This window comes from Ictalurus furcatus, chromosome 3 (genome assembly GCF_023375685.1).
Source record: "Ictalurus furcatus strain D&B chromosome 3, Billie_1.0, whole genome shotgun sequence".
Lineage (NCBI taxonomy): Eukaryota > Metazoa > Chordata > Actinopteri > Siluriformes > Ictaluridae > Ictalurus > Ictalurus furcatus.
Genome location: NC_071257.1, coordinates 6,466,699 through 6,520,393, shown reverse-complemented (window position 1 = coordinate 6,520,393; position 53,695 = coordinate 6,466,699). Strand labels below are relative to the sequence as shown.

The 53,695-nt window shown below is 37.9% G+C and overlaps 2 protein-coding genes across 4 annotated transcripts; one reads left to right on the top strand and one right to left on the bottom strand.

Moving 5' to 3' along the window:
- Positions 1–3,189: 3,189 nt before the first annotated feature.
- ifngr1l (interferon gamma receptor 1-like) lies at positions 3,190–26,242 on the bottom strand. 3 transcript variants are annotated; one of them, XM_053620534.1, is made up of 8 exons: positions 25,905–26,242; positions 25,671–25,745; positions 9,539–9,671; positions 8,469–8,644; positions 7,992–8,125; positions 6,442–6,616; positions 6,007–6,137; positions 3,190–5,108 (listed from the first exon to the last, which is right to left on the bottom strand). In XM_053620534.1, the coding sequence occupies exons 2-8, from the start codon at positions 25,738–25,740 to the stop codon at positions 4,767–4,769; spliced, it is 1,161 nt and encodes a 386-aa protein (XP_053476509.1). In that variant the 5' UTR covers positions 25,741–25,745; positions 25,905–26,242; the 3' UTR covers positions 3,190–4,766. The 3 variants fall into 3 exon arrangements, with proteins under 3 accessions (XP_053476509.1, XP_053476510.1, XP_053476508.1); XM_053620535.1 differs by having other exon boundaries at positions 25,966–26,242; XM_053620533.1 differs by having other exon boundaries at positions 25,671–25,959.
- Positions 26,243–31,170: 4,928 nt separating this feature from the next.
- Positions 31,171–37,999, top strand: si:ch73-52p7.1 (uncharacterized protein LOC100321084 homolog). Its single transcript, XM_053620532.1, has 2 exons — positions 31,171–32,910; positions 34,822–37,999. Exon 2 carries the CDS (start codon positions 35,056–35,058, stop codon positions 35,707–35,709), a length of 654 nt encoding a protein of 217 aa, XP_053476507.1. The 5' UTR covers positions 31,171–32,910; positions 34,822–35,055; the 3' UTR covers positions 35,710–37,999.
- Positions 38,000–53,695: the final 15,696 nt, after the last annotated feature.

The following is a 53,695-nucleotide window of genomic DNA, read 5'->3' as shown; positions in this document are numbered from 1 at the left end:
TCAGTTGATTGAATATCTTTCAGTAGAATGGTGTTCATTTCTCCAGTACAGTTCCAGAGACTTGTAAAATCTGTGCCAAGTGCGTTGAAGCTGCAAGCTTTTCTTTTCTTCACCGGACTGTATTCGAAGCCTTAGACAAACTAAGTCAGCAGTACTTACTCTATTACTAGACTATAAACTAATCTTCACACATGCTGTCATGTGTACTGCCAAATAGAAAAAAAACATAAACTAAAAAATTGGGGTCAAGTTAAAGACTAAACATTATGATATACTGTAGTCCTGCCTTCATGTCATGTTAAAGTATCCCACTTAAATAAAAACACATAGTATCAAAACCTTCATCTGTGAAAAGTCATTCTTTTCCCTCGTTTCCATCCAAATGTTGCTCATTGTATCAGAATATTTGGAGAAAATCTTTTTGTTACTCTATATTCAGTTAAACTCAATGACTTTTCACTCTCTCCAAGATGGCGACGCCATTGACGCATCTATTGTTTCCGGTCTCAGCAGCAAGCTGCTCAGACGTCCAATCGGTGAGCTGTTTGCATACGAACCAGTAACCAATCCTAACAAAAGGAGGCGGGATTTGTCGGAAAACGGGCATGCAGTGTAACACCTACCTCGAGAGTCCCTCATCTCGGTTTGCAACGCGCATGCGCGACATTTTCACGCACGCGTACTCGACGCCATCTGAGGCCACGTCTCACAGTGTGGAAAGATTTCTCTGCAGCTTTCCTTCTCTAGGCGAAAGTATTTTTTTTTTTTTTAAAACAATGCCTGTCAAGTAAAAAATTACGATCAAGATTTAAAGTGTATAAATATTAATATGTTAAAAAAAATCACTGGTTTGTTTTAGTTGTAATTCGCAGGTAGTCCTGCATAAAGCTGGAGAAAATAAAACACCTCCAATTTGATAGGTGATGAAAGTAACCTGATTTGAAAATTATTTTATTGACTCGTTTTTTTTGTGACATCTGACACTAAACCTGGGTCAAATACAAGAGAAGCCATTGTATGTGCGCCTTTTAAAAATAATTAAATAATAATATCAGTGAACGGAGGCAGGAGCAATCAGACGGGGTTTACAGCAGTGCTCCTCAAACTGGAGGCCGCCAGATGGCGCCAGAGACGCCGCATAGAAATTCTAGCTCATCATCATCATCATCATTATTATTATTATTATTATTATTATTATTATTATTATTATTATTATTATTATTATATATTTTAAGTTATTTTTACCTGTATGTCGGGATTGTCAACTTTTGAACCATGATGTACATAAAAATGAGTACCAATAAATTAAATCAATTATACACAGCACTCTAAGACACACACCAAACAGAGACATCCATTGATATACTAGTGTACTGTTAGCTACACGCTGATAAAACCTAAGACGGTTTAAAATAAGTTTTAGATAGATGACATAGTCTCTTAGCTGAGAAAGTTAATACAGAAGAGCATAGTGCGAAAAATTTTTACGACTCCAGGGGACAAAGGGACAAAGGGACGCACCCTAGACAAGGGGGGCCACTGAATTACAGGAAAACATGGAAATACTCAGGTCTTATTGGATGACAGCTCAATTCTGCCAAACGTTAGCTCATATGTCTATGGCTCACACAGTTAGTGTGAGGAAAAATAGATATCCGTCGATTCTTTTTTTTTTTAAACCAGTAAAGAGATTGAAACTGAAACAGTAACATGCTCTGATGCTGAGCAGGAAAACATGGTGTGTAAATATCTATATGAGTTCCAGTTTACATGAACGTGATATGAACAGAACATAAGGACAGGTAAGGTACTCTGCATGGCACTGTAGCAGCTAAACCCAAACGAGAGCTTAGCTGTGCATCCCCTTGGTTAGTGACACCAAACTAGCCTGATCTCATCATCGCCGTCGGACTGAAACCTTGTACGTCCAAAACTGTTACTTTTCAGGAAACCCCTGTATTTTTAAAGTCATTTCCAATGGCATTATGAGATTTAACACAAGCTCTCGTAATGCTTTTCATTGGTTAAATATTTGTACAACCCACTGACAGATGTAAAGGGTGACCGATAGCACTGATTTATGAAAAAAAAATTAAAATGATGAAATATGTAGATACGACGTTTCCGCCCAACAGCGACGTCATTGTAGATAGCCAAAAAGTTTAGATTTTATCGGTCTGATAATCCTGTAAACCATGACAATAGTTTTTATGATGAATCCAACTTTTAGTCCAATGTTCACATTTTTTAAAAGCAATTAGCTCTCACATGTAATAAAAAAAAATTCATAGAAACAGTCTGTTCATGAAGTATGTCTTTAAAAGTTTTTTGATGGAGAAGACTCTGGCCTCTGGATGATTGACAGCCCAGCTAACTCCCCCGGTTAATCCGTTAGTTAACATTAGTTGAAGATGGACATTTTGTTTCCTCACTGAGGTTTGATTTCCTATTTGTAAAACACACCATGACGCTGTTAAAAATAAACACTTTATGTTCGGTGAGATGTGTTTTGACTACTTTTAAATGTACTTTGTATAATTATATATCTGTAGGAGCCTATGAAGTATTTTGTTAAAATATTTATATTGCACAGGGGGAAGGGACACAGTTTCGAGGCAGAGTTCAGCAGTTGTAGGGTAGCTCCTTTCTTTATTCGCTTTTTCAACGCTCTTACGATTATTTTCAGTGAAGTCTTCGAAATACACGTCTATTGCGATTCCTCCACAGAAGTAAAGGGTCACAGCGATAACTCTGAGTAACATGAAGACATAAACCTGTCAGAATAACTAGGTTATAATATAATCTAGGTTCGCCTCTGACATCATGTCACAAGCCCCTAAAATCTGAATTCGCTACCAATAACAGTGTATTGCACCAGTTATATAGGGTACAGTGGTCTCACAAAAGCAAACAAACTATTCTATTCAATTGTTAACTGAGTTTTATTTCGTTTAAAGATAAGATCAATTATTTTATTTGATTCAGTACTTTATAAAGGGTGGGAGTTGTTTTTTGTTGTTGTTTTTTTTAAAAGTTAAGTAAATTTCTAAAAAGTCTAATTTTTTTTTTAAAAAATACCACAAGCTACCTACTGTATACCAAAAACAGAAATTAATGCAAAAAGGATTTTTATAAATAAATAATGAATTAAAAAAATTTACACAGAAAAAACAAATTCTATCCATCTAATCACATCCACAATTTATTATTTTTTTTTCAGGAACAGCTGAAAAATGTCAGACATCTGTGTGAGTATATATATTTATATACATAAAAAAATGAATGTGTGCGCCCTACTTGACCAGTCTCTACTGTAATACATGTATAACATGCAGTGAATATTAGGTGCTGCTTGCAGAAATGTATTGAGAAACCTGTAAACACACGAGGCAAACTCACAGTACACAAAGCAAAAGAGGCGGTATTGTTTTATAGCACAATAACAGGCAATTCAATCCACTCGACTGCTGTTGTACAATTAATGCTTATTAGATTGATTTTTTGATACTACAAAGCACATGGACTGGTGCTATTCATAGGTGGGTAAAACATCCAGTCAGTCATATCAAGCTAGAAATATCTTTAATCAAGTGCTCAAACAAATCACAGCTGTCAGCAGAACAAACGATAAGTGGGCTGGAAAAATCCTGTACAAGTATTTTCATGGCTCGAGCTCTGTTACAGATCTTCGGTCAATGCGGAATAATGTTGATCAAACTCAGTCCATCTAATTCAACCTATTTATAGTGCCCAAAAACTATGCCATCTTTGGAGAATTCAAGGCATCAGATAAAAAAAAATTGTTAGTCCTCAAACAGCCAGCATCGGTCTCAGTACTTTACTTGGCACGTGCTGAGACACCTCAGCTCTTTCTGTTTTTACACAACTCTCATTTAAAGCTGTTATTGAAACCATTTTCTCTTCAAAAAAATTATACCTTAAAAAAACCCCTCTAACCTCTTCCCTAAACTAAAATGCCAAATATTTAAAAAAAAAAAAAAAAAACAACATTATTGCGTTTTAATGTTCAAGCTAGTATGGCCAAGTTTCAGACCTCGAATAAGTCCTACTGTAGTAACAGTCTACCGCATTTGTTTCTTCTGAAAAGGAAAAGAAACCCCTCAATGGCGTCATTTGAAAGAGAATCAACTCAAAATCGCTCCATGCGTCGTTTTAGTCTTCTTCTGCACAAAGCAGTCAGAAGGTACTGTCCACACTGTGAAAAATGTCCACATTTACAATTCAATACAATTTCAAAACCTTTTCCAGCAGTGTGTGTAACACACAATGAAGAACCTGAATTAAGCGAACAGTGAAGCCAAGCTCACTAGCTGGAACTGAATGGTGGCAACGGTGGCAAGTTCCTAATTCCCCACTCGAATGAACGTCTACAATATACCTGAAATGTTCAAGCGAGGAAAATCAAATCAATGGCTGAAACAGTACTAATGTGAGATGGAAGGAAAGGGGGCGGAGCTTCCAGGTGATATAATTTTATATGAGAGTGCTCAAAACACACATATTGCTGTTTTATTGTGGGGAACAAAAAAAAAAGAAGATTCTGTTCAGTGCTGTACACCGATTTAAAAAGGCACAAAAAAGCATAAAGGCTTGCAGATCTGTAAATGTCCAATAAAGTATATGAATACATTGCAGATTATCATGCTCCTGTAAACTTTTCTAGTAAACGTTGCAATTCAACAACTACAAATACAGAATCTTTTGAAATAGGTTTGTTTGCCAAATACCCAGGGTGCACTTTAAAGCTAACGTGGCCCGTAGGCCTCTACAATATCTCCTTGTCCCATATCAATAGGGAACTTTTGGCTGTCATAGCCTGAGAAGCTGTTCCCACTGTTAAAGTCTTCAGAATCTGTGTCCTCCGTCACCTCTCCATGGTCTTGCTCTTCGAATTCCTTTAGATCAGTATTGAGGTGAGAAGGGAAGTGAGTGGGACCAAGAGTCTTTTTATCAGGCGGGTGGGTGGAGGTATCGAAAAGATCCTGATCGGTCGTCTCCAGCAGAGGGGTCTCACCTACAGACCTTACCTCGGACAGAGTAGGGTGCTCGGGCTCGTGAATGACACGATCGGGAACGTTCACAATTGCCTGTAGGAGACACAGTGAGGTATCAAATTACTTTCTCTTCATCATGTAATACTGCTGCAGCCCTATTTTTGGTTCTATATACACACTCACCGTCCACTTTTTTAGGAACACCTATATACTCATGCAGTTATCTAATCAGCCAATCATGTGGCAACAGTGCAATGCCTAATGTCATGTACTGTACAAACAGGGCAAGAGCTTCAGTTAATGTTCACACGTCAAACATCAAAATGGAGAGAAAATGTGATCTGTGACTTTAACTGGATGTTTGTACCAGATGGGCTGGTTTGAGTATTTCAGAAATTGCTGATCTCCTGTGATTTTCACACACAACAGTCTTGAGAGTTTACACAGAATGGCTACAATTCGAAGTCAGAGATCAGACTTTTTCTTCATTCTGATGTTTGATGTGAACGTTACCTGAAGCTCTTGACCTGTATCTACATGATATTAGGCATTGTGCTGCTGCCACATGAGGGTGAGGCATGTGAAGCCACCAACCATCACTGTTCAGAGGAAAGCGCTACCTGACTTCTTCTGCATACATGAGCTCACACACCTGTGATTGTCTAGTATTGCAGTGACTGACAGGTAAGAGAGCATATGCCACTCCTACCCAAAGAGTATGGATTTTTTTGCTCGACCATAGATAGCTGTGGCTTTGTCGGGATTCGAACTTATGACTTCTCGACAATAGAACGAATGCTTTTCTGATGCGAAAGATCAATGTGCCTGACGCATTCTTCAGACAGGTGTAGTTTCAGCATCATCTTTGTTAATAGCTGGTGTGTGGTGGGTGTACTGTCTACACACTCGTGGTGGTTGAGGAGATTTTCCCCCATGCAATGTAAAGCACTTTGAGTGTCTAGAAAAGAGCTATATAAACCTAAGGAATTACCTTTAGTATGGAGAAGATTGTGCTTTGAGAGTCAGGCTGAGTAAGTTTTTTGTAAAACACGATTCCCAATATTATTAGGATCAGAAGGCCAAACACACAGCATACCAAAATGGTTAAAATCAATGTCCAATCTGTAAACGAAACACAAGATAAAAAACAAACAAAACGTAAAGTCTAATGAAATACAAAGATATTTTAAAATTACAGTAAACAAACCAGTTTATATTAATGTTCAAGTTCCAATACTTTATCATTTCTATAGTAACAAAAAAAAAAAGGTTATAAGAGGAATTAAACACTTTGGGACATGCTGTTATTAGAAAATAAATCCACTTGTTGCTGATTATTTTCCTATAACAGCATGCTCAGTCATGTTTTATTCTTTGTGCATCAATTTGGGGTTTCGTTCTGTCAGAACAGATCGATGAATCTTACCTGTCGGGGTAACAGGAGCTCCAGCGCCGCACACATTTGTGGAAATTTCAGTTGGTATTCTATTAACATATCCTTTGATGTGTAAACTCATGCAGCGCCCATAAAGACTTTCAATTAGGTGGATGTCTGCTGTGCAAATGTCATCGTCCACAAAACAACTGTACTCGCTCTGAGTCTGTTGGGGGGAAAAAATGTGATTTAAAAAAAAGATCCTTTACAAATAATGATGCAACCAGTACAACTAAAAGCATGGGAAAGTCTTCAGGACAGAGGAGCTTTCCATTTTCTTGGTAAAATTACAAGCTGCATGCTTTGATTGAGAGAGAGAGTGAAAGAGTGATGGAGTGTGAGAGAGAGAGAATGTGAGAGAGAGAGTGAGAGTGTGAGAGAGTGAGAGTGTGAGAGAGAGTGATGGAGAGTGAGAGACAGAGTGAGAGAGGGAGAGTGAGAATGTGAGAGTGATGGAGAGTGAGAGAGAGAGAGAAGAAAGAAAGAAAGAAAGAAAGAAAGAAAGATATACTGGTGAACACTTGTCTTGCAGATTTTCCCCAATATTTAAACTAACTACAAACTGTTTATTAAAAAAAGAAAAAAAAAAAAAAAAGGAAGTGGTCATTAATGGTCATTAATAAACATTGCAATCGTTGGCAAAAGTACTGTGGTATAAGCGGAATAACATTTCAGAATGTAATAATCCACGTTGAGTCGCATCACACTATCCAAGAATTTAGGATAACATAGAATAACATGGCCCGTCATGTTTTCTTCTCTGCATAACATTTGCTATACCAAATAAAGTATTTTTAAACTAGGGGTTAGGGGTTGACTACATGATTAATTCGTTCACTAGTCAGCTGTGGGGCTGCCAGCTAGTCTGGGCACTTGGGCGGAAAACCCTCCAAAAAAAAAAAAAAAATCAGTGAGGCAGACGCTAAAGAAATGCACACAGATGGTAAAAATGGATTGATTGTAATATTTCTGACTATTTGGAAAATTACTTATTTAAAAAAAAAAAAAAAGTCAACTGGTCGACATGTAAAAATGAATACAACCCCATTTATAGGCTGTATGGACATTATATCTGGAAATTATATAACAGTAAAAAGATCTTTAAGAAGAACTCGTACAGAATTCTCTCACGTATGCTAAGTCTCACACTGGTCTGGTCTTCGAGCTCCATGGACTTCTCCTTTTTTAACATACGCATATGATACATTTGGGAATTTGAAGTCATTCGGTGAATGGCACTAAAGGCAGACAGTCGACACGTTTCTGAGTCATTTTAGGTCTGACTTCAACCACAGCAAATAGGTGTTGGTTTTAAGCCCCATTTATGTGGCGTGAACCCACCCTCTCTGTACAGTGGTGCGTGTGGGATGCTACAGTCGTTACGTTACAGGTCTGGTGTGAATTCTAGATAGTGATAAAGTTTGTACTTGCTACAGGACGTTCCACTATTGTTTTTCGCCTGCTGGCACGGGCTAAGTCAAATGGAGTTTGGCACCTGTGTCAGACAGTTTTAAGAAAGTCTTTAAAAACACTGATCTTACCTGGTTAAAAGAAATGTCGTACAAAAATTCATCATTGAGAGATTCATCTTTATGGACATAATAGGGATGTTTGAAGGAGAGTTCGAGTGTGTGTGGTAAGACGGAAACCTCTAACACCGGGAAGTCCACCACACCTAGATAAAAAAACACAACATCCAAAGAGTATACAATCAGGAAATTAGAGGGGGGGGGGGGGGGGTACACAATGTGGCTACAAAAAACAGTTAAACCTAACTTGAAAGTAATGGGATGCCATTAAGAGAAAGACGCACAACAAAAAAACAATGAGTGCAAAAACAAGCCTAACCTTATCTACAGCAGCACTAACTGATATTAAATGTAGGTCTTATTATTATTATTATTATTAGGATAACTCCTCATTTGTGCTTTAGTTGTTCCGTGGAATAATGTCTTTATAAGAGTCAGTATAAGAGTTATTCAATATGGTTTGTTTGGTTTTCGTTCGATGAAACCTACATCTGAAGTCAGAATTGAAGTCTTCGTTGTAGCTGAAGCTAAGGCCGACAGATGAAACGTTAAGGTCTGATCCTTTTGGCTGAGCTTCCACTGTTATGTAGTAACTATTCCCAGCATCCCGAGTGTATTCGCTGACATCCAGGGAGGTCTGATTGGTACGTGCTGACTTGGGTTCACTGTAGATGACCAGACAAGTATATGACAAACAGTATTACTCATAAGGTGAATTTTCACTAATAAATTATATCCTAATTAATTTAATGACAAAAGCTAATTTTTTATTTAGTAAATTTGCCTTGTTTATATTTATCAGGTCACAAGTTATTAGGTTATTATTATTAAAAACTCCTACTAATACTATCACAAAAAAAAAAAAAAAAAAAAAAATTATATATATATATATATATATATATATATATATATATATATATATATATAAAAATAAAAGCTAGTGTGTGCACTTTCAGATATTTCTAATATAATAGAAAACGGTGAGTCATTATTTATATGCATAATAATTGCATTATTTATTGCAAATAGGTCCCACAAAAGGGTATCACTTTTCTACATAACCACCATTTCGTTCAATACAATTTTTTAGGACTGATTTTATTATAGTTATACATTATTATATTTTCCATGTAAGTAAAAGAGCATAACCCAATTTTTTTTAATACTGTGGTTTTGTTTTAGTCAAGTTTGAAGTGAAATGCTTCAAAAATATATAAAAATACTAAATCTTAAATCTTAGTAATTTCAAAAGAAAATAATATTGGATGCATAGCAATATTGGTTGTTACTCAGTATCGAGATAGATACAAATAATGGCTAATAAATAATTTTATAAAATAAATTGTATGAAATATTAAATTTAATTTTTAAAAAATCACTTGGTGCGTTTAGATTTCTTTGCAGTTAAGGTTTCCACACTTAGCTGGATTTTTTATTATTGTTATACTCTGCTTTGTTGGCCACATATTAAACTTCTTAAGCTCTACATTAACTTTCAGTATTTATTTAATGTGATGTAATCTCATTCAGTCCAGTTCTAGGTTCATTATCTAACCTACCCTTCATATTCATGGATTTCTATGTTGAATGCAGTCTCTAGCTCAGGTTCACTGTAGTTCCAATATAATACATTTTTAAAATTGTGGCATGTCACACTGACATTGGTTAGGACAGGAACTGTGGAAGGAACAACTGTGGAAAGAAAAGAAAGAAAGAAAAAAATCATAAAAATTCAACATTACCGGCATATACTGTCAAACAATTGTACCACAATTAAATGTTTGGCTTTTTTTTTTATACAATGATCTCACTGTTAAAATAGGTTTAAAAAAAAACCAAACACCTTAATTAGCACATTAATTAGTGAATTAGCAAGACAAGTTGTAGAGATATCATTCAGAAATGTTTATCTGCCAGGATGACACATGCAGGAAATGGATCCGTGGGTAAGTTTTTAAGTTTCATTATGCGTCTCAATTGCAAACTGTTGACAAATGGGGTTCTTGTATCTACGACTTTAAGCTGGTAAGCTTTCACTTCTGCATAGAGGTTGCACATTATGTGTGCAGCAACAAACAACACAAAGCCATCTTCTAAGCTGCAATGTTAAACCAGTAAAGGGGCTGATGGGGGGGAGAAGACGGTGCCTGTAATGCAAATCATGTGTACTGCCACAATAAAAAAAACAAAACCCTATAATACACTAAAACACACGAGTGTTTGTTTTGTAAAATACTTTCATAGCCACCGTCTGTAAAACCTCTCCTTCTGTAAAATGGCATACAGAGAAGGATTTAGTTCAAAGATTAGATGGAGTTTGTCATGATACGATCTACAGAGGAAGCCTGACTCAAGAAACAGGAACTCCATGTTCACTGCAGAGAGCAACTAATTCAACACAAGTTAACAAACCGTTACACATTACTGTGGTATTTCTTTTTAGAATTTAATCTGCCGCCAAAGGAAATTTGTACATATTCACATTGCAATCGATCAAAAAAGTAAAATAAAAAACTAAACAAAGCAATAAGCAATGCATTTTCCCTCATATCCAGAGGTTTCTGGTGGTGACGTTATAAGTGATTACCTTTTAATCAAGGCGTAGAAATAATTCATAACTCTCACAATGCTTATGAGGTGTGTTACTCGACACTTAAGCTGTAAAAACTTCATTTAATTCTTAAAAGAGATCTAACTTTTAAAAGGCAAGCTGTATAGATCGTATATTCCCATCCACCCGCATTATGTTCATATTTTTAGATAAGATTCTTATCGTAAAGCAGTTCACCTTTAAAAACAAGACTAAGCAAGACTATTTTTGCTGTCCAATGTCAAGAACACTACGACCCCTGGCACAAATTATGGAAACACCACACTTGGAGGATACTCACCCATCTTTTTTACTTTGTAGGAAATAAACAAAATCACAGATATGAGACAAAACAATTTTTGTTTAATAGCTGAACATTCTAGCTTTGTGAAACATACCTCAAACAAATTACATGTAGTTATTTTAATTAAAGGCATATTTTATGCAAGATCAAGTAGAGGAAAAAATGATTTAATCATCAACAAAAACAACAACAACAACAACAAAAATCAATCACAATTAGTACTTTGTGGTGGTTCCGCTGTCTTCACTAATGGACATGGACTTCACTAATGAAAAATGATATTCTCCATCAAGCTGGTTCCAGGTTTCTTGAATAGCAATTCACAGATCAGCTTTGCAAGACGGTGCCTTGTCCTGGACCAATTTTTTAAATTTCCACCATAAATTTCCAGTCGAATTGAGATCCAGACTGTTTGCTGGCCATGTCGTTGATTTGATCTGCCTCTCCTGAAGAAAAGCTTTAACACTCTTTGCTCTGTGGCAAGATGCATTATCATCCTGAAAAATGACTCCATCATCACCAAACCTATTTTCTATCAACACAGAATGAGAAAAGTGTCCAAAATTTCAACATACATCTGTGCACTGACCATTGAGGTCTCTCCTGGTCCTTTACCTAATGTTTCATTAGAACGGCACCAGACAAAAGTTCCAGCATCAGCTACTTGGCCAATGCAGATTCAGTGATACAGAATCACGAACATCACTTTCAACCAAATCATCTACACTCCATGATTGCTTCTCTTTAGCCCACTGTAACCTTGTGTTCTTCTGTTTAGGTGTTAATGCTGGTTTTCATTTGGCTTTTCTGTATGCAAATCCCATTTCATTCGACTGGGAACAACCGACATCTTTTGCCACACTCCGTGTGGGATTTCTTTCTTGAAGGAGTTTTATAATCCTTCCCATTGTTTCGATTGCAAACTCTCATGCTGGGGCCATGTTTCCTTTCAGTCCAACAGCTCATTAAGCTGTGCAAGCACTCTCTTAACTGCAGAGTAATTTGCATTTTTAGACTTATGCTGGTATTTGTTTTAGAAATGCAAATTACAAGGTGATTCAATCATTGTTTTCCTCTACTTGATTTGGAAAAAAATATTAATTAATGCCATTAATTAAAATAATTAAATGTAATTTGTTTGAGGTATGTTTCACAAAGCCAGAATGTTCAGCTATTAAACAAAAATGGTTTTGTGTCATGTCTGTTTTTTTTATTTGCTACGAAGAAAAAACCCAGGTCAGGGCTCCAGATGGCAACTAAAATGGTCGCCAATGCGACTAACTTTTTAATTTTGCGACCATGTTTTTTCTGCCAGTCGCCAGTGGCCACCGTTACCCACAAAAAAAAATTTAAAGACAAATGAAATAGAAATGGCCATACGTCTTGTTGTGTTAGGCTACTGAACTCTCATCTCCTCTTTTGCCTGCGTCTACCTGCCCTATCGTGTGCACTCCTGTATGGTTTCCAATAAATAACTCTGCACTCTTGTCCTGCAGTGGTTGAAGCGTTGGCTGTATAGATGAACAGAAACAGGTTTAACGTCACATTTATAGGGTTATGAACTTGGAAGTGTTAACTTTATTAAAGGTGTTTAATTTAGTTTGATGTGGTTTAGTTCGTTGGAATATGAATTTATCCGTTATATGTAGGCTAGCTAACTGCATAGTTAACTAACGTTAGCCAACTGACAAGAAAATGAAATGCGCAAACGAAAAATATCAGACTTTTTCTCATTCCCTGCCCGTCCAAACCCTGCCTCCTCTACATCAGATGCCAACGATGTTGAGACCAACTCGACCAGTGAAAGTTCTCAAGTGACTATCAACACTGCATTGGCTCCCAGTGAAATCTCGCATTGATTATAAAATACTATTATTGACCTATAAAGCACTAAATGGTCTCGAGCCACAGTATCTAAGAGACCTTTTGGTTTTCTATGATCCGCCACGCCTACTCAGATCAAAAGATGCAGGCTATTTGACTGTACCCCGAATAGCGAAGGCTACAGCAGGGGGGGGAAGAGCTTTCTCTTATAGAGCCCCACAGTTATGGAACAGTCTTCCAATTAGTGTTCGGGACTCAGACACAGTCTCAGTGTTTAAGTCTAGGCTTAAAACATTTGTTTACTCAAGCCTGCCCTGAGTAGACTTTTTGTTATGATAAGCACAGTCCTAATAATCTTTTCTCTCCCTCTCTCCTTTTGTTGAGACACACACGATTTTATGGAGATACTAGAGATCCTGATCCTTTCTGCTCTCCGGACCTGCCTGATCTGTTTCGGATGTCCTACCTCTGGATGGAGCTCTCATCTATTCCAATTCCAGATTGCGGGGACTACGGCTGCTTCTGAGGCCAAACAGACTTCATATAAATCCATAATGAACATTTTCACACTATCTGTTGTTACCCAGATGAGGATGGGTTCCCCTCTGAGTCTGGTTCCTCTCAAGGTTTCTTCCTCTTAACATCTTAGGGAGTTTTTCCTTGCCACCGTCACCACTGGCTTGCTCAGTTGGGATAAATTCGCACTTTTAATATCTGTATACCGTGTTGATATTTCTGTAAAGCTGCTTTGAGACAATGTCCATTGTGAAAAGCGCTATACAAATAAAACTGATCTGATTTGACATTTGAGTCATCCCAGTCCGTTTCAATCGGTGTGCAATCTTTTACAGATGATGACAGCCAAGCGCAGCAAGTTCAGTCTTCTCACGTCCCTGCAGCTCTCATCCCGACAAGACGGTTTAAATCAGCTTGGCTACAAGAGTTCGCCTGGTTACGTTATGACAGTGGGAAAATGTACTGCACGTTTTGTGCTAAAGCAGGAAAAAATATTGCTGGTAAAACAGAGTTCATTACCGATTCGAGTCATTTTGAAAAAGATACCATGAAGAAGCATGGTTACAGTAAAAAACAAAAGAACGCCAGGGATTGTGTCATTCCTAGGTCTGCCCCTCGTGCCACCCCAATCGTGAAAGCAGTGCAACGAGCTAGTGATAAAGTCGCAGAAAAAGAGATGAGGGAATGGAAAATAAAATTCAATGCAGCCTACATGACTCTGAGCCTGAATAAGCAGGAAACAACTAATTGTACATAGTTGAATAAGAAAGTGAAAATAAGAAACAAATGACTGGACACTTAAGTATTTACGGTAATATGGTTCAATATGATATACTGAACATTGCACATATTGTGTATGTAAAGAATACATTGTGTAAACTATGGGAGGCAGAATAAACAAAGGCAGACAGTACAGAGGGGAAAGAAAAGGCTGTGTGAGGTAGCCATTTAACAATGATATCATCATATGATATCACATCACTATATTTTGGCTCCTGAAAATTTGATTTGGCGCCTAAATTAGGTTTAGGCTCCTAGATTATTATTATTTTTTTTTTGCCTGAAGCCCTGCGGGTGAACATCCTCCAAGTGTGGTGATTCCATAATTTTTTGCCAGGGGTTGCATGGATGGGTACGTGTGCATTCATCCAACCAGCCATCAGATTTTCCTACCTACCTATCTAACTAAAATGTGCAAGATTTATGATGGAAGTAATGTCAGATTGGACCAACTAGACTGCAGTTATGACAAATCCATAACAGGCCAGTAAAAGTCATAACAGGTTAAACTGCTCACTGAGTTATGAAGAAAAGAGTTGGATATGACATCAGTTTATTATTGCAGCTCCTAAAGCCTAATAATAAGGAATTAGCAGTTGAAACGGTACAGGGGAAGTTGAGTGACCTGAAATTAACAATGTCAAGAAGCTTCCCAGAGCTTTTAAGTGTGGCAGCTAATTTAATTCTTAATTACCCTCCGGCCAAGCAAAACAAGTAGCCGAGCAGGTCAAGGGAAGTTAGCCACTTCAGCTTTAGATCAAGATCTTGCACCTCTGCATTCCTGAGTGCATTTAAATATAATTTATTTATTTAATTTGTAACCTCATCCCTCCATAGTATTGGGACAGAGATAATCCACGTAAAGCAAGTACCCAAGACGCATTTAAAACAGCTCCCCCAAACCACTACAGGCGGTCTGGTCATCTTTTCATACTCAAGTTTTTATTGCAGCCATCTCAAGCCATATTCAACCGTCTTATGTCATTATGTGATGACGGACATAGCTTATGATTGTCCAGTCTTGGTGCCTTCAAGTATGGCAAAACCTCACGCAAAACCACCTGTTGCGTAACACGCTAAACTAAAGATGAGGAACAAAACAGGAAGTCAGTGGTCACATGTTAGGGGCTGCTGAAACACCAACTGAATTTCAAATCAAATGTCCCCTTTTCTATTTGTAAATGGATATGGACAAAATCCTGATATCATCTAGGTAGAAGATGTGTGTAAAGGCCAGGTGTAAATATTTGGTTAACTCAAAACCTTTGACATCTCTGAAAAAGATTCTTCTCAGCTAAATGTTTCAGTACTACAAGACTTCTTCAAAAGGAAGTGGAAAAAGTTGCTGAAAATTTCTTGTTGCCACACATTTCTTTACCTCGTACAAGAGGAAGTCTTAAGAATGCCGCAACACTCTTTAGATAAAAGGTCTTTTTCTGTTTTCAGCAGTTTTTGCTCTTCCCGGATGTACACAGAACCAGCACGTACACGTACGTACTCGCACCACATTACAGCAAATCTAGAGAAGATTGGCCTGCACCCTCCCTACTTTACCTGCGGAAGTAGGGCGTTATGTATCACAGTGTATGATTGCATTGAAAAATGCATTTTCGTATCTTACCATCCACTCGTTAATTGTATTACCTGATCAAATTGTGTACTCCCATGGTTCTCATCCCATATGGGTCTGGCTCTGACACCCCAAAACTGTAAATTGAATTTTTCCATCCCTCCTTCTGAACCCATAAATCATGCTACCGCAAATTCTATTTCTCCTGACAGGAGCCCTGACTGTGCTGAAAACCCTTTGCCTTTTAATCCGACACTGCTGTAAACATGTTGAATTAATATCTCTGCTGCCAATGCTAGCAAGTTCATAATTAATCATAAACAATGGCTATCAAACACACAGAACTGCATGTTATTGCTGACTAGAACCATTTCTTTTTTTTGGCTCAGCATGCTACCATTCCTCTCTTTCAAAACTTGAATGCTAAATGCAACGTAAGCGATTTATATGGAAAAGTCACACTTCAAAAAGAGAACCTGGCAATTCCCACCCACCAGCCAGCTCTTCCCTCTCATACAACAGCTAACAACTGGGGAGGGTGAAGGGTAGCACATGCGTAAAGAAAGCCAACCGCAACTTTTTGAACTTCTGCTCATGCTGTGTAACACACTAGGTATAATGTGCTATCTGCCCTCTTCTACATACCTGAGCTCGTAAACAATCATGATTCGCAACAATTTTCTTCAAGTTCTGTCTTTTATACTGGCTCTGATAGAGCTCTTCCTCCGATATATTGTACTCCATTACATGTCAGGATTCAGACATGTTCACTCCTCAATCAGTCTGCACACTATGATGATGCATATCGTAGGATGATTAAAAAATGCCTATTGATAGATATTTTCCAATCTCACCAATGTCACCAAAGCCACTTCTTGGAAGACGAATTATGTCACTAAGGTTGGAACTAGGAGCTACCAGCGGTGTGCTGTAACAAACAAAAACATGCATGGCATGAAACTCCCAAAGACAGAGTAAAATCCCCGCAACACTCCGACACAGAACAGGCATCAGCCCAACTAAAAGATGAGGAACTTGCATCTAAAACGGGAGGTTCTTCTGTCATTTGGGTAGAACAAATCCGAAACTGACTAGAAACCAGACCAGACATGAACGCATGCAGTTATTTAGTTTTTTTCCTCAATTTTAAATTTCGTTACACATCATTTCAAGATATGAAATTAGCCATATTTTGTCCATATTGCCCAGTCCTACTCCTTCATATCAGAGAGGACACCGATACACTGCGGCGATAGCTGCAATTACTGTTTCCACAGATAAAAGATATTTTTCATTTCTGTGGAGTTCTTTTTATAAATGCCGGTAGCATCGTTTTTTTTTTTTTTTATTTTAAACACAATTTCTTTCAGTTCAGCACTAAAAACAAGACTAAGCAAGACTATTTTTTGCTGCATAGCGATTGTCACACAAGGGTCAATGGCAATAGCATATAAGGCAGTAACTTATATAGGGTCTGAAAAGATATATTTTTCTTAGAAGTCATTGAGACATAATTTCATGTTTTGGGCAATGCCCTGTGTTCCAAAAAAGGTGCTGTGGCACCATTTGATAGCTAGATAGCTATCGCAGAACAAGTATTTGTGTAAATAAACAACATAACGGTTGACATAAATACAGCCAGTATGTAGATACAAACGCATTCATGCCACAGTACATCCTTAAACCCCTTCATTAACAATAAGCTATTCGCTACAATAATATTTCAAGCCTGAACACACACCCTTCTGAAACAACACAACTTTATCTAACCTACCTCTACTCTCAGCGACCAACGGTAAACGATGCGGACGTTGGCTACTTATGAACAATCTTGGAAGATACACATGAATCATTTGTTGCTTGGTAGCTAATGTTATCTACATTGAAATGAACAAGTACTCGATTAAGTAAATGACATAACGTTTACTTATTATTAACATAACTTATTAGCTTCATTAATATTTGAAGCAAGGACACACATCTACATGAAATGACAAATTTCCTTAATTAACTTACCCACCTCTCTCTCGCGCTCTCCCTCTTTCTCCAAATGATGCGGAGGTGCGCTAGTTTGCAAACAAACGCAGCAGATGCATATGTATCACAAAACATCGAGTCCCTAGATTCATTCACTGCTTGCTAGTTAAGGATAGCTAGATTGAAATTTGGCTAGCTAATCTCTTCATGCATGCACATTTCAACAATGGGACTCATTCAATGAGTATTCTGTTTTTGTTTTTTTGAATCGAATATTTAGTCCATTGATCGATGTTTTGATGTGTGTGATATAAAATATACTTCAAGACACCAATGTTATCTTAGACCATGAACAGGGTATCCCAAATGTCTCCATACATAGGACAAATTAACTATTTTTTTAGCAAAATGTCTAATAAAATTTTACATACCTAGCCTTTAAGAATGCCTGTGATTTAAAAAAAAACAAAAAAAAACCAAAAAGAACGTATGGAAATCATTCTGGGAAGCTGTCGCAAGGTTGCGATGGACTTGAACAGGAAACATGACAAGCACATCACACACAATGCTGTTGCCAAAACTTATTAACAAATTCAAAAAGACTGGACGTGTTGCGGACCAACCGAGAAGAGGACGTCCATGAACACCCATCCACTGATGAAGGCTCAACTGACGTGGAGCTGCCATATATAGTGCTCTATGTATGGAACAGCCTGGAACACCTTTTGGGACACTCTGTAGTTTTATAATATTGTACAGCAAGCTAATCTGAAATCATTGCCAAAATAAATGTTTACAATTATGGTCTAACTCTGCTATAAAAAAAGGCCAGTGGTTTGTGGTATGTAAATAAATGTGTGGGAGAGTATTTGTTGAACGACCCCACTCACTCTTTCATGATACAGCGTAAAGCTCCAGAGACCTCACAATCCTTCAGCGACTGGAAAAATCGACTGATAAGAATCACAATAACATTGCAGCTCTGCTACATTGGTGTGTGAGTGTGTGCGTGTGAATGGGTGAATAAGACACAGTGTAAAGCACTTTGGATAAAAGCGCTATATAAGTGCAGACCATTTACCATTTACTCTTCGTGCGAGTCACTTATTTTTTATCTGTCGATAGTTTTTTGACTGATACCCTTGCAACATACTCCATTATGTAATATAATATGTAAATACAGAGTACCTGTTGTTAGTAGACAGGAAGTGTTCTAGCAGTTTACTAACTAGCTTTTGCATTCTTGGGATGTTAATAGATAGTAGAAGAGCCATCACTGAAGCTTGCGAAGGCAAAATTTCCCCATGTGCAGTATATTACAAACGATTTATTATAGTGTTAAGTACAGCTTATCTGATTAAAAGTACAGTTGTGAGTGAGGTGTAGGACACCTTGTACATGGGACTGAAAGCATAAGCAAGACGAGCAATACGAGTTAAAACTAAATCTTTCACTGAAATGATGGAGTAAAAAGCAATGTTGGAATCACTGTCACAACAGTAAAGGCACAACCCTCTGTTACTAAACCAATCGTTTATTATCCGGGGGCTCACAATTAATTATGAAGAGTCTATAATGATTATCGATATGATGATATCAGCTGGATGGAACGCTATCTATTGACATCCCGAGAATATAAAGGCTAGTTAATAATCTGGTAGAACACTTCCTGCCTATTAACACCTGGTAAAGATACCCTGTATTTACATACATTATATTACATAATGGAGTATGTTGCAAGGGTATCATTTGAAAACGATCAACAAATAAAAAATAAATAAATAAAAAAGAAAGAAAGAAAGAAAAAAAATGACTCACATGAAGAGCGTCCGCTGAATGTTTGGAACAGATATTACAATAATATATTAAAACGTAGGCGTCTTTGGTGCTCCCTAAATACTATAGGTGTCTGTGCTAGACAATCAGCTTAGGAAAGAAAACACAATGTTTGCTCTTGTAGGGGACTGATGGCTATATTCACGGCGAGAGCCAGTTTAGTTATTCAAGGGTAAAGGTAAAACAGGGGTTTACGATTAATTTTTCATAAAAACATTAAAAACTAAGTTTGGATTTACTTGGTTAAAAAACTTTTCAAACGTATCAACAGAATAATACAGGTTCCTCAAGCGTGTAGAAGCATTACAGTCCAGTAACACATGTTTAACGGATAGTGGGTGTTGACAGGATGGGTACTTTGGTGAATTTTCTCCAGATAAATTGGTAAAAAATTTGTGTGCGAGCCTTACGTGTCCTATCTGGCATCGAGCGTAAGTGACTTGATCCCAGCGATTATCAAAAGGAAATACGTGTCTTGTCCCAACAAGAGGATTTATTTCCCGTAATTTGTTGTTTAAACACTGATCCCACTCCGACTGCCATTTGTTTGTAGTGTACATGTTTAATGTTGGTTTCAGGTCTGCGAACGGAATAGACCATTTTACTGGTTCTGAGGATAATGCTTCTTTGGCAGCTCTATCTGATTGTTCATTATCAGAGAATTTTGATTCCAGAGATAAGTTGTTTAAAATCTTCACGATTGTTGGGTGATTGGTTTTTATGGGTTCCGATGCTTCCAGACATGATTTGGAATCAGTTATGATTAAAATGGATTTCTGTGGAACAGTCTCAATGAACTTCAGTGCTAGTAATAAAGCATTTGCCTCTGCAGTAAAAACTGAACTATGGTCATGGATGCGTATGCTTTGACAGAGTTGAACTGTCTGCTTCCCGTTTGGTTTTTGGATAAAACTTTTAAAACATTCATAGCTTTAAAATATTTCTTTTTCATTTAATCATTTAATAAGCAGTTAGATACTGTTGTTAGCCTTTGCTCGAGAAGAAGATATGAAAAATTAGAAAATATGAAAAGATATAAATCTAGTGCACGTAAACGTAGAGAGAGGTTGGAGGAACAGCAGAGGAAACACTACGTCACGTCTAGTTCTCACTGACTAGCTATTTTTGCTGCGTCGGCAAGTTGTCTGAGGTGGCGGACTGTTCCGCCGACGGCGCGGTTAGCGCTTTTGCAGGATGGAGACGCTAGCCAGTTGGTGTCAAACAACACTGAGGTTTTCCAGTCCTTAGGAAACTTCTCTGCTCAGGAAAATATCAGTGTGAATGTTCAGGAGCAACTAAAGTGATGATGCACATCAACATCGTCAGTCAGAAGAAGAAGCTGTGAACTGTGGTTCACCTTCTACTAACGTTAATGAGCCAGACGATACATGCGTGTCCATTCATTTTTGAGGTTGCATTTACTGCCACTATTTATTTTATTATACGAGAAGATATTAATGATAAGGTGGCCCTGAACATTTCTCACCCCTCACCACCCAAATACAAAACCTTTGCTCTGCCCCTGCTTTCTCCAGATCAAAGAAGACCGCTACGACAAGTTCCTTTCTAATAAAATCAGCACAAATACAGCTTTCAAGACAAATAAGATGATCAAGTTGCTCAATTTACTTACTTGACCCCTAGCTAATGCCTACTGGGAGTCTGAGAAATATTTGATGTTCCGTTCATCCTACATAGAGCAGTCCCAGGGCAAGTCCTGACCAGCCGATTGATGGGATCGAGCCATTCCAACCTCCCGCCCAGGTAAAGTAGGAGCCAAAGAACTGTGTTGAAACAAAGGAATCTACAGCAAACCGCATTTCTCAGGGACCAGGATCTCTTCCTCCACCAACACGGGTCGCAACTCATGGCAAACAAGTAGTCTCTTTTCCTATTTCTTATAGTAGTAAAGAGGTTTAAAAAAGGGATCTATTAAACTCTGGGTTCTTACAGAGTGGTGGAAAAACCTTTATAGCTGTGACCCTAGCAAGGGGGGCTTGAGGGTTGTTCTCTCTTGCCCAACGAGAAGACCCTAGCACTACGAAGGGAACGAGCTAAACACTAATCCTTTGACAGGCTACCCTGGCTACCCATGTTACTATTCTTATCTGGAACGGGCCGGTGGGGGTGCAGGTTTGCATCCAAACCAAGCAGGAGCCAAACCTGACTCCACCCGTTTAATTAGTTGATCTTGGCTTTCATTAGACTCAGGTGTGGCTTCACCCCTGGGTTAAACAGTTATGGGAATGGGAATGTGTTCTCCACAGATACATGTGAGGCTCCTACAAATCCATCCAGTATAATGCAGCATAAATACAAGTTCTCTGAATACGTCATTCCACATGCCTTCTAATAGAGACCCCATATTAGGATCAAGAACGCTGCCTAAAAATGCTGTTTGTACAGGCAACCTCTTCTGCAAGCATGGCGACTATGTTTTAAAGTGTCCACAAAAAAAGCATTGGTACAATTCTGAAAATTGCAACTTGCTGTAATAACATTAAGAAAATCAAATGTTGCTTAACTGACCTTCTCTTTATACAATACAGTGAAAAGCAGTAATGTAAAGTTTTTATGCACTCAAAATTATTTATCTGCCTGTGACTGCATACATAAAAAGTACATTAAAAATAATAACAATAAAATAAAAAATACATGTACCATGAACATATTTACATTACATTTATTTATTTAGCAGATGCTTTAATCCAAAGCAACTTACAAATGAGACTTACAAGTGTCATTACAAATGAAATATTAAGGCTTGTGATTGCTGGTCAAAAACTCTCTAAACAAAGTGCGGTAAAATAACATCCTGGTAAAAAATAAATAAAGAAATGAAAAACAATCACAGGAAGACTGTGGTTAAACCTAAACTTGCTTACTGTTTCTAACCACAAGCACCTCTGCTGCCTTTTCTCGTAACTGTACACATCAGGCTTCACTGTGGTTGAGAAGTGTGAAAATAAAAACCCACGTCGTGACTACACAGCATGGCTAACTCTTTTACTTGTACTGTATCTGGGGCATCGGGAACACATTGAATCACATGATCAATGATTTTGCCCTACTATCATTTCAACACAGAAACATTTAGATATTTTGTTCATTTGGGAGATGTTTTCATATACCGCAATCCAATACTGTGGGAGCTGAAACCACTCAATCTGACCCATTATAACACCACTCGGAGTCCAAATATCAGATCAGTGCAAAGGGATGCGGGTTTAAAAAAATAAAATAAAAAGTTGCACCATCAGAGAAACACCACAGCACCATCCATGCAATAAAATGCTTACAGTGCTTTTTAATGTAACCTTACAGAGCCTGTGAAACCTTTATCACCCTGTTATTGAAGCTTACATGTTGATGCCCGAGTGATTACTGAGCATTATGTGCTGGGATCACTATAAGGAGATTAAACAGGTTTGTACATGCTAAGCGTTAAGAGTTTCAGATCTTCAGTGCTCTAATCCAGCGGTAATTCAAACATCATGTGCCAAGATACCAGATGACCTGCCCACACCAAGATGACTCTTTCCTCTTACTGTAAAATCTAAAATCACATCTGAAATCCACGATGATGTTATGTGAACATTCCACTACCAAGTAGAGACTAAATAACATCATAGAACTGTAAATATTATAGAACAGCATCCAACAAGACTAACACACTGTTACAATTTGTGTTGTCAACTTTGTTGATATATTTGGAAAGTTTTTAGTCTCATGTTAATTCTTTATTAAAAAAAAAAAGAAAAAAGATACACATCTAGCAATTTGGTCTTCTGCCCATTCCCACTGACCAGTTAGCCCTCCTCTAACACACGACAGCTACCAACAGGGGAGAGTGAAGGCTGACATGTGCTTCCTTGGAGACACAGAAATTCAGCCAACCACATCTTGTCGAACTGCTGCCCATTGCTGTGCCACACTCAGAGGAAAGCGCTATCTATCCTCTCCCACATATCTGAGCTCACAGACACTCACAATTGGCTAGTGTCGCTGTGATTGACAACAAAGAGAGAGTGTATGCCCCACCCAAGAGCACAGTCAATTTTGCTCCAATGGTCCCTGTGCACAATCTAACAACTTTTTGATCAGACTTCAGAAGCATATGTTCCCACCGACCAGTCACTGATCTTTATAGTCTGTCCCACATGTACACTTTCTTCTTCGTTGGCGATATTTACAAGTAGTGCAAGCCAGTTATTCCACCCGTAACCACTTCCTTCATGTCTACTTCCCAACTCCTCACTGCTTATTTTTGTTCTTGATATAATTGATAGTATTTTGTAAATATGTAAGTAGTTTGTGGTATGTATACATTTAAAGACGGCTTCTTTTTAAAAAAATAAGAAATATGTTGTGTTTATGCTGATAAAATTCTATTCAATTCCAAGTGTCTTCAGAAAAGCTTTTCTTCCTTCATGAAACATGCAAATGACATTGGCAAGTCAATGAAAATGCAAATCAGCATATGACATCATTCAGCCATTTCTAACGACTTTTTGAGCATGCATTAGCTCCTTTCTGAGTGAAGATTAAGGTTACATAATTATGATACTATTTTAGCACAGACCATCTAAGAGAACGAACAAGCTTTTACAACAGTGGTCCCTGGAGATCTACCTCCCTGAAGACTTTAGGCATGTCTCAACCAGCTCCCTAATTCAGTAGTCAGGGCACTATTCAGGGAGTCGGCCATTTTGAGTGTTGTTTATACGCAAAACCCTTCCAGTGCACCGCAAAAACCAGGGAGAACTCCATGTAATCAGTGACTGACAGTAGTCAGTGACTACATTTACATGGACAGCAGTAATCTAATTATTGACCTTATTCTGAGTAAGACAATATTGTGATTAAGGTGTTTACATGAGTTGCTGTTAGAATAATCCTTTCATGTTCCTGTTTTACATGTTATAGGACATAGTTCGATTAACGGCACACGTCATTACGTCACTGCGCCACGCCGTCCCCTCCAGAATTTCACGTATCAACATCTTCGTTATGGTACCATATACAGCTTTCTGTGTTTTTATTTTTACGAACGCTTCAAGTGCGGTTAATTATTCGTCATGCTATACATGCAAATAAACGACTGCTTGAAGCCGTGGGCTGCGTCCCAAACCGCATACTTACCTACTATATTGAAGCCGAGATACATGTATTTTGCCTACTATATAGTAGGTAAGTACACGTTTTCGGACGCAGCCGTGCTCTCTTGTTCGCCGTAAAACAGTTGAGCGCTGCCGTGTGTGAACGTGTCCTGTCGCAAAATGCGGTGAAAACTCCCACACGACGTTAATAGTGTGATTAAGGTGTGTACATGTCTGTAATACACATCGATAATGCGACTAAAACAGGAATACTCCACAGGTCTTAATTCCATTTGTGTTTACTTCGAGTATGACTTTAGTCGGATTAAGGTCATAAAAAATTGCTGTTTACATGCTAGTTTCTTAATCAGAGTATTGTCTTAATCGGGTTAATACTGGATTATTTTTGTCCATGTAAACGTACTGACTGATTCACGACCTACTGCGCCAGGAAACTGGTTGAGACATACGCTTTAAATCCAACCATAACCATGCCCATCTCATCATCTAATCTAATCTGATCTAATCACCGCCTTTAGAAGTTCTGCATCAGCTAAAACAGGTGCGTCAGATTTGAATTGTAGATGAAACCTGCAGGAGGGTAAATCTCAAGCAAGAAGGTTGGTGATCACAGCTTTACAACAGTTTGTGGTCATTAATGGCATCTCTGGTCAATATTACACTGCAGAAAGCCTACTCCAGCTTACAGCTTGATTTCAGGCCTAACGGTCATTTTTCTCCATTAGCAGTTTAACACGAGGGCAAAAACCACTCGTTTTAGGGGTAATGCAGCAGCACCACCACCACCGCTCGTATCTACAGCTGTTATGTACTGTATACACAGCTCTTCATCAATGGATATCTTTTACATAGATTATATTTACACTTAAACTTTATTTAATTCTGTCATAAAGCTTATTTACACAGCTAGCAAGCCAACTATATGACAACACAGCCGGCTATCTAGCTAGAATTATCCTTATTTTTACGCTTCTAACCTAAATAGATAGATAGCTTATTCGAAGACTCGCGTTAAATAATAATAATAATAATAATAATAATAATAATAATAATAATAATATGTTAAAAGTGATGTTTATTAGCACTCAAGCTATACGTTGTTAGCTAGCTAACTAACCAACCAACCAATGTAAAACTCGTTTAAAGGTCAGCCAAGTTAGCAGTGTTTACTTACCGGTAGAGAAGGCGAAGCTCAGACAAACATAAAGACGCAACAAGACGCTGAATCTCGGCAACTCCAGCATTGTGTCTTGGTTTGTTTTAAACAAAGAAAAATACCAGAGGTTATCAGGCAATTTCATGAGACGTTCAAACACTCATAGGAAAGATTCTTTCTTCCCATGGAGTAGGTTAATGCTAGCAAGCTTTCACGAAGACTCACAGCTGGTTAAATCTCACTTCTCCCTACCAGTTTCCTGAAGCAGATGGCAAACCTCTTCTGTATTTCCCCTCAAACTCCACGGACTTACCGAAAGGCTTGTGGTTCAATCACAAATACATTCATCGTTCGCTATATAGGCCACACAGATAGTGTCCAACACAAAGGGTTCTGTGCCGTAGGTAGCGCACTACATCCAACACGGAGGCGTTTAGGACCGAGCCGGTGTTTTTTTTTTTTTTCTTGTTTTTTTCCCCCTCCCTACTAAAGCACGGTTCCCACACAGACTATGGGAGTGTCTTGTTATTAACTCTTTCACAGCAGTGCAGGCGCAGGGAAGTCATTGTGGAGTTGGACAAGGACACGTATTCAGAGGCGTATAAACGCCTGTAAGGAGAATTTAATGGCGAAATTGCGCACAGCAATCTTCAGAGCTACAGAAGCAGGCAGGGTGTATCTGCTGAAAACAGAGATGGGCGTAGCTCAGGTCTTCATGCTCATGAACTTGAACATGAGCCAATTTTTCTTATCTCATGGAGCAAGAACTTGCATTACAATATTGCATTACAGTACTAGTGTCCTACATCCTGATGTAAACACGCCATGTTTTGTGCTTTTAAATCAGAAACATTGCTCGTCTCTAGTAGCACTTAATATATATGTGTGTGTGTGTGTGTGTGTGTATACAGGGACATGCAGAGAGTTCCTCAGGGGCAGGGGCTAAGTGTTAATTTCCCCTATGGATGTATATGAGATTACCCTGTATATGAGATTCCTATTAGATTAGTATATCACTGCTTTCCATCTTCTCATTCATACATGATCTTTTTTTTTTCTTTTTCATTTTTCAACTGTCTAGCTTTTTGTTACATCATATTACATTTGACATCAAAGACAAAAATCTATTTTCTTATTCAGTCTGTATTGACTCTACAGGGATAGACTCTGGAACAACTGAGACCCTGATCAGGATAAAGCGTTTAATGAAGATGAATAAATGAAAAGTAAGAAACTGGGTTGTTGAGTTCTTTGCTGAGTTCCTGAATAGTAAAGTCACCATAATGCAGATTGTTACATCATGAATATACAGTTATGATGTTATGATGAACAAAATAAACAAACAAACAAAAAACTGGTTTATGCTTATATGTCATGTGCTTCCTACCAGCAAACATAATACTGATGTTCATATTGTGTAGTTATTCATGGCATAATCATGTTAGAATGACTTTCTTGGGATGCCAGGGTGCTCGGAGAGAGACCAGACACACAAGTCAGTATAAAAATCTCTCTGTTGAATGAATTAATGTTCCAGACATTATATATACTGTAGAGTTTCATCCACACAAAGAGCACATAAAGGAGCCATTGTGAGCTTCACATTCCAACTAAGAAGTGATGCAACGAATCCTTCTTTCCTCATGCTAGTGAAACAAAAACATGCCATTTAGACCCAGAGAGACATCTTCAAGGTAAAAAAAAAAAAGATAGTTAATTATTCAAAGGAATCAAACAGTATATGGTGATAAGAGAGAGAATCTGCTCTTTGTCCTATCACAGGGAGAAAAGTATTTATTTTGAAACATGTCTGTGATCTAGCCAAAGGCTTGTTTGTGGAAGTACAATGTTAAGTTTTATAACCAAGTCCAATAATGCTACTGCCTTCCACTGTATCAGCTTCTATGGAAAGCACTAAGAACATACACCAGTGAATACAAGGGAACTGCTCTATATTCTGTTTCAGTGTTTCAGATGAAGGCACGTGTCATCTTATAGCTTTAAGCTTACTATAAGGAACAACCATTAAAAGAAAAGACAAGGAGTTCCTCTTTTGAGTTTTGATTCCTTTCAAGGTTTCTGCCTCATGATACCCTGCGAGTTTTTCCTTTCTACTGCTCGTCTGCTTTGTCAAAATGTATATAGTGTAATAATAATAATGTTATTACTGTTGCCAGTCCTCATTCAGTTAAATATATACCCTGCTTTTGCTTTTTGATAAAAAAAAAATCTGAATTAATCTCAGATTAACTATTTTTATTTGACTGTTTACAACGGCTGTTTTTTTTCTTCTCTGCTTTTTAATATTATATGAGCTAGCATAGCCAATGCACATAAGCATTTGTACTTTGATCATTTTTAGATTAAATTGCAGCTTGTTGAAGTGCTCTGACAAAAGCGCTACGTTTAAATCTCAGACTGACTTTGAGGCATTTGGTTACCAAAATAGGGAATGTGTATGTAAACCTTGAAACCAACATGAAAACTATCTAGCACAAAATCAACTGGTAGACAATGACATCAGTACAAATGAAGCATATTGAAACTAGAATAAACATTGATTTTCCAAAAAGTCCTAATTTATTACTGGCGAAGGCGATGAAAATGGACGCAGAATAAGTGACATTGCTCCCGGACAGGTATGTAAACACAAATTGTATAAAGTGTTGAACTGTTTGAATGACAAGCTATACATAATGAATCAAGCAGACACATTTTATTACTCAGAAAGCCAGCACCACAGTGCCATAACCAAGAACAGCACATCTTTCCAAAATCTTTGGAAAGATGGTAACTTTCCAAAACGATAAGACAAAAACTTACCAGGGAGGCTGCCAAGAGACCTACAACAACATTAAAGGAGCTGCAGATATACAGTATCTTACAAAAGTGAGTACACCCCTCACATTTTTGTAAATATTTGATTATTTACAACACACAGACATTAATGGCTGTGTTGAGTTATTTTGAGTGGACAGCAAATTTACACTGTTACACAAGCTGTACACTCACTACTTTACATTGTAGCAAAGTGTCATTTCTTCAGTGTTGTCACATGAAAAGATATAATCAAATATTTACAAAAATGTGAGGGGTGTACTCACTTTTTTGAGATACTGTATCTCACAACTACTGATTACTCTTTGCATGTGACAACAGTCTTTCGTATTCTTCACATGTCTGGGCTATGGGGTAAGGTGGCTAAACAGAAACCCTTTCTCACAAAAAACATCCACGCTCAACTAAATCACCCCAAACCATGTGCCAAAATGTATTATGGTCTGATAAGATCAATTCCAAAAGGTATAATAATTCCATAAGTCCGAAAGGTATGATGGTCCAAAAGAACACCATACCCATGGATAAGCATGGTGGTGGCAGCATCATGCTTTCGGGATGTTTTTCTTCAGCTGGATCTGGGGTTTTAATCAGGGTGAAGGGAATCATGAATAGCTCCAAATACCAATCAATTTTGGCACAAAGCCTTCAGGCTTCTGAAAAAAAACCTAAAATTGTCACGTCGAGAGACGTAAGGGAGTAGAGTAAGGAAGCAGGTGCAGGTAAAGACGTATTTATTTAAGGGCAGGCAGACAAATCCAAATCGTAATCCAAAAAACGTAGTCAAGACAGGCAAAGGGTCGGGCGATCGGCAAACAGGCATAAACGGGGCAGAGCAGGAATCAAAGTCTTGGCCACAGAAAACAGGGTCAAAATACAAAACAAGAAACATGAACTAGTACTATGAACTGGGGGTGGAAAAATCAGCATGGACTAAATGAACTAATCTAAAGTTTAAACTAACTAAATCTATCAAAGAACATAACATTAACAACGTATCTAAATCTACTCAATCTCCCTCTAACTATATTAACTATATCTACTATAATACTCCGCGAGGTAAACAGGGATTCGAGCGGTATATATCCCGAATATAATGGCAGCTGTAAACAATAAAGCCACACCCCCGAACAACAACCAATGACAAAACAGGGAGGAGACAGAACAGAAACAAAACAAACGCACGTGTCCACAGTAAACAATGTCACGGTTGTCAACATCCGAAGAGCTTGCGCTCGCTGAGCACTCGTGCACATAGCTCGTGCATGCGCGCGCCCCCTCATCTCTCCGAGCGCGCTGCCAGAAGGGGAGATCGTGACAAAAATGAAGAGGAATTTCACCTTTCAGCATGACATCGACCTGAAGCACACCTCCAAATCAACAACGAAATGGCTTCAAGGTTTTGGAATAGCCCAGCCAGAGTGCAGACCTAAATCCAATCAAGAATCTGTGGGGTGACCTGAAGAGGGCTGTGCACAGGTGATGTGCCAAACTGATAAAGGTAGAAAAGGTTCTGACATGATTTATCTTGGTTTAATTATCATTACTCATATTATCACATATGATCACTTAGAAATTAGTGTTAAATTAGTTACCCCAAACTAAATTTTATAATCATAATCACCCTTGAGCAGTTAACAGATTTAAAAACCCTAGTCTGGATTCTGAATGCCTGAATCACTTGAACATTGTATTGCCAATGGTGCAGCACAATCTTGGTTTTTACTTTGTGTTATGGATATATAATTTTCCTTTTATCACTAATGGATGGGACAAATGAGCCTTTTGTTTTAAAGCTTGGAACCGATGACTAGAGAAACCGATTCAGTGTCTAAACACCGAACAGTGGCGACATCTGCTGGTCAAATACGTGTAAGTGCATCGCATCGAAAATATAAACGCCTAACTGCTACTTTATACATACTGCACACGTGATTAGTGGCCTGGTCACTAGGGGGCGCTCGATGAGCATAAATCTGAATTGAATTGAATGAACTGAAATGAAGTGAATGCTGTGTGGTTCGATCCTGAGATCAGACGATTGTCTGTGTAGAGTTTTGCATGTTTTTACATGCCAGCAGGTGGACTGGGTAAGATAAATTGCTGTAGGTGTGAAAGTGTGTGTGTATGGTTCAATAATAATAATAATGCATACACACATACATATGTACTGTACATACGTACACAATGATAATTACTGGTAATAAATAAATGTTACAAACCTAAGCCTAAAGACCATTGTTGCAGTTTCTGAAATATTCAATTTATTGAATATCAAATTGATGAATTTTTTTTTTGTAGAATATTTTATATTTATTATCCACTCTAATAGTTTCCATGCTGTCTGTGGTGCTTCCTGCACACTAGTAAATAAACATAAAAAAAGAAAATAATAATAATAACATATTAACCATATTCAATTAAATTGAGATCATTTAATTACTGTATTCATCAATATAGTTTTCATGAGTCAATCACCCCATAGCGGTTAGCACGTTTGGCTCGCGGGGTTGGAGGTTTGATTCCCGCCTCTGCCCTGTGTGTACAGAGTTTGCATGTTTTCCCCATGCTTCAGGGGTTTCTTCTGGTTACTCCGGTTTCCTCAGACCCCCCCCCCCCTACACACAGTCCAGACACACACAAAGATATGCATTGTAGATTGATTGGCGTCTCTAAATTGCCCGTAGTGTGCGTGTGTGCAGTTGTGCCCTGTGTCAGGTTGGCACCCTGTCCAGGGTCAGAGGTGGGTAGTAATGTGCTATATTTACTTTGTTACATTTACTTGAGTAACTTTTTGAAAGAAATGGGATTTTAAGAGTAGGTTTAACTGGCCATACTTATACTCTTACTCAAGGTCATTTATAATCACGGAACCGCCTAGTTTTTTAGCAGCTCAGTCCTGGAAGATAATGGGCGAAGAGGGGGGGAGCAAGACATGCACACAAGCTCTCTCTCTCTCCACACACATATACTTTCTCTTCTGTTCTACTCCATTGTCTGTTCTTTTGGTCTCTGTTGTCATACAGCTGATAAAGATAAAGACTGTTGGAAAAATGTTTGTTTTTCGGTGTGTGTGTGAGATTTTTTGCTGAAAATGACAGGTTCTGTGTTAATGTACCCATCACAGGACTGGGATATGCTGCTTCTTCTTGAACCCAGGTTTTATGTCATATAAACAGAACAGACAGACTTTCAAGGAGAGCTGTGACTTACAGTTCTCCATGTAGTATGAGATTCAGGATTTTCCCTTCGTTTGAATCAGATTTAACTAGCTACTTGCTACTTGAGTAGTCTTCTCGTTCCATACTTTATTACTGTTACTCAAGTCATTATTAAAATGATTAATTTTTACTGTTACTTGAGTAATTCTTTTTAGAAGTAGTAAAATTTTTGCCTACTCTACCCACCTCTGACCAGGGTGTCCCATGCCTTCGTGCCCCAAGTTCCCTGGGATAGGCTCCAGGCTCCCCATGACCCTGTGTAGGATAAGTGGTACAGAAAATGGATGGATGGAAGTCGTCCACTCATGATTATGTTTTACTTTTTAAACTCAGTGGATGAATAATATATTTAAGGGTTATAATCCACTGATCCACAGTTGTGTAACTCTTTAGGAAATATCTATATGTAGAAACACTTATGAAGGTCTGGTCTTTTATTTATTTATTTGTTTGTTTGTTTGTTTATTTTTACATGTGTCCTGCTAGTTTTTAATGATATAATAGGTTTTGGGTTTTTTTTGCTCCATTTGCCTTACGTGACAAATAATTTCAGTTGCTGGAGTAGTTTATGAGAACTCAGTACTCAGAACTCACTCGACAGACAACTGCATCACTGCTGATAGATATTTATATTGAAATTTAGGATGAATGTCTCTTTAAATAATAAAAAAAGAAATGTGCTTGGTGCTTTCACAGTGTGGTCTGATCTCATAGGTTTGGGAGTTCAGTGCTTTGAATCCAAACAAGAAGTCCAACGTCTGTTAGATTGCACCACCTCTAAAATCATCACGTGTTCTGGATAAAATCCCAAATGCTATGGCTGTCATACTGCATACTTTCTGAGCTGAAATGAAACACTGTGAGTGCATATAATGCACCGTAAAACTATTTTGCTTTTCTATTATCCAAAGACCAACACACACCGCTCTGGATGTCAGAGGGTGTTTTAAATTATCTGCGCCGACGTCATATTTGTGAGCGAGTGCCTCATGTTGTTCCATCCGTAGTTTAGGTTTTCCTGCTTGACTTGGCCGGTCATGCATAGCAAGATGCTGAGGACACTGTCTGTGGCTTTGGCAAGCACTGCGGATTTACTGAGTCCAGTGAAAACTTCGTAACTTCCCACATTCCTTGTCAGTCCCTTAGATCCACAGATTGGGAAAAGGTCTTGTGCTGGACATTTCTGTATTGATGAGCAGGTAACCATTCTTTCTTTCTTTCTTTCTTTCTTTCTTGCTTTCTTTTGCTTTTGCATAATTAACTGTTAGCTTTAGCTTTACTTGATGTTGTGGTGTTTGTATTAGAAAAAACAGAATGTTGCCCCAGATGGATATTTGTTTGAACACAATTACATAACCTTAATGAGTGTAAGATAATTCATATATTAAGTGTATGCTTTATTCACACAAAGATAAAGGGTCTTCGTAGCTTGTAGTATACTACTTATTGTTTTTGGCAAAACAGGCTGTCATATAACAAGATTCTGGAGAGTTTTCTAAGTTTGGAAAGAGTCAACCCAAGTTATTCTGCTGTTGGGCAGATTGTTACAATGGAATCTAACTGGAAATGAGTGACTAGTGAGTCAGATGTACATAGAGAATTCGATGTGTGAGTCAGACAGCACTAACATATGAGGATACTCCCCTGCTGTCTTAGTGTTGGTCATATATATATATAACAGTGTGGTTAAGAGGCGGGTAGAAAAAAATAACACACTGTGTGTGTGTGTGTGTGTGTGTGCGTGTGTGTGTGTCTTTATGATAGGGACCAAGTCTTGAGCCTGCCCATGCACATGTGGTCCCAGCATGAGTCAAGGGAGAAAATGAGGGCAGCAGTGTGTGTTCTATCCATTGGACCTGGAACAGAATAAACAGAAATTTGCTAAGCATTTGCCGTGTGCAGTCTGTTCACTGCAGAAAAGCAGCCAAATGAGTGTCCTAGTTGTGAAGAGTGAGCCAGAGCAAGTGAAATTCCACTTAAACCAGCAGTTCTACAACTGGACCATTTCCCATAACAGAAAAGGCTTTCTGTGACAAATAAAGACACAAGCGGAAGTCTTTGGGGTGAATGGAATTTAACCCTTCTTGCCTTTCAAAGATAAAAAGACATCAGTATAAGATTTCATTTTCGACACCCACACCAGATTATTCGCTGTTAAAATGAATTGTTCGGGGGGTGGGTCGGGGCTGTGGCTTAGTGGTTAGCATGTTTGCCTCGCACCTCCGGTATTGAGGGCCCGATTCCCGCCTCTGCCCTATGTGCATGGAGCTTGCATGTTCTCCCCATGCTTTGGGAGTCCCCTTCTCCAGTCCAAAAACATTTGTTGTAGGCTGATTGGGATTTCCAAATTATCCAGAGTGTGTGAATGCGTGTGTGTGTGTGTGTGTGTGTGTGTGTGTGTGATTGTGCTCTGTGATGAGTTGCCACCCCATCCAGGGTGTCCCCACGTTGTACCCTGTTTCCCCTGGAATAGGCTCCAGGCTCCCCACAACCCTGTGTTAGATAAGCAGTACAGAAAATAGATGGATGCATGGTTAGACGTATGGATGAATTATTTTGTATTTTTGTGGAATCAAGTGCAACAGCACCACCAGTGGTTCTAAGAAAAATCTGCAGAATGATATGATAAAGTAAACCTGGGGCTGATTTCTTTCTAGTCCAGACGGTAGACTCATGCAGCCTATCAGTGATAGACATGTCAGGTGATTATAGTGACACACCCTTAGATTTCGTGTGGATTAGAATTATGCGCTTAAAACACTTAAAAAGATAGAAATCATGAATGCAGCTGCAAAAAAAGAAAGTATACCAGCCTTCAAGGCTATGTTTTTATTGATCAGAGCCTAAATAACAATTGTACGGTCCTCACCGACTTCTATAAACAAATGAATAATTATTACTAGTTTGCCCACATTGTTCTTCTTATTCTGTCCCTTTCATTGTCAAGCTATTGACAGATATTAGAGTTTGGCTACCCATTAAATATCACCAACAACCATCACTGTCTATATTTGTCATATTTAGCATGCCTTTTAATCACATTTCCTGAAGCAGTACTTGTGCAATACTTTGTGCAAACTTCTTATCTGTATTCTTATTCTCATTCACAGAAGACCCTACTCTGGTGCCTCTCTCAGGCCGTGCCTGCTGCCCAGAGCAGCGCCCTCACTGTCCACATCACTACAGACATTTTTCTATCATTTTCATTAAGACAAAGCCATTTGGAAAGGTTTCATGCAAACTAATTGACCTAACAGAAAGGCATAACTCTCAGTGGAACATATCAGTGGAATACACAGCAAAAATTTTGGTGACCTATACCACACGCCTCCAGCTTTGCAACAATGTCAGAGATGAATCTTTTGGGTCATGTGGGCTGTGTCGCTCTGTACTGTGTCCTGTCTCTGGTCATGCCGGCGATCCTGCGTGCAGAGTTCACTCTGGCCAGCGTAAGTGAGCACCACATTATCATCTGTACATGCATGCAGGACCTGGTAGCCTGCAGCATTATCAACTCCAGTGAGTGTGTTTGTCACAACCACCCATTCTCCATGTTGGAGCACAACACCGGCCCCAGCACAGTGACTTACAAGCGTCTGACAGTGTGGTACACCTCACCACTCAACGTCGCACGCCTGCTGAACAACTCAGAGGTCCGCCACCTGGCACTGGCCAAGTGCAACTCAGCAAGAGGTACTTCGCTAGCTGTTCACTACTTCACAGTGAGGAGACTGGAGAGGCTCTATGTCTCATACCCATTTTGGATGCCTGGGCAGAACCATGATATTGTGCTGGGTAGAGATGTGGGCATGCCTTACCATGAGGAGCCAAGGATAGCTGTCATTCACACGGATGTGTTGGTGGGGAAGGATGAGTTGAAAGCATACACAGTGAAAACCATGGTGGACAGCAATGGCATGACTCCATTCCCTGAAATGTTTATGCCGATGGATGAACTTCCAGATATGTCCAGCATATTTGTATCTTTCTTGTACTAAGTGGCATTTGAATGCAAAGTTTCTTAGATGTGTCTTTCCTCCCTTTTAAAAAAAAAATATTTTTATTTATACCTTTCCTGAGGAAATATGAAAGATTATGGATTCTTTGGTTTGTTTCATCTAGGGGACTCTTAAAAGTGAACTAAGAACTATTTGTAATTCGTTACTTTGTTTATTAGTTGTTAATTTATTGGGAAATAATCGAGCTATAACTGGAAATGGCCTATCTGGACCAGTCTAATTAAGCACTTTTCTTGTAGCGCACATTCACTCACCGTCCACTTTATTAGGAACACCCAAACCCCTGCTCATTCATGCAATTATCCAGTCAGCCAATCATCTGGCAGTGGCGCAATGCATAAAATCATGCAGATACAGGCCAAGAGCTTCAGTTTAATGTTCATATCAAGCATTAGAATGTGGAATGGTTGTTAGTGCCAGATGTGCTGGTTTGAGTATTTCAGAAACTGCTGATCTCCAGGGATGATCACACATACCAGTCTTTTTACACATGAATTTACACTGAATGGTGCGAAAAGCAAAAACATTCAGTGAGGAGCAGTTCTGTGGGCTTGTTGACGAGAGAGATCAGACTGGAATGGCCAGACATGGAATGGTTTGATCTCACAGTAAGTCAAAGGTAACTCAGATAACCACTCTTTACATCCAGGGTGAGCAGAAAAGTGTCTCAGGTTGCGCAACATTTCAAAACTTGATGGACTACAACAGCAGAAGACTTCATCAGGTTCCACTTCTGTGATCCAGGAACAGGAATCTGAGGCTACAATAGAAACAGATTCACCACAACTGGATAGTTGAAGATTGAAAAAAAAAGTCATGACCTGATCAAGCTCTATTTCTGCCACGACATGCAGATGGTAGGGTTAGAATTTGGAGTTAACAGCATTAATCCATTGACCCAATAACACCAGTCAAGCATGGTTTGAATGCCACAGCCTATCTGAGTATTACTAACCATGTGCATCCCTTTATGGTCACAGTTTACCCATCTTCTAATGGCTACTTCCAGCATGCACCATGTCACAAAGCACAAGTCATCTCAACTGGTTCTATAAATTTGACAATGTACTTCAATGGCCTTCCCAGTCACCAGATCCAGTAGAGCACCTCTGGGATGTGTTAGAACGAGAGAACAAATGTGCAGCTGACAAATGTAATGCAGTCACATCAACATGGATCAGAATCTCTAAGAAACGTTTCCAACACCTCCTGGTATCCATGCCATGAAGAATCCATGCCATGCTGTTCTGAGAGCAAAGTGGGCCCTACCCAGTAGTAGTATGGTGTTCCTAATAAAGTGACTGTAGATGCTTACTGTCTAATATAAACTGTAAGACAAATCTAAGCTTATGATAACTCACAGACGTACAGTAACAGCTTCACTAAAAAAGTGCACCTGCCTTTAATAAAACACTAATTTAGAATTCCACTTGAATCTGAGAGTGGATAATGAATAAGTCCTTAAATAAAAACGATATAAGTATTTTGTTGGAACACTTGTTTAATTTTTCTTTATTTTATTGCCAAATGATCTGCTTATATTGTATGTCTGTTCTGCTGATATGCATCATTGCAACCAGTCACCAATACTGTCATTGTCCTCTATACAGTTCAGTACTCTGGGCATATAGTTGTACTGTGAAATCACAACACTAGCACATAGTTAACATGGAACATTCAAGTTCACAAATGCCCATATCACAGACAGTAAAACAGTTCATATATGCAGCAACCTGAAATCTACAGTATTGGGCAAAAAAGAAGAAGATACTTGCAAAAATAATGACAATAATGACAAGTTTAATCCATTTATAATAAAGTCCTAGGTTAGTCCCATACAGTCCTGATGATGTTTATATATGAAACGTGGTCTATTACTTCATATGCAACTTTCTTTAACAACATGTATCTCTTTCTTTAACAACAGTTTCTCTTTTCTGATCCACGACTATGGAAGATGTTAACATGTAATATAAAATGTTTTTTTTTCTTTTTTTTTCACAGTATAAAGTAGGTTATTGTTAATTCCACATGTATAGTTCAGCCAGATAGAAACACTGCACAGCTGTGTAACAGGGTCAGTCCACAAGGGGGAAGCATTGTTTCATACAGTATACATTCCTTTCGTTTAACCTGAATCTGTACCAAAAAAAGAAAAAATAATTACAGTAGGGTGAAATACACAAGTAGAAAATCTGCTATTAATAATATAGGCAATAATCTAGGGACAATCATTGTTACAGTCTTTTACTGCACGGTGTTCCATTTTATTCCATTTATTCTAATGAAATTTTTATTCCATCATTGTTTCTTGTGTTAAAATTGATATTCATGTTTACAAAGACAAATTTCCAAAGTGCTTTTAGAGTGTCCCTGGGTTTTTCTTCTGGTTGCATAGACTGTTGGATTTGTAAGAACTACTCAATTCATTATAATTCAGAAAACTCAAAACTGATCTAAATTGACAACATAGATTACATCTATTAAATCTAGGACCTCACAGTGTTCATTGGAAATCTTGAAAATTTATGTAGGACCCCTATTTCAAAAGATATCAAACAGAACCCTTTTAAAAAAAAGTGACCAAATCTTAATTATCTATAAAAAACCCTTGTAGGATTTTTTTTTATACATGCATATTTCTCAAAATGTGTTCTGCAGTTCAACCATTACAGAGGAAAAAGAAAGACAAGTAGACACCATGTGCTGTTTGAAACATGTGTACATGATTCACTATCAAGTACACAGGCTGGTTTCAGTGAGCCCTGAACAGGGGGTCAAAGTGCCAGAGCATCCGATCATCTGATCAAATTACTTTCAGCAAGGCAGATGTTGGTATTTACAATTAATAATCTACTCTGGGAATTGGATGGAACCAGTTCAAACTACACATATTGCAATTAACAGAGCCCAATTAGCAACTCTAAACTTAGGGTTTTTTTTTTCTTTTTCTTTTTTTTCTTTCCCAAGTGCACTTGAGTAAAGGAGGGAAAAGGTATTAATGTCCTGTATACAATAAAACATTGGGCAGATTGAGACTGGCATACATACAGGCTTACACACATACACCCATGGTTTAGTTGTAAGTGAATATGAATACATGAATACATAATGAATAGATAATGCTTTCTTAACAGATATTTATAAGAAGCAAACTATTCTATATCTCTCTCTTTCTCTCTCTCTCTTTTTTTAAAGAAAGCTTGTCAGAAATGTTCAGGGCATCTGACTTTAGACTAGAGGTCTGCAACAAGTGTCTATGCACACAGCAAAAAAATAAGTAAGTAAGTAAATAAGAAGTTTTTATTTTCAAGGCGAGTTCAGATTAGAAGCTTGTGGGACAAAGAAAGACCACATTCATTAACGTGAATGTGAGGCATTGCTCAATGCATTTATTGTGCTCATTCTTTCATCCTTAGCAATAGCCTGGTCAGAGTTTCAGTGGTTTAAAATGTTTATATTTTTGGAGCTAACTAAATTAGTTAGAGAATATAGAAGGAATGGACAAACAAACATAATAATTGTATAAGCAGGATCTACAGTCGTGTTTCCAGTGGCAGAGTGGTAGAGCTCATATTTTTTTAAAACAAAATTCCAGTTTAAATATGAATACAGATTAATACTTGAAGCACTGAAGATATAGATACAGATACAAACACAAATATTGTCATTGCGTTACACCCCTATTTACATCTTGTATTGATTGACACTATGCAGCTGGTTCTTCCTGAAAAGCTGCTCTCTAGACTATTAGGGACTGATTGCTGGGTGACACAGTTGACCTCTCTGATATGTGCCAGCCCACAGCAAGCATTGAGAGGCATGGACAGGGAAAGGGTGGGCTCTGTAATACCTTACACTTAACTGTGTGTGGGTTTTGCCATAAAGCTGTGGAAGTCTATAAAAAAAATCAGCCTTTGATTTCCTCACCGTCAGTTTACCACCAAAAGCATTTTTATAATCAGCCTTTATTGTTCATTCGCTCCTTGAGGGAGATGCGCCCGTGTTCATTTTTTAAAAGGGCAAATCAACCATAATTCAGTTTATAAACTACGGGCAGGCCGCTGTGAATGCGTGGATGAATATTCATGAGCCTCGCTCAAGCTGCCACGGCGCCATGATTCATTAGGCATATGTAAATATCACTCACTTTAATTGCCCCTAAACTGACTCAACATAATGTTGTCATTAGCAAATTATTACTTATTTGTGAAACTAATGGTACAGTATGGCACGCGGTAAAGCCCCACATATATGATTGCAATTATGAGGGCCTTTTGCTCAGGCTGCTCAGTGCGTGGAGCCTCATACATGCGTGATGGATTGTGGGTAAAGGCGGTGCAGGGGTAATGAGCGAGCTTAGCGAGGACTCGTCGCTCTGTTGATGAGCCAACAATTAAACACACTGGCAGTTTGATGGGTTTAGAGCAGCGGCTTAGTTCCGCATCCCACCCCAACCATCACACATGCAGCAGATCGGCAACATCCGTCTCTCTCATGCCAGTCTGCTACTGACATCAAGTTTCTCTAAAGCTGAAGATAAGCTGAGGATTGTTTTTAATAGTGACATGTTTTATGTAAATATATGCTAATATAATACTCTATAATAGGACTGGACAGAATTGTACACTGCAATCATATTGCTGCATATGAAAATTGGAATACATACCGTGTAGTACACTCCTGCTGGAACACTGCTATTATGCATTATTTTTGGTGGGAAAATTTATATATATATATATATATATATATATATATATATATATATATATATATATATATATATATATATATATATATATATATAGTGATTTGTTGAATATGATTGTGAATTGCTCTGTAGTTTCAATATTGCAAACACCAAAATGATGTTGATTAAGAAGCATTATATTGTACACTCCTATGTCATGGATGTGAATTTGTGCATAATTGCTGAAATGGTGAATAAAAATGAGGCAGTTGATTAGTGAAATTTTATGCAAATACATAGCTACTTTTAACTGTAAAAAATAAAAATAAGGCATTCATTTTATATTCACCAAGAAAACAATGACAAGTTAAATATTTGAATAGAATTACTGCTAAATGAATTCATAACCTAATTACAAGTATTTCAAATAGATAAATGTATTATTTGATCAGTTATTTATTTATTATAAGATATAATGTGACAAAAGGAAAAAAAAAACAATAAGACCTTCCTCAGTTAAAAAAAAACCCTAAATGTGCTAATTAAAATAATTACAGTCTTGACTGTCATTTAGCCAGAAATAAAATGCATAAATTGCTGAATAAACTGAATACAAATGTTACACTCATTAAATTTCTTGTTCTTCTTTTTTTTTTTTCATTTTTCTTTATTATGAGGGTTTATATCTAGCCTCTCCATTTAGGTTTAATGTTTTAGCACGAACATGCTGAAACCATAAGTCTAATGAAGTGTAAAAAAAAAAAAAGGGAACATTTTCAAAGTACTTTATGTGAGATGTAATTACAGATAGCCCGGTTATTACATTTTAATGCATACTAATAATATTCAGATCTTCAGTTTACATTTAGAATATTTATGTCATTTTACAAATTCAGAATCAGGGATGCTCCAGCATCTGATATCCTAATGCTAATAAAATGCTCAATATCTACATTGTGAGCATTTCTTCAGTGCTTGCAGTCTGATAATGGAGATCCAGCTCAGGAGGTAATTAAGTACTCACTGCTTCTTGACACCCTCGTTCTCGTCGCAGGCTGCAAACGGGACTGTTTAGTAGTCGGAGCATGCATGCCTAGGTTCATGGAAACAGCCCTGCCGCTGACCTCACCAGATCTCAAACCCGTAATTGGTGGCAATTCAGGAGGGAATTCAGTCGGGCATTTGTGCAGCAGTGTTGCACTTGATGAGGATGAGGATGTTTCTTTCTTGGCCTCCCCCACCCACGCAGTCTCTGGATTCATCCCCACCCTTCCTATTATCCTGTCCTTCCCTAGCCACTCGATCCCCAACTCCCAGTACAACACCACCCGCCCCCATCCAGAACATGCAAATCTTTTACAACCGAGCAATTAAGCTGTTTGGAGTTTTTTATGGGGCCAGTTGTGCTGAACAGAACAACAACTATGACAAAACAGGGGCCAACAAAAAAAAAGAGAAGAAGAGTGAAAGGCCAGCTAGAGTGAGAGAGGTGGGTGGAAAGCTAATAAACTAACGTGATGTATGAGAGTTCGCCAAACCCCCCCCCCTTCCTCCCCAATAGGCTTCCACACCATATAAATTGGCATAGGGAATAAATTATGGATAAGGCATTTGAGCTTGATATTATAGCTTATTAATGTGTTTCGCCTCATGCATATCCCCCCACCTCACACACACACACACCACTGACGACCCCTCTGTTTGTATGCAGGCAGGGACATGGTCACCTCATTGTCAGGGCATGTGGGTCTTTAGGTACAGATGGAAATGGTGCTAGGGGGTTCTTCGCTGCAATCTGCTAGACGCTGCTGCGACAAAACGCCTCATACATGCAAGTCCAGCAAAGTGCATGCAAGCATCTGGCACAGTAGTTATTCCCAATCCTCATCCTGAAGTGTTTTTTCCCTGCTCCCAACACACCTGCGTCAACTTGTCAGTCTATTAAGGAGCTTATTTAATAGTGTGTGAGAGCTGTGAAACGGGAAAGTGTGTTCTGCAAGCCAGGGATAATCCAAAGATTTAGAAACACTCAAAGAGAAATGGTAATAAGAACGCCTAAAGATGAAGATACTCAAAACGACCTCTTTCTATAAAGCACAACAGGTGGACAATGGAATATACATCATGGAGATAACATGTAGAGACGGCAATTTCTGTGATTTCTTAACGCTAATATCCAAAAAGTATGCGTGATAGCAGATATAGCAGCAGTCCACAGTTACTTTGAGAACCAGGAATAGAAACCATTGCGATAGAGAAAGAGTTTTCAATTGTGTATGTGTGTCCAGAAACTAGAATTTAGCAGTCGGCAGGGGACAGGGCTGTGGCCATATGCCTCAGCATTGCCTTCTTGGTGTGCAGGCCTCCTGTCCGCCTAGACTTCAGGCCATCTGTTTAAGGGTGAGCTTTTCTTCCTCTTCCAGAGCTGAATGTGGTGTTGTGAGCAGAAGTATTGTTACTCGGCTAATGGTTAGGATTACAGCTCTAATTGCGTCTTATGGATCAAGACTTCAAAGAACTGCGCAAAACAGCAGCTCTGAATGTTCATCTGAAGTGCATCAATAATAGGGTATTAAGTTTTGCATAAAAAGCTACATCCTGTATGATTAAAAAAAGAAAGACAAAAAAGATGGAACTATGGCTCGCCATCATAAACATCGTAAAACTGTTCTAAAAGTTTGTGGGGAAAAAAAGTTTTGTTCTTGCATGCATTGGGACTGGTGAGACATTAAAGATGACAAAGATAATCTTTTATTTTTAATATTTCTTAACAATGTTCAAAATCAAACAGTAAAATAAATTTGAATTAGCCACGCATACAATTAATAGTGCAATAAATAGCAAAAATAATAAAAAGCACAGAATTTAGTTTCACCCATCAACACTACATTTAAAATAATAATATATTAAAAATCAAGATAGTCAGGATTATCAACAGTCGGTTATGTATTTACTGTGTTAAACACCCGATCGCCATCTTTTGATGTCAATATAGCAGTACAATCTTTTAAAAATATGAATAATAAATAATTATTTAAATATTATACACACTAAATATATTTGTTGCGTCTACATGTATATGACAGTATGTTGTATTCACTTAATTTTTTTTCAAATCCTAATGCAGACATCTTCTTTCTTCAGGTGCATAATTGAAGTAAAAATTTCATATGAGCTCAAGACTATATCTATAATCTAAGTTCTATGATGCCTATCAGAAGTATTAGCACCCTTCAAAAAAGCGACCGTACTAAATAAACATTTCACACAATAATTCAAAATGTCCACTTAAACAACAGGAGAAACAACAAAATACAAAATTCTATCTGAATATTGACAACCCTAAGATATTATTAACAAATTATTATTCATTTGCCCTCAGTGCCCAGGGAACTCTTTGTTGCCTTTAAAAATGTCTTTTTTCACAAATGTAGTGTTTCATATCCATTATATATATATAAAACAACAGCAACAAAGAATGTTCAACATAAAGCATAATTAGGGCCATGACAAATATATCACGTGTCTGAAAGAGTTGGAATATTTCCAGGAATTGGACCACATAGTAAGGAGGATGGTGAAGGAGAGAATAAAGAGCACAGTTTTATCAGAACACAATTCTTGTGGTTTGCACATTTCAAATACATTCATAACAACCAGCTGTTTGAAAGCGTTGCAACAAAGAAGGCATGAGAGCGTGTCACAAAAAGCAGTTTCATCAACTATGAGTAGCATGAAACTATCAACTTTCGATTATCAGTACAAAAAGGGACTGTGTGTGTGTGTGTCTGTGTGTGTGTGTGTGTGTGTGTGTGTAAAGGCTGTTTTGCGGCTAATGTGAATATTGGTGCGTGTGAATATTGATGTTTTCATGAATGCTGCTAAGCACCACGACATTTTACAGGGAAGTGGTGGCTTGGTGGTTAAGGCTCTGGGTTACTGATCGGAAGGTCGGGAGTTCAGGCCCCAGCACTGCCAAGCTGCCACTGTTGGGCCCTTGAGAATGGCCCTTAACCCTCTCTGCTCCAGGGGTGCTGTACCATGGCTGACCCTGGGCTCTGACCCCAGCTTCCTGACATTCTGGGGTATGCAAAGGAAATAATTTCCCTGTGCATATGTATATGTGATCAATAAAGACTCATTATCATTATTTTAGCCCAAAACCTGGTTGCCTCTGCCAGGAGGTTCTCTGGACAAGATCATGAGCCAAATCAATATTTTATAAAATTTTGCAGCGACCATCTTTGGATGGATTTGAATATGATGGAGCCTACAATTCCACTACAAGTGTCTCCAACTTTGTTAGCAAACACAGGAAGACACTCTCTGGAGCAAGGGTGCTGATCATTTTGACCTTTTTTGAGTTTGCACTGCAAAATAAATAAATAAATTAAAAAGATCCTAGTAAGTGAAGATATCTTGAAAAAAAGACGAGTTGTATAATATTCTTAATTATGTAACAAATATAAGACCATTTAAGCCTGTTTCTAGAAAAGTTCACTAATTTCTGCTTAAATAAATGCTTAAATTTTCTTTCTTTTTTTTTTTTTTTACTGGCAGATAATTTGGCATCTTATTCTAAAAATAAACATCTAGAAAAAGGGTTTATAATTTTATATTTGTTTAAAATACAATTTAATAAATAGAAATATTCATTGAATTTGACCACATTCAAGCTATTAAGCTGGCTAAGTTGGTATTTTTTTGCAGTGTGAAAAACATGTTTAAATAAAACTATAAAAACTGTCCTCGGGATTATGAGCACAAAATATCACTTTTAATATCACTATTATGTCTTATATATATATATATATATATATATATATATATATATATATATATATATAATTTTCAGTAATTCTGGATGGCACTGAATTTTTTTTTATTTATTCATTCATATATATATATATATATATATATATATATATATATATATATATATATATATATATATATATATATATATATATATATATATATAAACTCCTTTGGAGCATTACAAACTCAAAACAAAAACACTTTGGCTGCTGGAGTTAAATGAGTTATATTACAGTCAAAATGTTTTTTCCCCCTAAATTAAGTGTACTTAGATTTTAATCATGCTAACCTGCAACCTGCATTTTTAATTTCAGCATAACGTATAAAAACCCGAGCAGTATGAATGTCATTACAATGTTTTTAATCAGCTATTAAAATGATATATTATACTAGTGATGAATTATACTAATCAACATGTAGACGAATATTTGTGTAATACAACAAACAACAAGTAAAATTTCTCCTTCATTATGACATTTAAGCATTTTTAAGCTTTCCATTTGCAGGAGTTCATCACTCAGTGTCATAAAAAGTTATTAACATGAGGCTTTTTGGACTCAGCCTGCCTGGCCTGACACTTCCAGCTAATGTTGAGCTGGTGTCGGTTTGATGGAATAGGTGCGCCATATGCTAGCAGAGCCAGGCACCTTCATTTGCCTGAGCAACCTCGCTGTACGTCTTAAACGTGCCATCCTTTTGGCTTGTTTATCTAATGTGCCTGTTAATCTAATTTATTACATTGTTTCATGGTGCTAGCTACAGCACCACATGCTAAGGAGGAAGGCATAAGATATGCTAATGCCTCGGCTGGTCCAACGCTCTAGCAGTAAAAAAAAAAAAAAAAACATTTGCATTTGACAGAGCACATAATAAACCAGTTATTAGCATTTTAAATGCATCATAAGAAAAGATGGGGAGAAAAAAGACGATGTGCGCTATTGGTGAGGTAAATGCACAGCCACACATCATAATCCTGTCCACAGCAGCCATAATTCAACAGTACTCAATGACACTAAACAGCTGACAAACTTTAATGCCCCAGAATCTTACACTTTATGTAGTTCAAGAACATAGCAGCATGTACAAACTTTTAACAACCTCCTTCTAAGTCAGAATAGGTGGAAGTTGGAATGGGCCAGGGTTATGGCCAGCAGCCTGCACTGCAAGAACAATATGAACTGCTATCATTTCTTACATTTATCATTCAGCCTTGGTGTTCAGCTGTTTACATGTCATCCTGTAATTTGGCCAACTAAGCAGTTAGCAGTTAGCCTGGCAACCCCATCTACATGATAACTTTGGAGATAGGCTGCATCTGTTAATTAGACTTGTTCAAAGAGAAAAGCATTGATAGACAGAGTGAGAGATATAAAGCAGCAGCAGTGGAGAGAATGGACAGGATGTGATACAGATGGCCTTGTTAAACCGCCATGCTAATCCTAGTCTAACATTATTGTCCAAACTCACCAAAATGTCGTTAATGGATTCTACTAGGAATGTAACTGAATACGAATACATTATTTACAAATACATACACTATTTTTTTTAATTTTTTTGAGTTTTTTAGAAAGCTTCACTGTTTTTACTCAATGCAATGCAATGGTTTTTATGCAGTTTTACAGAAATTTTACAATTACAGTTATGGCATTTGGCAGACACCCTTATCCAGAGCAACATTTATCTCATTTATACAACTGAGCAATTGAGGGTTAAGGGTGTTGGGCCAAGAGCCCAAGGGCCCAACAGTGGGGACTTGAACCCCTGCCCTTCTGATCAGCAACCCAGAGCCTTTAACCACTGAGCCAAATCAAGCAAACTCCACAATATTCTGAGGAGCTTGCAGTGTTTCCAAAATTACCACAGATCTGGGCCAAGACGCATCATATAACGTCATCACAAAGCGCATTCAATCAAAGACCTCTTTGATTCATGTTCGTCGAACCTGAGTACAGCTAAAAGGTCTCATTTACCAACAAACTTGGTCAATTCAAGTAGTTTTCCACAAAAAGCACAAAAAAATGCAAGTTGCATCACAAATTTCGTAAAACACTGCAGCAAAATCAAGCATTTGTGGCCTAAAACTCTAAAACTGCACAAAAAGTCTTGAAACTAGCCCAAAATGTTCAAGGTATTGGACAAGGGAAGCATAATTTTTCACACTCTTTGCAGGGAAACAAGTTAACAGTGGTGCGCACGCATTTCTGATTTATTTATTTATTGAGTCTCCACTCCATATAGCCTGACACAGATCACATGGACAGCATGTGTCTGCTGAGGTGTCCAAAAATATTAACTTGTGCGTTCATTGCGCCCGATTTCCCAGCATTCTTAAATGAAAGCTTCTCTGTTGTTATTAAAAGAAGGTCTTCCTGAAAAATTCTACGGGCATTACACCTCTAGCTACTTTATGAATGCATAACTTTGCCTCTGAACACCACCACAATGGATTTAAAATGACGCAAGCAATATGTGATTAAAGTGTAGACTTTCAGCTTTAATTCAAAATACCGCATTATCCGTTTAGGAACTACAGCCATTCTTTACAGAGTCCCTCCATTTTCACAGGTTCAAAAGTAATTGGACAAACTAAAATAATCATAAATATTAGGATTTTTTTAAATACTTGGATGCGAATCCTTTGCAGTCAATGACTGCCTGAAGTCTGGAAACTATGGACATCATTAAATACTGAGTTTCCTCTCTTGAGATACTTTTCCAGGCCTTTACTGCAGCTGCCTTCAGTTGCTGCGTGTTTGTGGGTTTTTCTGTCTTCAGTTTTGTCTTCAGTAAGTGAAAAGCATGCTCAATTGGGTTGAGGTCATCGGACATTTAAGAACATTTAATTTCTTTGCCTTAAGAAGTTCTTGGGTTGTAAGAAGTTCAAGGTATGTTTTGGGTCATTATCCATCTGTACTGTCAAGTACCAACCTATCAGTTTTGCAGCATTTGACTGAATCTGAGCAGAAAGTATAGCTCTATACACTTCAGAATTATGAAGATTGTGCCACTGTCCAAATACTTATGCACCTGATTGTATATGTTTAGCTATAGGTATATGTATGTAATTTGAGTCTGGTCCTACACACTCTCCTGAATACCGCTGCTTGAATGTCCATCTTAGACTTCATATAAGCTTAATGTTTTTTGTGTGTGTGTCATGACTCCAAAGTAAACATGTATGGCCATATCTGGGTTGTCTTTGAAACAGGCGTAAGTGATTCGCAATCATGGCTGTCCATGCCACCCTCCTCCCATTACTATGGAAATGAAGCTGGTGTGACAGGTGGCCTTACAACCAACACAATTAACTTCCTCCATTAGCCAGTGGGCTAACAAAACCATGAAAGCTCTAGTAGCACACACAGTGTGTTTTGGGGCAGAAACTCTGTGTTTACAGCCGAGTATTAGTGGGTGGAGAGGAGTAATCCTTCTCGATATCCCTAAATTGCCCTCTGGTAATTATCACTTGGGAAAATGGCCCTTTTATCCTTCACATTGACATGTATAGGCGATGTGAGGCTTTTGTTAGGCCTGGGACACTACAAGAAGCTATTTTGTGTATCTTTTGCTTATTCAGGCTTTGATTCAACTGTTGTTGAATATTCACTGTTTAAGATGCTCTCAAGGGATGCAAAATTTTCACTCTGGCTTACACTGCATTTTGTATGAAAGAATAAAACATTAGAGGCATGCTCTTATAGGAAAATAATCCAAAACAGGATGTTGTGATATGGCCTGACAAATTACTTTCCTATGACAGGGTGGCTTAAAGTGTTATATCACAGTGATTTGCAAACAGTTACAATTATATATATATATATATATATATATACACACACACACAGTATTACTGAAAGAGACATCATACTGTCCTTTTTAACAATTTATAATTATGTTTAATGCTGTGGAACCTCCACGAGACATTATCGCTGCTATAAACAATTGTTTCCTCACCATCCTTTTTTGTTTCTCTCTTTGAAGACGAAAAAATATAACCTGCCATGGTACTGAGAAATCGGAAAAGCGCAAAGTTCTCTGTCTTGTACACTTTCTCATTGCGGAGAACTTCCTGACTGTTACAGAAGCATTGACACTAGAGACTCCTTCCATAAATGTTAAACAAACGTCTCCCTACGTGGTATAGTATTGTTGCTGTTGTTGCTGTTGTTATTGTTGTTGTTGTTGTTTAAAAAAAAATCTTTTTATTATTAGAATTAAATTATATGCCGTGTCCAGCATACAAGTCACTGGAAATAAGTTCTTACTCTAGAAACGATGTATTCACGAATTAATATAAACCTGTGATTTGAATTAAACCAGAAGTACTGATAGAGCTGCTGTTATAGAAATGTATTAAACACAAGGATTTAACAACGCTGTGGCATAAGCCTTTATAAGAGTTGTGTATATACAGTATGTTTAAATCTGGTATGCAGAATGAAATTTGAGCTTTGGCAATTTTGAACAATTAAATATTGTTAATAGTTTTCACATAACAATTCAGTGTATGATCTTATTTATTGGGAATATAATAGAAAAGAGGAAGCTCTTTCCTAAATGAAACTGTTATTCATTCCCTTGATGTCGTGTAGTGGATTCACAGTATCATGCTCCTGCAAGGGAAATATTTGTGTGTGTGTGTGTGTGTTTCAGCAATCAGCTGAATAAAGCTGCTGTGTTCCTGCTTTGTCAGTAATTAGATAAGTGTTAGTTTAACTCCCTGCTGCCCTAAACCTCTCCTCTGTCACTGACGTTTTTACCTGAAGAGCTAATGGCCCTTGACTAGTCAGCGCTAATAAGGTGCAGCCCTGCCTCCCCGGGGAAACGGACAGAGAAAGAGAGAGAGGGAGGGTGGGTAGCATTGTGTGCTTGTCAATGTGTGTGTGTGTGTGTGTGTGTGTGTGTGTGTGTGTGTGTGTGTGTGTGTGTATGTGTATGCAATCACTTTATGTCATAGGAGTTTTTATTAGTACCCTAATGATGAGAGCTGTATAATACCTAAGAGACAGAAATTCAAGTCTTCCATTGTGGAGCCATTGGTTAGACTTCCTCACCGAAACAAGAGAATGGACTAAATGTCATTCGCTTTAAATTACAGTCATCCACTAACCAACTTTCATAAAGTCTGTTTAGAGGCTCTTTTTTTTAAAGCTTTTCTGAAGAGGAAGGCCCTAAAGGGGCAGAATGTGAAGCACGGCCACCAACACTCACAGTTTGACCTTGGGGGCAGACACTAGTGCAGAAGGGATGATCTGAAAAAAGATTAATGGAGATCCAAGATTTTGCAGGACACTGAAAGTTAGACTCTTTTCACAACGAGTGCAAGAAACTTGCAATGTACTAAAGTGTGCAAGTAGTTTGTCTCTACTTATTGAGCTTGGAAGCTGACAAAGGTTTTATATGAATTTTGTATATTTCAATTATATACACAGATAGATAGATAGATAGATACAGAGCTCTCCATTAATATTAGTACCCTTGGTAAATATGAGCAAAGAAGGCTGTGAAAAATTGTCTTCACTGTTTAACCTTTTGATCTTTTGTTCAAAGAAATTCACGAAAATACTCATGGATACCAAACAATTGCAAACAAAACACAGGTTTATCCAAAAAATTCTACATTTGTTAAATATAGGTTCTTTAAATTATTGCCACCCCTATGAATTCATATGAGAAAAATGTATTTGAAGTATATTCCCATTGATATTTAAATTTTTTTAGTACACCTGGGTGACTAGGAACAGGACACTGTTCAACCATGACTTCCTGTTTCACAGGGGTATAAATATGAGGTAACACAGGCCAAATTCACTTTGTCATTCATAACAATGGGTAAGACCAAGGAATATAGCAGTGATGTACGGCAAAAGGTTGATGAGCTTCACAAAATGGGAAGTGGCTATAGAAAATAGCAAAGCATTGAAAATGCCCATTTCCACCATCAGGGTAATAATTAAGAAGTTCCAGTCAACTGGAAATGTTATGAATCAACCTGGAATTGGACGTGAGTCTATATCGTCTCAATGCACTGTGAAGAGGATGGTTCGAGTGGCCACAAAATCTCCAAGGATTACAGCTGGAGAATTGCAGAAGTTAGTTGTGTCTTGGGGTCAGAAAGTCTCCAAAACTACAATCCGAAGTCGCCTACATCACCACAAGTTGTTTGCAACGGTTTCAAGAAAAAACCCTCTACTCTCATCCAAAAACAAATTCAGAAGTCTTCAGTTTGCCAGACACTACTGGAACTTCAAATGGGATCGGGTTCTAGGGTCAGATAAAACCAAAATAGAGCTTTTTGGTAATAAACACCAGAGGTGGTTTTGGTGCACACAAAGAGGTAGCCATATAGAAAAGTACCTCATGCCCACGGGTAAATATGGTGGCGGATCTTTAATGTTTTGGGGATGTTTTTCTGCCAGAGGACCTGGACATTTTGTTAGGATACATGGCATCATGGACTCTATCAAATATCAACAGATATTAAATGAAAACCTGACTGCTTCTGCCAGAAAGATTAAAATGGGCCATGGTTGGATCTTCCAGCAGGACAATGATCCAAAATATACATCAAAATCAACACAAAAATGGTTTACTGACCACAAAATCAAGATCCTGTCATGGCCATCCCAGTCCCCTGACTTAAAACCCATAGAAAACCTGTGTGGTGAACAGAAGAGGAGAGTCCATCAGCGTGGACCTCGAAATTTGAAGGATCCGGAGAGATTCTGTATGGAGGAATGGTCTCAGATCCCTTGCCATGTATTCTCCAACTTTATCGGGCGTTATAGGAGAATACCCAGAGCTCTTATCTTGGCAAAGGGAGGTAGCACAAAGTATTGACTGAAAGGGTGCCAATAATTGTTGCACACCTATATTTATCAAAGATATATATTTTTGGATGAACCTGTGTTTTGTTTGCAATTGTTTGATATCCATGAGAGCAGAGTATTTTTATAAAGGTTAAACAATAAAGACAATTTTTCACAGCCCTCTTTGCCAATATTAGTGGAGGGCCTTTATTGAAATTGGACAGTACAGGTACTCAGCAACAAAATGATGTTTATCATTTACCAGAAATGGAAGTAGTAGCATTGTGCTGTAATTTGATATATATATATATATATATATATATATATATATATATATATATATATATATATATATATATATATATATATATGTATATATATATATATACAGTATCTCACAAAAGTGAGTACACCCCTCACATTTTTGTAAATATTTGATTATATCTTTTCATGTGACAACACTGAAGAAATGACACTTTGCTACAATGTAAATTAGTGAGTGTACAGCTTGTGTAACAGTGTAAATTTGCTGCCCCCTCAAAATAACTCAACACACAGCCATTAATGTCTAAACCGCTGGCAACAAAAGTGAGTACACCCCTAAGTGAAAATGTTCAAATTGGGCCCAATTAGCCATTTTCACTCGACGGTGTCATGTGACTTGTTAGTGTTACAAGGTCTCAGGTGTAAATGAGGAGCAGGTGTGTTAAATTTGGTGTCATCGCTCTCACACTCCCTCATACCGGTCACTGGAAGTTCAACATGGCACCTCATGGCAAAGAACTCTCTGAGGATCTGAAAAAAAGAATTGTTGCTCAACATAAAGATGGCCTAGGCTATAAGAAGATTGCCAAGACCCTGACACTGAGCTGCAGCATGGTGGCCAAGACCATACAGCGGTTTAACAGGACAGGTTCCACTCAGAACAGGCCTCACCATGGTCGACCAAAGAAGTTGAGTGCATGTGCTCAGCGTCATATCCAGAGGTTGTCTTTGGGAAATAGACATATGAGTGCTCCAGCATTGCTGCAGAGGTTGAAGGGGTGGGGGTCAGCCTGTCAGCGCTCAGACCATATATTTTTTACTAATGTTTTTTTCTTTGCTTTTAAAACATATAATTTGTAATTACAGGTTACAATTTTGAGATATAAAATAAATAATTAAAACCCAGTCAAATCTCAAAACACTGATTTTTTTTTATTAGGCAAAGGTGAAGCGTGTGGTATTCCCAGGAAAAGAGACAAAATGGAAGATTTGAACTGTGATGAGGTAACTGCATGTAAAGTTTTTATGTTCCTAACATATTAAGCAGCTAGTGTTTAGCATCACTGTAGAAAGCTAGCTATTTGGGTAGAACATAAAAACAACGTTATTTCTTCGATCACTCCAAATTTGAATCCAATCCAATCCAATCTTATCCTTATTCACAACAAAGAAAAAAAAAATATTGGCAAAAAAATGACATTATTACGTTATTACATTCACCACAAGTAAAGAATTGTAATTACTGTGACATGTACTGTACATAATTCAGTTATAAAATTCATACTCACATACTTTTGTCAGTTTCAAAGCTCCATATCTGATGTGCATAATTATATATATTTAAAAAATCATTTACATTATGTAATGTTCCTTCATTCTTAGC

Excerpts from the sequence above, each read along its gene's own strand:
- ifngr1l (XM_053620533.1), bottom strand. The coding sequence starts at position 25,797 with ATGAAATTGCCTGATAACCTCTGGTATTTTTCTTTGTTTAAAACAAAC. Across the intron at positions 8,126-8,468 it reads CTTCAATTCTGACTTCAGAT|GTGTGGTGGACTTCCCGGTG; the intron begins GTAGGTTTCATC and ends TTTTTTATCTAG. Across the intron at positions 6,617-7,991 it reads ACGACATTTCTTTTAACCAG|ACTCAGAGCGAGTACAGTTG; the intron begins GTAAGATCAGTG and ends TCCCCCCAACAG.
- si:ch73-52p7.1 (XM_053620532.1), top strand. The coding sequence starts at position 35,056 with ATGTCAGAGATGAATCTTTTGGGTCATGTGGGCTGTGTCGCTCTGTAC.